Here is a 61,746-nt window from a genome sequence, read left to right as displayed (position 1 = left end):
CTATTAGTGAATCACGCTCTCGTACCGGGCTGGTGGTTATTAATAGTATTAAATCGTAATCACGTCTGTGGCCGGACGAGTGGTTACGTTCAGTTAGAGCTCTAGTCTGTCTGCCAAATGTGGAGTGACCTTATGAGTGAAATTGAGAGTAACTCATAAGTGTCAATATATATATGGTAACCTTATGAGGGAAATTGAGAGTAACTCATAAGGGTCTATATATATATATGAGTCTGTCTACCAAATGTTGGGAAATCTTATGAGCGAATTTGAGAGTAACTCATAAGTGTCTATATATATATATGAGAGTGAGGGATCTTATGAGCTAAATTGAGAGTAACTCATAAGTGTCTACATATATATATGAGAGTGAGTGATCTTATGAGCTAAATTGAGAGTAACTCATAAGTGTCTATATATATATATGAGAGTGAGAAAGTAACGTGGGTTTGTGGTAGTCTTGAAATCTAATAAATCAACAGTTCTTTCTTGTTTACTCATACTGGCTGTAAAAAGCTTACCGGGTTTTGTGTTGTTGCAACTCCCGGTACACTATTCAAATTGTGTAGCGGGTAATCCTACAGGACAGGAGAACCAGGACGGTGATCGTGCGGTTAGAGCAATTGTTAGAGTTTTACAACAATTGTAAGTTGTGAGGTGTGTTATGCTCATTTGAGCTTTATAATATATTGTGAGAGTGAATTGTAATAATGAACTCGAAGTTTCGAGATTTGGTTTTTTGTAATTGTAATTATTCAGGTTTCGGATTTGAATTTATCATTCAAAATCCGGGGCGTGACAGTTTGGTATCAGAGCGTAAGGTGCATATTTGGTGATGTGTCAATACCTTCCGAGTGATGGCCCGTCTGCAGCGGATCCCCATCGTGTGCTCTTTGGTATTGGCTAAGTCATTGGGTATGCGTGAGTGTTGGGAGTTGTTTAGGCCGCTAGGTCGTTTAGGGAACGTGAATACATTCCCTATAGTATTGACTTGGTTAATATGAATTTGTATTTGACTTATACTGTGTTTTAAGTGTTATACATGTATTAGCCAAGCATACTATACTCCTTAGGTGATGGAGATTCGAAGGGGTTGTACTTAGAACCTTACAGTTGTCTTGTAGGTTCGTATTGGAATAAGTTCAGTGGCCGCGAGTTACAATCCTTGAGGAATAGGAACCTCTTGATTCAACTCTGTTAAGTCAACGAGGATTGTTGTATGGAAGTGAGGTTCTTTTGGATGTTGAAGTGTTTGGTTGAAGGCATGATGTGGACCTATGCACGTACCTAGTGTGGATACGAGTATTAATGGATAGAAAGTTGCCTTCTTAAGTTGGACGTACATATGTTTTTGGATGAGATGTACATGTCAAATAATAGATATCTTGTTTTGTAATGAGATGTCCTTGTGGAGTTTGTTAGTAGGGTTGAGGTTAGGGAAGAAATTATTGCGGTTACTTCTTCCTTGTGCTTGTAAGTTGTTAAGCAGGGTTTAAGGTGCGAGACAAGAATTTTATTTTGTGCTCGATGGTTAGAGAGGAGAGACCATTGTTTTGGGTTGTCGTTGAGTACTATAATTCCTTCAGAATCAGGATTGTTGGTAGAATTGGAATTAGTAGTAGTTTTGGTGATTCTGAATTTGAATTGAGTTCGCGAGATGTGTCTTATATACGTGGTTGATGTTACTTGCATCATTTTGGAACGATACGTTACGATTCACAAGGAAAACTGGATTTGAAATTTATTCATTTGAACACCATGGGTTGATGACCTGACCGTGACTTGTGAATATAGTTTTGTTCAAGTGAATGAAATTGAATTTTGTGGCCTTTGTGTGGTGAACTAGTTTTCTTAAGTTTTGGATCGTAGTATAGAGATGGGCTGCAGTGAATTTGAAGTTGTTGTGTGTTTTAAGTTTAAGTAGGCGGGACACTTAAAGTTTTGCAATGGAGTTGATTTTGGTGTAATTAATTGGGAGAGTTAGAATCAGTTCTTGTGAATGATGTTGGATGAGAGTGTGTGCCTTTGGTGATTGATTTTAGGTGTTATAGTTAAACGCAATTTCGGATATTGATTTTAGTGATTTTGTTAGGTATCCATAGTGGTTCAAGTGAATTACTATGTGATATGGAGTTTGATTTGATTTCTGAATCGCTAAATGTTAGGGATTGAATTGTGGTGAGTTTTTGTTGAAACAATTGATAGATGGAATTATCGAGATTCTATAAGAGTTGTAAGAGTAACTCTAAAAACGTGGGTTTTTCCTAGCTAACTCAGGATGTGTTTAGCTTTATAAATCCCTAATCCTATCGATGAAATTGTTGTGTTTGGTTTGACTCAGAGGATACTAGCTAGACCTCAATGCGACTTAATTGATTGTTGGATTCTTTTTGAGTGATTGTTTTTATTGCATCATTATGAAAGATGTGTGCAGTAGAGTTGTTTATGGTTTTGAAAACAGTATTGGGTGACCAAGGTTCGATCCTTGGTGTTGTTGTTGGTTAAACAAACAGGAAAGAAAACATGCACACCATCTTATTGAGTTTATATTACAAAAAAAAAAAAAAAAAAAAAAAAAAAAAAGCGAGGACTATGCTATACTAAGCCTAGTCAGCAGCTCCGGATGGGTTGAGGCTGAGCTCAAGAGAAACGTTTGAGCCACTGTGGTAACCGCCTGAGCCACCAGAATAGTAACCAAAAGCGCTACCTTCCTCGGAAGTAGCCTTCAGGTTACCAAAGACGTCCTCGCCGTGCACGGGGAACAGAGGAAGAGTTTGAACCTCCTGGTGATCTCCTCCTCGTTGTTGCAGGGATGTTTGTCCTCCTGTTGTGCCAAAAGAGTTGTACTAGTATTAGTGTTGAAGTGTGAGGAAGAATATGAAACAGAATTTAAATCAAGAAATCCTTCATTACCAGTAGAATAGGTGGAACCAAAGTTGAGATCAATGGATCTACCATCATCAGTAGAACTAGTGGACCCAAAATTGATGTCAATGGATCCACCAGCTGGCCCAAAATTGATGTCGATGGATCCACCAGCACCAGTAGAACCAGTGGACCCAAAATTGAGATCAATGGATCTACCAGTACCAAGAGAACTAGTTCTCATGGGCACTGGAGCAGCCTGATTACACCTATTCATCTGCTTCTCTCGAGCCCTGACGTTCTGGAACCAAAAGTAAATGTTCTTACCCTCAACATACCCATACTGGTTCAGCTGGAGACAGATCTCGTGAATCTGCTCTGTAGTTGGGCACTTAAATCCCTTGACATAGTAAAGATCCTTGAGGATTCTTATTTGTTCTGGAGTAGGAATCCACCTGGTACGGCTTCGCCAGAAATCCATGTTGGCACTACTTCCAGCTGCTTGGGTGTTTCCTCCCTCCTCTGTTGGTTGCTGTTGTTGTGGTTCCATTTGTTGCGGGGTTTGGAGCTCCATTAGTTGCAGAGTTCGTGGCTCTTGGGTCATGGGGTGAGAGGATGTGGAAATCGAGGAATACATGGTTTAGTGTTTGAGGGAGATTTTGTTAGAAGGATTGGAGTTGTTGAACTGGTGATTGGAGATCTGAGATTCTCAGAGGAAAGATGAGATCGAATCTTCAAATGGAAGAAAAGATCTGAGAAAGAAGGATTGAAGATTTGGAGGAAAATATTGAAGATCTGAAAGTTCAGAGGAAAGATGGGATTGAATCAACTAGATGGGAGAGAAGATCAGAAGAGAAGGATTGAAATTGATGAAGAAAGGATTTGAGAAGAGAAAGGCTGAAGAGTTGAGAGAGAAAGACTTGAGCTCGGAAGAAAATTTCTTTCTTTTGGAGTGAACAGTTTTTCTCCAGAATGCACCTATTTATAGAGCGAGGTGAGCAGATCTCCACCGTTGGATGAACGATTCCTGTGATTCATTCTACGCGTTGGATTAAAGTCGCCCCGAAACCCGGAAAAGCTGTTGGCGCGTGTTGAGCGTGTAAGGGGACAGGCCGAACCTCGAGACGCTGTGGCAGACAGCTTTAGCCGAAAGTGATTTGCTTTCCGTAAATCACGGAAGAGACGTGTCGTGGCACGTGGAGTGTACCGACAGTTTGTTGTTATTCTATCGCTTATGATAGAATAAATAAAAGAAGTTGCATGGATAGTAACGAGAGCAGCTGGTGCTCTAGTGGTTGAAGAGCAAGGCTCATGTACAAGAGGTCAGAGGTTCGAACCTTGCCTCTCGTTTATTTTTATTATGTTCGCTTATGACATAATAAGTAAAACATTTGTACACATTATATTAAGCACAGCTTGTGCTCCAGTGGTTGGTGGGCAAAGCCCTTGTGCAGCAGGTTAAGGTTTCGAACCTTGCCTCCCCCGTTATTTTATTTATGTCGCTTATGACATAATAAATATAACACGTGAGCATATATTAATGAAGGCAGCTCTTGCTTCAGTGGTTGGGAGCAAAACCTTCGTGTTTGAGGTCGGGAGTTCGAACCTTACCTCTTACAAATATTTTTGGATCTCGTATATGCTTGATATACGACGTATATACGGTATGTACGGTATACATACGTATATACGGTCTGTACGGTATGCATACGAATATACAGTTGTACGGTATGCATACGTATATACGGTCTGTACGGTATGCATACGTATATACGGTATGTACAATTTCATACCGTAGCCGAGCTGGAAGTTGGTGGGCCGATTGGTAGGCCCAAATAGTAAGCCCAAATAGTAAGCCCAAATAGTAAGCCCAAATAGTAAGCCCGAATGGTAGGCCCAAATGGTAGGCCCAAATGGTAAGCCCAATTGTTCGGCCCGAATAGTAGGCCCAAATGTTAAACCCAAAGTGGTTTGGGCCGGTTCGAAATGTGGATGGTTCGGTTTCTTCGGCTCAATTGGCCAGCCTTAATGCTTAGCCCAAGGATTGAGCAAGCCCAAGTCATCATCACTGGGTCACATGTTTTATTGGCGTGCTTTGGAGAATGATTTGTTTTGAGTGATGCTAATTGAGTAGCGAAACGCTTTGTGGGAGTGTTTACTGTGCTTGTATGCCAGTACAGGGTGAAGATCTATGTGAGGATCTATGAGATAATCTCTGTGAAGATCTAAGTAATGATCTATGTGATGATCCATGTGATGATTTTGTGTAATTGATGTGGAGTGATGTTGAGCAGTTGTGTTGTGAGTTTACGTTTGTGATGAAAGGATTTAGTGGCCATAGGAATGTATTTTTATACAAGGGTTGAGGCTTTGTAGATTACTACAGCTTTGGGAAAGATGGATATTCGATGGTTAGGTCAACCTTAATCGAGAGGAATTGACTTACGCTCAAATTTCGGGACGAAATTTCTTTAAGGAGGGTAGACTGTAATACCCCGGAAAATCCAAATTAAATTCCGTGGATTTTTAGAAATGATTTCACGATAGTAGGAGCGAGTACGAAGCTTGGAGAAGTTGTGGAATTAGTTCGAACGATTTTATTTTCGAAAACGAACGTTTTTAGGGGGTCAACAAAGTTGACTTTTTATACGTTCAAAATTTGGGAAAACTTCCTTCATGAAAGTTGTTGAGCTCGTCGATACGAGTTCGTGGACATGTGGAACGCAATATTTGGAGTTCTTATGAATAAGTTATGAATTTTTGAAAATTGGGAATTTTCTATAAATAGGAAATTTCTGATTTTTATTTTCATTTAAGGACGAAAAAATATTCTTTTTGCGGAAAAGCCCCCAGAACCTCCGTTCTCTCTCTTCCTTCGACCTTCAGAACCCTCGGGTTCCGACCGACCCGACCCGGCCAAACGATGGTCCTCCAGCCTCCTCTGGCCCCGGACCCGGCCTTCCCCGAGCTCGCCGTCGCACGCACAGCCTCCCTCTGGTGTCGCCTTGCTCCGCCGCTGCTCCAAAAACTGGATCGAAGCCACCCAGAAGCAACATTCGGACCCGGCCGGAAAACCATTTTTCCGGCGTTGCATGGGCCGATCGTCCCCATTTTCGTGATCTCCTCCTCCCCCTGATCATCCCCATATAGGCCTTGCTTGACGATTTGGAGTGTGGAGTGAAAGATCACGAGTTGAAGATTTCGACGTCCCTGATTCAATCTGGAATCTGATCAGACGCACGAGATTAATCCAACTTCAACGCTTGATCTAGGACGATCTAGGCCGAACCAGGCTTAGCTCCAGGTATGAAAGTCGACCACCCTTTCATTTTGAACCAGTTTGTAGTTGGTCACTTTGCCATCTGAGGTGGTTGACCGGCGTTGACCGCCGCGTTGACCGCCCACTGACCACCGCTTGTGGCGGCGCATCAGACCATATTTCGAGTTTTCATTATCTAGGTGATGATCTATGCATCCATACGAGCGTTTTGATATATAACATGGTCATGTTAGAAAAAGTTGATAAATAGTGGATTTTCGTTTTGACGTTACTATTTAACGTTTTTACGTTTATCTTCGGTTTACGATCTGTGAAGATCTGACCATCGGTTTTGCTTCAATTTTGGATATGTTGATCGTATGACTGTCCCGGTGACTTTGTGAGGTCACGGGCGAAGATCCGACCGTTGGATCTTCGTATAATTGAGAAATAGTGATTCGGAAGGCGATTCGTGAGAATCTGACCGTCGGATTTTCATATAATTTTATGGAGATGTTTGTTAGAGTGATTCAAGAAGATCGGAGTCTTCGTGATAATTTTGGAGGATGATCCTGAAGGCGATCCGTGAGGATCCGACCGTTGGATCATCATTAAATTCAGATCCGACCGTTGGATCATCGTATGATTTCGATCTGACCGTTGGATCATCATTAAAATTAGAATCCGACCGTGGGTTTCCGTATATGTGTGCTTTTGAGTTGTTGGCTAAGTTAAGATCATTATTGGATTAGGTGATCGATGGATTTATTTGGCGGACGATTCGTGAGATTGTTAATGGAGCTGTTAAGAAGACGCAGCTGGATTAGAGGTGAGTAAACCTCACGTGGTTCATATTACGAACCCAATATATTTAATTGCTTTATTTTGCAATCATATGAACTATTGTTGGTGTATTAGACATTCCTGTGTGAATGTCTGTATATATATTATTACGTGAAATAATATGTATTGTTGGAGTTGTGTTGAGTTTATTGTTAAGAAACAATATATTGTGAGAGGTATTGAGTTTATTGTTGAGAAACAATATATTGTGAGAGGTGTTGAGTTTTATTGTTGAGAAACAATAAATTGTTGTGATCTGTGGAGATCACTAGGTCACGAGGTGACCATGGCATCTATTAGTGAATCACGCTCTCGTACCGGGCTGGTGGTTATTAATAGTATTAAATCGTAATCACGTCTGTGGCCGGACGAGTGGTTACGTTCAGTTAGAGCTCTAGTCTGTCTGCCAAATGTGGAGTGACCTTATGAGTGAAATTGAGAGTAACTCATAAGTGTCAATATATATATGGTAACCTTATGAGGGAAATTGAGAGTAACTCATAAGGGTCTATATATATATATGAGTCTGTCTACCAAATGTTGGGAAATCTTATGAGCGAATTTGAGAGTAACTCATAAGTGTCTATATATATATATGAGAGTGAGGGATCTTATGAGCTAAATTGAGAGTAACTCATAAGTGTCTACATATATATATGAGAGTGAGTGATCTTATGAGCTAAATTGAGAGTAACTCATAAGTGTCTATATATATATATGAGAGTGAGAAAGTAACGTGGGTTTGTGGTAGTCTTGAAATCTAATAAATCAACAGTTCTTTCTTGTTTACTCATACTGGCTGTAAAAAGCTTACCGGGTTTTGTGTTGTTGCAACTCCCGGTACACTATTCAAATTGTGTAGCGGGTAATCCTACAGGACAGGAGAACCAGGACGGTGATCGTGCGGTTAGAGCAATTGTTAGAGTTTTACAACAATTGTAAGTTGTGAGGTGTGTTATGCTCATTTGAGCTTTATAATATATTGTGAGAGTGAATTGTAATAATGAACTCGAAGTTTCGAGATTTGGTTTTTTGTAATTGTAATTATTCAGGTTTCGGATTTGAATTTATCATTCAAAATCCGGGGCGTGACAGCTAGGATATGAGCTACTTTATTGGCTTCACGGGGAGCATAAACCACCTTGAAATCAACAGAGCTATGAACATGATCCTTTAAATCTTCAAGAACAAAGCTGAGCAGGGAAAGATGATGTTCATTCTGGTTCACTGCTGCTGCCAAGATGGCGCAATCTGTTTCAAATATGACCCTTTCCAGATTCATTCGTTCAACTAATTTGACCCCTTCCATTAAGGCTGCTAACTCGGCATGGAATGGTGAAGTGATATGCCTCATAGGCTTCGCTGCAGCTGCTCTAAATTGACCATCATGGTCTCGGACAACTACTCCAATTCCAGCCCTATTACCTTGCGCAACAAAAGCTCCATCAGAATTGCATTTAAGCCACCCTGCTTGAGGCACTGCCCAATCTTGTCTCTGCACCCGAGATTGCTTTCCACAACTATTAGCTTTTAGAAACTCTGTTAGCCAGCCAAAAGCCATTAACACAACATCACAGGGATGTTGCTGCGTCCCTTCCCATACCTGAGTATTACGATTTTTCCATATAGCCCAGAGAAGAATTAGAACTTTGCCAAATTGCTCTTTACTCAAGCTGCCCACCAACTGTAGGAGCCAATCTTTCACGTCCAAGACATGCATGGCGGGTACTGGAATGTTTGCTGCTGCCCATACTTCACGTGCATAATTACAATGGATGAAAAGATGCACATTATTCTCAATCCCATGTCCACACAAAGGACAAACCATATCCCCCACATAACCTTTTGTACTTAAACAAGATCTTGTCGGTAATATATTAACACAGGATCTCCAGGCCTGAAGAGCCACCTTGTTAGGGACTGTGGCATTCCACAGCGCCCACAATCTAGAATAGGGATCCGGGATCGATGGAGGGGCCAAAACTAAACCCAGTGATATATCACGAGCCACGTAGTAAGCACTATTGGTAGTAAAGACACCTTTCTTATGAAAATGCCACACTAACCTGTCTCTTGGAGCACGTCGACTGAGTGGGATTTTAAGAATTAATTCCCTATCCACCGGTGAAAACCACTGAGCAATCTTGTCTTCATCCCAAGTTCTAGCTCCCGGGAGAATGAGTTCAGACACTTTCGTTGGGGCATCTCTCGGTTGCGGTGAACATGGACTACGTGGGTAAGAATCTGGTAACCAGTTGTCTCTCCATACATCAATATCTTCACCATTTCCAACCTGCCATCGGAGGCCCTTCAGTAATACCTCTCTGGCCTCCCAAATACTACGCCACGGAAAAGAAGGGTGAGCACCCAACTCTGCATGTAAGAAATCCCCATTAGGAAAATATAGAGCTTTATACAGTCTTGCAATTAAAGAATTCGGATTCTTCACCAATCTCCATCCTTGTTTGCTTAGCATCGCCAAATTAAACCAATGCAAGTCCTTGAAACCCATCCCACCAGCTTTCTTTGGAACACATAACCGATCCCAAGACCTCCAATGTATTTTTTGTTTCTCGTCAGAGTCTCCCCACCAGAAACCCGCACACAACTGCTGCAAGTCCTCACACAAACCCAACGGCAACATATAGCAATTCATGACATAGTTAGGTACTGTTTGGGCCACTGCTTTGATTAAAATTTCCTTACCGGCTCCACTAAGTAATTTGGCACGCCAACTAACCACCTTCTTTGTCAGTTTCTCTTTCAAATAGCTAAATGCTGCTGTCTTACGCCTCCCCACATATGTAGGCAAACCCAAATAGCGCTCGTGTTTATCGACCCTCTGAACACCTAACAAGTTGGCCAAATAATTCTGCTTAACCATCTCAACATTCTTACTAAAAGCGACCTCACTTTTCTGCAGATTAATCTTCTGTCCTGAGGCTAATTCATATGTATATAAGATATTTCGAAACTGTTGACATTCTTCTTCGGTAGCTGTTCCGAATAAAAAACTGTCATCTGCAAAAAGCAGATGGTGTAGTTTGGGTGCAGATGGTGCCAGTTCAATCCCACTAATCCACCGGTTCTGGACAAAATGCTCAATCAAAAAGGAAAGACCTTCAGCACAGAGTATAAACAAGTAAGGCGATAATGGATCACCTTGTCTAATACCTCGAGTAGGCCGAATATATCCACGAACTTCTCCATTTAACAGGAAGGAGTACCTAACTGTTTGAATACTCGTCATAATCAAATTAACCCATTCCTCATCAAAGCCCAATTTTAGCAACATGGCCTGCAAGAAAGACCATTCTAGTCGATCATATGCTTTACTGATATCCAACTTAAGAGAAAAATGACCATCACCTCCCCTGCTATTGTTGTGCAAGTGATGGGCCACCTCAGTAGCTACCAAAGTGTTATCAGAAATCAAGCGACCTGGTACAAAGGCGCTCTGCAATGGCGATACTATATCCCCCAACAACTGCTTCAATCTGTTTGCCAATACCTTTGAACATATTCTATAAAGAACATTACAGAGTGCTATAGGTCGAAGATCAGTCATATGTTTCGGATCTTTCACCTTTGGAATGAGTGTAATATGAGTAAAATTAACATCCTTGATCATCACTCCGGAATAGAGAAAGGAGCGCACTGCGGTACACACATCAGGCCCAACTGTACTCCAATACTTTTGAAAGAAGAAAGGCGACATACCATCTGGTCCTGGGGACTTTGAAGGATGCATGTGAAATAAGGCTTGCTTGATTTCGTCATTAGAATAAGGGGCCAACAAAGTTTGATTCATAGCAGGAGATACCTTGGGCTGCACAGTATCCAGAATCAGATTCATAGCTTGCATATTAACTCCCTCTGTATGAAACAACTGCTGATAGTACGTGCTTACTACTCTCTCAATCCCCTGCGGCTCATGCACCCACTGATCATTAGTGTCAAACAAACCCACAATTCGATTCCTGTGCTTCCGATTTGAGGCTCGTCTGTGAAAGTAGGCGGTGTTACGGTCTCCTCCTTTCAACCACAATGCCCTAGATCTCTGTATCCAAACAGTCTCCTCTTGAGTTAACAATTCCTGAAACCGGGCATGCAATGTCTGCTTCTCAGCATAATCAGCTGCGTTGAACGGCTGTCGCAGTAACTCATCCAGCCTCGTCCTCACTGCCTTCATCTCGACCTGACGAAACATAAAGGTCTGTTTCTGCCAACCTGTTAGTTCACGACTTGTTTGCTTAATACGTTGGCAGACCTGACTCATTGGATCTCCCTCAGAAGCATACTGCCAACCGCGTTTGATCACTGATTCACACTCTTGATGTGTTGCCCAATACTGTTCAAAATGAAATAGTGATTTTCTACGCCCAGTTTGCGGAATAGGAGTTTCACTTACCTCAACCAATAGAGGACTGTGATCAGAGGAACTTGGCGGCAAGTGAGTTGTACGTGAAGATGGGAACAGATTCCTTAGCTCCACATTCCATAAGCTCCGATCTAACCTTTCCTTCGTCTGGTAGTCTGACCATGTGTAAGAGCTTCCAAAGAAACCCATATCAAGCAGAGAACAATCCATCATTGCCTCACGGAAACCTTGCATCTGCACATGCCTTCGAGGGACTCCACCCGTTTTCTCTGAGTTGTCAACAATTTCATTGAAATCCCCCTTGAGATGGCAATTGGCGCATCAAATTCCATGTTTCATGCCTATCAGCGGTCTGAGCATACCCATATATGCCTGTGAAACGCCATTCATTCGGTGCTCCTCTTACCCCAATGGCTACGTCAACATGCCTGGAAGAATAATTCCTAATCCTCACCGGTACATCATTCATCCATAAGAAAGCCACTCCCCTTGAATTCTCATCATCTTTAGGCCAACCCAAACAGTTATCAAACCCTACCTTGACTCGTAGAGTGTCCAGTTGTTTTGTATCGCAAAGAGTCTCTGAGAGAAAAAGAATCTTTGGTTTCTCCTGCCGGATCAAGTCGATCAAAGCTCGTCGCCGGGAGTTTCCTACAATCCCTCTGCAATTCCGAGCAAGTATGCGAAAAGCCATCTCCTCACTAGTGCCAACGTCGCCGTAGGGAACCCTAATCGGCCTAAAGCAAGCAAAGTTGCCGTTTTGCTAGAGCGCCGCTCTCTAGGGTTTTGCTAGAGCGCCGCTCTCTAGGGTTTTTTTTCTTTTTACCCAAAAAAACAACATGAAAAGTATCACCTCTATAAATCTTAATTAAATATACATTTCTTAATCAAACTTGAGTTTCAAAAATTAATGTCTAATCAATAAGAAAATGCCATGAACTATTCTGTTTTTTTTATATATTTTTTTTTCTATTTTATCTGTGCAAAACAAAAAAATTAAAAAATCATTTGCTTTTATTCTCAAAAAAAAAAATCATTTGTTTTTTAATGTTTTTTTTTTCTATATTTTTTGTACCACATGATTAATTATTTAATTATTATTATTATTTTTTTTTTTTGCAAATATAATAGATTGAGTGATTGACTATGGTTTAGGTCCTAAATCATAAGAGGATTTATTTTGTTTTCCCTCACCAATATGCGTTCAACATATATCATACATTTTTATGTCACATGATCTTAATCATATTTTTAATTCTTATTAAATATATATGAATGCTTTTTTTTTTTTGAGAAGAAAATATATATGAATGCTTTAATGAGTATGTAGTGAAATTGGAAAATGAAAATAGATAAGGAAAATAATAAGAAATACAATCTAATATTATTGAATTGGAAAGTCTACATAAAATAAATATAATATTTTTTGGTATAATTATTGTCCTTAATAGTCATTTTATAGTAGTCTATATATGTCATTTAATAATTCATAATAGAGTGAGGTCAAGTGAGCAGATTTAGAGGTCCCAATAGAAACTCTCTTTTTAATATTTTTAAAAACAAAATGAAATTTTGTGTTTGTAACGGGCCGGCCCACAATATGTCGTGCTCGGGCCGTGCCGGGCCCACTACGGGCTCGGGCCGGGCCGGGCCAATGGGCCAATATTCTTAGGCCCAGCCCGACCCGTTATTCTAACGTGCTCGGGTCGTGCCGGGCCACTAATGGACTTGGGCCGTGTCGGGCCGCTTTTAAGCGTGCCGGGCCCGTGCTTAGTGGCCCGTTTGCCACCTCTAGTTGGCAGAGTCTATCAATAATTAAAAAATGATAGAGGTCCAACTAGAACCACCCACCCATTTATGATTAACTAAGCAAAAAATAGCACAAACTAGAAACAAACAACAACAGAAATACAAAAAGGGAAAAGTTACTTCAAGGAGGTGGAGTGATCTATTCATAATTTCAACTAGGGGTCATCCTAGCCCGGCCCTACCCTAAATTTTAGGGCTTAGGGTCGGGCCAGGTCGGGCCTAGTTAAAGTCAATAAAATTTAGGATCGGGCCGGGGCTTAAATATGTTAACCCTTACCCGCTTGAAAGGCCCAAGTCGCTAGGGCCGGGTTGAGCATGCTTTCCGAATAGGGCCGAAAATGGCCTTATTTTGTTTAACAAAAAGAAATACATTATTTTTATTTTTTCTTTCAAATGTGGCTCAATGGTTATATGGGTAATATAAGATTCATTGTTTTTTTTGTATATCATATTTAATATATGTATGTGTGTGTGTATATATTGGAATTAACTTATAACATTTATAAATATTAGTTAAGGTGGTTATATTCAATTAACTATCTCCCAAAATTAATTATTGTTTAACAAAGGAAACAAAATTAAAGAAAATAAAGCTTAAAAATCAATTACAAAGAAAGAGGTAAGTTATATGTTATAGAAAAGAGAAACTCATACAAAGAAAGAGGTAAGTTATATGTTATAGAAAAGAGAAACCTATTTAAAAAATAGAAAAAATAGAAAATTATTAGGGCTTAATTGGGTTGGCTTAAAGGGCCGGGCCGGGCTTCATTTGCATGGCCCATACCCTACCCTATTTGAGAAAGGGTCGGGCCGGCCTGCCCTAAAGCAAGGGCCGGGTTGGCTTAGGGTCAAAGGGCCAAATGATGACCCCTAATTTCAACAAACAACACATGACATACCAAAAAAAAATAATAATAATAAGCAATGCTGCCAAGGAGAATTGAACCCTTGACCTCTTTATTATTATTATTATTATTATTATTTATTCAAAAAAAAAAAAAGCCCAACTACGGCACCAAACTAGCAATTTATGATTTTAGGTAACTAAAATTTATTTGTATATTACTATGTTAAAAAGTCAGTGAGTCACGGGACCCACTGTGCCCCTATGTGGGTCCGCCTATGCTAGCTTCCTACAAGTATATATGTAATAGGTGATGGACTGCTTGAATTCCAAGTTGTCACAAAAGATCAACAAATTTTTGGAAGTTATAAATAACCCATTTGATTTAAAAAAGAAAAGAAAAAAGGGTTAGGGTAGTGATGCTTTTTCCCATCCCATAGTCATATGCTCGCTTGTTCTAGTTGCACCTAAAGGTGAAAATTTTGAATCTAACCAATTTGAATATAATATACTCTATTTTGGTGCACTCTAAATTCAAAGATATAAAAAAATTGAAGTAGAAACAATAAAGAGCTTGTCATCGAAAAAAAAAAAAACAATAAGGAGCTATGGATAAAAAGTGAGGTAACAGGTCTGAGATGTTAAGATTTTTCTTGTTTCTACTAAAAAATCAGAATATTCAAAGGTCCGCAAACTCTATAGAGCCCCTTCTAGCTCTTACAAAGCTATTCTATTACGATTACTATTTTACAACAAAAAGGTCTGCATATGCATGCTATTGTTAATCTCTGTGAAGCTTATCAAAATCAAGCACTAGCGAGGAAAAACTGCAGCTATGAAACTTCATTGCTAATGCCATCACTAGCTATGCTCTTTCTTTAGACTTAAGTTTGTCTCATTTGGAGCCCTCCCCTGCGAGTGTAATGAGTAGTTCTTGATTGATGATTTGGTTGGGCTAGCCCCTGTACTATTTTGATAAAATTTTTGTTCAACAATTAAAATAAAGGGAAAGTTTTGCAAACAGTACACCATGTAAAGGCCACTAATAATTCTTATACGTAAAGTTCCAAACCGAGCACGAAATCTGAAGCCCGACCCACTATCTAGACATGACGTCAATGACGCAGTTAATTTGAGGGGTAATATGGTCTCTTCATATTTTTACTCTGAGCACCAAACTCTCTCTCTCTCTCTCACACACACACACACACACACACACACACACACACACACATACACTATGGGCACCCATCTCTATTCCCCCCTCCCAATCCCGATCACCTCTGCAATTCCAACCATTACCATAAATCCACAGCTTTTCATCTCTATTGAATCAACAACCATTACCATAATTCTCCCAATCCCGATCCAATTGAAGCTCAGATCCAACAAAAAGGTCCAAAATCGGAGCCACCCTTCCGGTTTCAAGCTCCACGAGTGTCGTAACAATGCCCTGAAGAATCTCTAGCTGAACCCTCTAATCCCAATCCCCGTGTTCAACAACAACAAAAGCAACAACAACAATAACTCCGGGTTCTCACCACCTCTTCCGATCCTTCCCAACCCGATCCCTACTTGCTCCGCCACTAAGCAGGCCAAGATCTTGACCGCCACCTCGCCAACCGCTTAGCCACTGCTCCCTGGCCTTTCTGTGCCGTAATCAACTGCTAGATCGTAATCCATCTCGCAGCTCATCATCCAAAACCCCAGTTCCAGTTCCAATTGAATCTTTCTTCTTCATCATCAAAACCAATCATTCACACACAAAAACCATTCCAACTCAAACACGATGGATTTCGAAGATGAACAATACCTGAAGCAAAGACTCGACGAATTGTAGAGAGACGTCGCCACCGTCTTAAAGACCCGCTACACCTTAATCGGGTTCTGGGCTACTGGGTTGGTCCTTTTCTGCCTCGCCGTAACCCTAATTTCCAACCCGGCAGAGAAGAACCAAATACTCAATTACATTCCCGAGGCCGAGAAGGTCGTTCGTTAAGAAGACGACCTTCCCAATCTCTCGTCGACGAAGCAAGGTTTTAGAAAATTTCAAAGTTGCGAGGTAGAGGAGATGTGGGTGAGTTTGGTGGGTGTGAATTTGGCAGGTGGAGGAGATGCGGTGGTCGCCGGGGTCATAGAGAGCTTTCTTGGTTTGGGTATGTGGAAAGAGAGAAAAAGAGTCAGAGAGAGGAGATCCTTTTTTTGTTTTTGGACAAAAAAAAAAGTCAAAGTGAGAGAGTACTAAATTACCCTTTGACAAATGAATTATTACATAAGAGTTAATGACGTCATTAACGTCGTGTATGAATAGTGGGTGAGACTTTAGATTTCGTGTACCAAAATGCTTGGTTTGGAACTTTATGTATAAGAATTATTAGTGGCCTTTACTTGAGGTACTGTTTGCAAAATTTTCCCTAAAATAAAAGAACATTATGAAACAGTGAAATAACTTGTTTTATAGTTTTACTTTACCCCTACCAAATTAACCATCCCAAATGAACCCGGTTTGAGTAGAAAGTAGGGTCTCTCTTTGTCATACACACCCAACAACACATGCATAAAGCCTCCATCTTCCCGCTCCCTCCCTGCTCCCTCCATGTCTTCATGGTGATGTTACCCCCCTCCCCCAAATTGTCTCCTTTGTAGATTGATTGATCTAGGGAGATAATGTCTAATTTAACTAGACAGTTTTGTTTCATGTGTGTGTATGATTTATGTACTGTTGACAATTGTGTTCATTGCTGTATGTTTTTGTTTTCCCCATGAACATAGGTAGAAGTTGACTAGTTTGCTAGTCTATTCATGATGGCTTTGCCTCTTTAAATCTATATGTAGGTTATTTTGTTGGAGTTCTATGCTCGTTGCCTCTTTGGTGACCAATTCTTTGTTGGAAATGTGATGATGATATGGTAACGGAGGGTTTTGATCACAGTTCATTGCTTCCGTAGCTTATTTCCAACTATGGAATTTTTTTTTTAATCAAGAAGAACTTCATTAATAATGAATTGCTTACAACGAGTTTTAGGCAACATCTCATATACAAAAATGGCCACTAGACTTCAAATTGGAACTCTAAAAAGATTGACTCAAGGAGCCAAAAAAGGCCCCGACTCCAAACATGCACTACAACTATATGACAAAGACAACAAACGCAGGAGCAACTATGGAATTCTGGTTGGCCGATCCTCACTGATTTCTTTGCGATGATGCGATAGCGATAAATGGTTGACGTCGACAGTTTCAAGCAGTTTCTTTTCATCATACAGGCAGTTTCTTTCCTACACCAATTTGAATTTAAACTACTAACTACCTCATTCAGTTTCTTTTGTTTATCAGTTTCCTTGACCCTTTGGGCCTTTTGACCATATTATCCTTTTTGCTCCCATTACTGCATATGGAGACCCAATAGCAATTTTTGATCTGATCAACATCTATATTGATACCAGAAGATGTCCCACATTCCAGTTGCTTCATTCGATCTGTTTTCATCAAGTTGCTGATGCTGTTTGCCGCTATACTCATCTTTACCAAGCAAGAGATGTCTCAATCCAAGACTACAATGGTCAACTACAATCTTGGCTCTTTCCTCGGTTCAGAATTTTGTCCTAATGAGTTTTATCTGAATAAGGTTTTAATGAGACCACCCTTAGAATAGGCTTGAGAAGAAGTGAAGATACTCTAGCCACTTCTTTCAATTGGTTTATAAGTTTGATTATGCGATTGTTGCAGGTAACCAGCTTAGTTACTAACTGCTTGTGTTCTGGTTTTCGGCTTATGTTGCGTATTCCTTTCTATTATCCCTTAAACTTAATATATATTCGATCCAATTAAAAATAAAGAAAAATAGAAGAAAAAAGAGAGAGTAGAAAGCAGGGACATAAGCGTAATAAAGAATAATGAATGGTACCCCTCGGGTCTAAAGAATAAATGACAGACTTAGGGTTTCAGCATATAAAAGGCAATATTAAAACCCCACAGTCTCTTCTTCACCAAAACCCTAAATTTCTCATCCGAGCGGCCGGAGCAAAATCCTAACAGGTTCTCACTCTCTCTCTCTCTCTCTCTCTCTGTACTTTCAGTTCTTCTTCTCCGCCGTAAACTCATCATTGATTTGATTTTGATCTCCGATTTGGTGTGATCTGGTGCAGGGTAAGAGGAATGGCGACGGTTCCAGGGCAACTGATATGGGAGATAGTGAAGAAGAACAACTCTTTTCTGGTGAAGGAGTTCGGCAGAAGCCACGCCGGCGTTAGGTTCAGCAAGGAGCCCAACAACCTCTTGAACCTCCACTCCTACAAGCAATCTGGTAAAACCCTAAATTCCCCATTTTCAATTTCATTTTCGGTTTGCTTCGCTTGGAAGTTTTGGTCTTTAATTGCGGAACTGGTTGATCGATTAGGGTTGGCGAACAAGAAAACTGTGGCAATTCAGCCCGGTAAGGACCAATCTGTGCTGCTGGCGACGACTAAGACCAGGAAGCAGAACAAGCCTGCTGCTCTGCTCCACAAGTCTGTTTTGAAGAAGGACTTCCGCCGGATGGCCAATGCCGTCAATGATCAGGTAAACTAATTCACAGGCTTTGATTTGATATTGGGTTTGTTTGTATGCTTGCAAGATTGTACTGCTGTCATGAATCTTAATGGGTATAGAGAATGCAGAATGCATTGTGTATTTTGGTTATCTGTGTTTGATCTTATGGATAAGAATATAGGAAGAAGAACCATTCGATGAATACACTTGGCTTCTTGAGAATGCATTATCCTCTTTTAGTTAGATTGAAATAGTTTGTTAATTTGTAAGCTCAAGATTGAAATAGTTTAGCTAAAGTGTCTGATTGTTTTATTAAGAAGAGAGTTTTAGCTTATGCTGCAGTTATGACACTTAACATGTAAGCAGAACCAATTATAAGGCTTTTTTTGTTTTTGCAATGATGAGCTTTAAGCAAGGACAGTTTATAATGGTTTCTTCAATGGAACAAACTAGTTGCCTTTGATGACTTATGAGTTTGCTTTTTACTTTTATATTAGATCAAGGTTTTTTTTGGTAATCCATCATTTGTTATGTTTAGTTGACTGAGTACTTTTATTGGAAGATGCTTGCATCTCTGTTCTGCCGTATTGTCCCCTAAACATGTAAGAAGGCATTTGTATCGGGGTTTTTATCAATGAATTCAGTTGTTATGTTTGGATTTGGAAGGGGCTGATACAAATGCCCAAATTGGTGATCCTGAATAAATTAATGATCCTGTTAATTTCATATGTACCTAGCTTTATGTATTTTCTGTCCCAAATTTCAGACGGGTTTGATCATTTTGTATTGCATTGGGGTAATTGTATGGATCTTTATTTGCACTGTGGGTATGTCATTATTTCTTGGCTTTTAATTTTGGGTTTCTCATTGCAGGTGGCAAAGAACTTCTACCGGGCAGATCTGAAGCATGCAGCCCTTGCAAGGTTGAGTGCTGTTCACAGGAGCCTCAAGGTTGCCAAGTCTGGTGCAAAGAAGAGGAACAGGCAGGCTGTCAGAATCTATGGCAGGAAATGATTTGGAAGGGGCTGATACACTATGGTGACCTCGTGATTTCTTTTTTGGGGATTTGGGTTGTTTTTGAAACTTGCGTACTATGGATTTTATTTAGTTCGGTTTGCCTAATATTATCGGATAATGAAATTATGGTATGCTGGTAGCCCGGTACTTTGGTTGAATGATGCAATTGTCATCTCTAATTTACACTGCTGAAAATTTACGATGCTCAAATGGGACTGGTCCTCAATGTTTTCCTAAAACTTGTACATAACGGAGTAGAATAAGGGTCTAGCAACATGGACTAGAATAAAATGTGGTTTAGAGTTAAGACCTTAAAGTTCAAGCTGAAGGACTGAAGGACATGTGTTCTATCAAATCAAATGTTGAATGAAATGAACTGTTACAGATTGGGGGCTAAAATTATTCAAACAATTTCTTGAATTCACTAAATCAAAAAATTTATGTGAGAATAATAGGCTAGTCTACTATACATATAAGGAGGGCACGCGGTCAAATTACGATCCAATTGTCTGCAAGCCTGTGTAACTTCTGTTTTTATGGTCTGAAGCCTGTGGAGCTTCCCACCACCAGCAAGAACAAGTTCATCCTCATCGGCAAATCAAGATGAGCAGCAGGTGGTCTTCTGGTTAACTGGCTGTCCACGCATATGCACAGTAGATGGCTTGTTAGCACTCATCGGTTGAGTAGCAATCCTGCAACCCCAAAGAAAACAATTTACGACTAGATCAGAAAGACAGTGATCTATCCTAATGCCCTCATCCGAAAATAACCAGATTCATGGAGAAGAACTGACCTATTCTTTATCTCTGTAACCATAGTCATGAATGCTTGGTCTACATTAGTGGAGTTTTTGGCACTTGTTTCCAAGAACGGAATTCCTAGCTCATCTGCAAATGCCTATAAAACCAGGGAAAGAAGAGAAGGATTTGAACTACATATAGTTACTCAATTTGATCAGTGATGCACTTATTTTAACTCATATTAACACAATGTCAAAGTAAGATGAATTAGGAAGAACCTTGCTGGCTTCAGAAGATACCACTTTCTTGTCAGCTAAGTCAGACTTATTTCCAACCAACAGCTTGTTCACATTTCCAACAGCAAATTTATCAATTTCTTGCAGCCAGGTCTTCACATTGTTGAAGCTCTCTTGATCGGTGACATCATAGACAAGCTAGAAACAGAGTCAAAAGATTAATTGCAAATGACACATTAGTGAGAGTTATCCCATGGAAAAGTTGCAGAACCACAGTTCTTCATTATGGGATAAAGGGGAGACCAAATACATACGATAATGCCATGTGCACCACGGTAGTAGCTGCTTGTAATTGTTCTGAAACGTTCTTGACCAGCCGTGTCCCACTAAACAGAGAAGAAATGGAGATTTGATAATTTCAGGGTAAGGAGAACTTTCTGATTTCCAATCCAAAACAATAAATATACTTACAATTTGAAGTTTAACAACCTTTCCGTCCTGCTCCACTGTTCGAATTTTCTAAATAGAGGAAACAAAGAGATGAAATCACTGCCATGACATCAAATAACCAAACATCAGAAGCTCTATGTTACATCGATATACTTACAAAGTCAACACCAATGGTACTTATGTAGCTGTCAATGTAAGAATCATCCTACACAAGTTGAGATTGGAGTTGTCAATAAAACAACAAAGAAGGGCATATGCAATGTAGATTTGCATTAAGGTTATCAAACACTCTTCTAGTCATTGGAAAGTTGCAACAGATAGAACTGTAGCATACAATTTTACTCATCATGCCACCATTAACCATGGTGTTTCTGTATCATTAACACTTAAATAATCATGTATCACGATATGCTTCTAGTTTTGTACTTAATTCAACCACTCTATGAACCATGATATATTGTCTCGTGCATCATGAGTATGTGCTTTGGTTAATGGCGGTGAGAGAAATGCACACAGATTAGTGACGGTAGAGATACCAATTTAATGTGCGTATACGGGAGAGGGTGCTATATATAACTTCAGAATATGATCAACCAATATGTAAACTGTAAAATTGTTAAACTTTTTACCGCAAATCTCAGAAGAAGGCAAGACTTGCCAACGCCAGAATCTCCAATGAGCAAAAGTTTGAAAAGATAATCACTGCAAGATAGGGAAAAGAAACAATTTAGAAACTCAACCTATATGCTTGGTTATTAAGGGAAATGACGAGAAGACATGAAACAAGCATCCCTGCACATCTGAACATTAGTGTTTGTTCAAAAAGCTTTACATAAGTTGCATTAAAACAAACTTATAGATACAGAGTCTCAGCAGATTAAGATTTTCCAACAAGGTACCAAGCCCAAAATGAAAATTACATATAGCTTCTGGAAATGGGATCTTCAGACAGGATCTACACAAATCTACTTTTGTTAAAAATCTGTTCAATTTATGCAAGAAATGCTGGAAAACAAGCATTTTTCTAATCAACAAATAGCAAATCAAAGACACCCACATGCCGAAATGTTACAAACAAGATCAGTGCTCATTGAAAACCATGAAAGCCTGTAAAAAATTCTGGGGTTGACCGAAATGCAAATCTCAATCACATTAAGCATTAAGCACAATCCACAACCGAACCAATCACAGTGCAAACTAATGAAACATGTAGACATGCATGCACATGTTAATTTGAGAAAGAGAACAGATTAGAGAGATTACTATTCAGGAATCATGACTTGGGTGATCGACGAGGAAGACGTTTCAGAAAGCAAGCGTAGAACTTTTCAACAAGTGGGTGCTAACGTAAATGGAATGTTAACGATCGAGAAGGAGAGGACTTTGGTTGTGAGTTTTATATGTGGTGGGAAGAGGACAGCTTATGCGTCACATTGACAAGTTCGTACGTCTTACTCAGCCGACAGCTAGGAAGATGACCCACGTACTATTGTGTTTTATTTTTATTTATTTGGGTGTTCGTCTAATAAGGTCTGCTAAATTTTTTTTTTTTAATCAATTAAGAACTTCATTAATAAACGAAGAATACAATGAGAAAGGGAAAAAAGAATCATCGAAACTTTTCCCACATTAGACGCCAAATGGACGCCCATACTGACACACTAGTGAGGCCGAACTAGGCCCCGACTCCAAACTTACTAGAAAACGAAACTAACAAACTAGACTTGTACCAAGCAAAGTGGCAAACAACAAAACGTATTGGAGAGAAACAATTCGCCTCACGCCCACCAGGCGCACTATCTCCCAAGTCCCACCCAGAATCCACCTGGCCAGCATTGATCGACCAGTTAACACTTGGCGTTGATTCGAACCCGACCAACAGGCACATTGGACAGACAGACCTAGGACTAAAGAAATCCACCACCGTCATTTCCGCTACCGCTCCAAAACGCCACCGCATCCAAAGCCAAACCTGACAGGAAAGACCTCCTAGAAGGCCATAAGCACGTCAATTTCCGTCAAAACAACGGTTAAGACTTTTCGCTGACCCCAAACTAGGCAGGAGCTACCCACAGGGCGGCCAAAGGATGACGGCCGCTGCCACTGCCCGTACTTATTAGCAAACCACCACCAAAACACGGATCCAAAACTTGGTAGCTTCCGACCCAGACCACAACTCCCTTCATTGCCACAGCACACCAGCCCACCACCGTCCCACCACCAAGATCAACGCATCACCGCCGCAACCAGAACCCATCGAACGAAGGAGACCCCAGCCCTTTCGCCACCAAGGTCTGCTAAATTAGAAAACAGTTTTTATAGGACTGTGAGATACACATACATTTGACGACTGAAAACAAATGTATAGTTTTAAGTTGTTATAATTTCATATTTTATATTTAATACATGTGGTTGAAACGCATTTGTTCCTGCCTGACTTTAAAACTATCTCTTAGATTTTTTTTTTTTTTTTTTTTTAGGATAAAAGTCAACCACTTTATTAATAATAACAAGAAAGATTACAACTTAGAGATGTAGTAACTACATCAAATTGAAACATAATAAAAACAATACTAGATGCAACAAAGCATCGAAAATAAAACCTAACAAGAATAAGGAGGAATGCTATAAAGCATTTGATGAAGCACCGGGCCGAGCCCAGGCAATGTAAAACAGTACTAATAGTATGACCAACCATACTTCCACACAAAGATATCCGTCGAATAGAGGGTAACCTTCTATCAAGGTAACTGCCGGTAGTGTGACCGACTTTGCCTACTCCACGCAAAATAATATGTTGAGTATAGAGCAATCTTCTACCTAAATAGCCGAAATTCTAATTCCAAAGTGCAGTCGAAAAGTGAGCCCATAGAAAATCTCCTGGATCCCAAATGCAAATCCAAACAGAAGACACGGCCCAAGAAAAGGCCCACCGTGGGTAGTCCAAACAGAAAGAGGCCCAGGTCCACATCTGGGCACCCAGATCTGCCCTAACCTCGACCACAGCCAACACGCCGCCGTCCTTCTCCGGAAAAAACCCATCCCGGCTCCATTCACTCGAGCCTGGTTACCACCACTAACACCACCAGTCTTGACGTGGTTCAGAATCGAAATCGGGTTAGTGCTCCGCCAAACCCAGATCCCTCCGATTACTCGTGCATCAATGGAAAATCCCGAACCCGACCACCGATCTGACATCTTCCCATCAAATGTAATCATGGACCAACAACGACTCCTCATGAATCTCTCACCCAACCACGTCGCCACCAGTCCAGGTCCTTCCAGGCAACTCTATTTCAGTCGCACCCGACTTGGCCGAAGTCGGTCAACAGTCCCTACCCAGCTAGATGGCGCATCCACGTCTCTCCCCCCCCCCCCCCCCCCCCCACGAAGCAGAGATGCCAAGAGTAGGTTGAAACAGATGATGGCCAAGGCTCAATTGAAACTGAACAGAAGGAAACAGCGCATACAAGCGCCCAGGTTTGGGAACGGCATAAACCGTGCACAAAGGAGCCGGCCCTGAAATCGGTACCGGAAAAGTACTCCATCGATGACGGAGGAAGGTGCAGAGAACCCAAGAACGGCGCTCTCCCAACCCTAGCAGAGCGCTAGGTAATCTCATTAATTATAATTGTGTTTGAAGTCAAAACTATCTCTTAGATGAATAAGACTGTTTGTTTAATTATTATCTTTTTGTTGTTTTTGGTTGGTTTATTTTTATGGTTTTGCTTGCTTAATTCTTAAGTCCAATTGCATGAATTATGTGCCTTTATTCTTACGGTTGAAGTTAAGTGTTCAACTTTGTTCTCTTCCAAATGCTAATATCTCTGTATGACTGTATCCATGAATCGGTTTCTAGTGCATTTGTGATGGTACTATTCTGTTTAGTTGTCAAATTGGGAAAGAAAAAATAGCAATTTCAATGATATTCTTTTATGTTATTTTCTATATTAGAACAATGTACTTATAATAAGATCGTCGTTCGGGGTTAAACACCCGATAGTGCTAGGTAGCTAGGTTTTTTGGCATTTACCTATGTAGCTAGGGTTGCCGGATAGTGCTATCCACCAGTAGCATGATTCTCTCCTATCGAAATGCCGGAGGTTACCCTGTAGAACAATCTAGTACGACATCTTCAGGAGTATAGAGACGATGTCACCTACACCATCATACTTAGCCAGTGCTACCGGAGCCTTGTTGAAGCCCCATGCATGGACCTCCACTTCGAACCCTAGTGCGATCTTCCAAGTCTGAAAACGAAAACAAAACCCTGTCTCCTTCAGCCTCCTTGAAATGAAACTCTCCAAGCTCTCCTAAATATCCCCGAAAAGGAAGCCCGCCTAATAGCCTATATGGACGAGCGGTGAGGAATTTCCCCACCATGAAAACCTCTGGTTGCCGGCTTGCCGCAACCCTTACTCCAAAAATCATGATTGTGTCTGGTTGTTATGACATGTAGGGTGCTCATAGTAGAAACTGGTTGTTATGACAATTCTTGGGCCGCCGTGCAACTTGGGTCAAGCCTATCTCGCTTCACTACTACAAAAAGTTAATCACACAACACCAATCACACAATGGAACAAAAATCATCTGTTGTGTGTTTAAGTAAAGTCTATTGTACAACGGTATTAGTGATGTTCTGTTGTGTGAATGTCAACAAAATGATAACTTTTTTATCAGAACTACATTGCACAACGGAATTAAGTATTTTCCGTTGTCTGAGTCTTAGAAAATTTAGCGGCAGATTTCCCTCCACTTTGGAGTCTTGGTTGCCTCTTGAAATATGAAATTTGGGCTACTAGGCACAACGGTGCTTAAGATTTCTGTTGTGTGATTGAAAACTAGGAGCCAAATTTTGAGGAAGCTTACTTGAATGTCGCAAGCTGTAGAAATTAGACAACAGATTTAAGCTATTCTGTTGTGTGAAGAAGGAAATAGGCGATAACATTTTGAGTCAAAATGTTGTAGGCGGCATGTTTCCCTCCATGTTTCCAAATTTTGATTTTATGTAGTGCACTCATACAACGGATGGTGAGCTTTCTGTTGTGGGAGTGACTTTGAGAATTTTTTTAAGTTTAATTGTCATGCCACATGGTGTCCAAAAGAAAGAAGAAAACAGAACAAAATCTCTCAGACCCTATACTTTGCAACTTTTAGCCCAAAATCTCCCTTGGGCTACAACCCAAGTAGCCTTGGCTGTAGCTACGTCCCTGCTTCTGATATTGTAATGAATGTAATAAAGCTTTGATATCCCTACAAAGCAAAGCAAGTAGCTTCGTTGTGAAGGTCTTCACTACCGTTTGCTCCGTAAAAGCACCAATCAACAACCCTTTATGATTCCTAATTACACCACCCAGCCCGTACTTTCCTTTTCCATCATTCGTTGCCCTATCGATATTCAAAGTAAATTAAACATGGTAAAGCATCCAACTCAAAGTCCTATTCAATTTATGCATATTGCAAACTTTGTTGTGCCTAAAAAGCTTCTACATAAATAACCATGTGCACTCTTTCAAAAAAATAACCATGCACGTGAAAGAGTCTTATTTGTACATACATTGAGCCACTGATTACAATTAATAGTAAACTTAAATGTGCCTAAAAACTACTATAAATAGACGAGTCTCATTTGTGAATATCCCTTCTTACGTATCAAAACTAATAGGATAAAAAAGTCATTTAGATGTTAAGTTAAAATTTATGACAACGTAAAACGTTCAATTTAATACTAGCCATGCACGTACTATGTCTGTGCTATTTCCACAAGAATGTCAATTATCTAAATAACCTTCCGAAAGAGTTTTATATCTTCGATCATTAAACAAAGGAATCGCTTATTTCCACGCCCTAGTTCACCTTTGACTTACTTTTGACCAATTATACACACCTTTCCTTCCACTAGCAAATGTGCAACTCGATTACATTCCCGATATTTGTAGCAAACTTCTAGGCAGTAAAACTAACGGTAACTAAGCTTTGATATCCATGTAATAAGGAAAGCAAGCATCTGGCAACTTCAATACCCTTTGCTCCGCAAAATTAAAGCACCAATTAACAAGCCCTTGTACTTGATTCCTTGGATGTAAATCTAAGGGTTATTGAACATAAATTTATTTGGTCAGCAACTGACCAGTTGAACACCACTGTATCCATACGAAAATGTTCACCTGATCATTTATTAACCAATAAAATAATGCTCAATCACCATTGGATGTAAATCCAATGGCAGAGAGAATTATTATTAAGTTGAGGTGTTTTGTTTTCCACCCTTGGATGTAAATCTAAGGGTTATTGAGCATAAATTCTTTAGTTTTGTCAGCAACTGACCAGTTGAAAACTACTGTTATCCATGAACCTTTGTTTTTATTTAATTTCCTTTTCTTTTATTTTGATTTAAACCATATATTTCTTTCTATTATCGTCGACCATTTCACTAAAACGTGAGGCTAGCCCCAAAAAAGAAGATCCTGCATTGCACCTGGCCTGTTTTCTTGAACTGGGGATCGAGCATCAAAACCAGGCTAACGCCCCTGGTTTTCTAAAACCACCCTTCTAAAACCCTCCACCTCTCCTATAAAACTGACATACAGATTGAGTCAGTAGCCACACAACAAATCTATTTCTCATTTCCAATAATCTGATTAGGTTTTGGCGAGAGAATGGTGAGTGCATATCGGGCGTCTGAAGGCCTGGACGAGGATGTAGATGGTGGTCTCTTATTCAACTTTCTGTTCCTTTAGGGTTCAGAGCATCGAATCCATGATTTACCAGATTAAGGTATCACTCTGTTTGATTTTTTTCTTCTTTCTTTCCCAGTTCTCATATGTGTGTTTCGAGGATAGATTTTCTTATGTCGGAATATGAACACCTCTGTTTGGATCAGGAGGATGGGAACACGTGAACTTGGAGGCATCTTTGCTCTTTCAAGAATCCACCCTCATTCGCCAGGACCAATTGCTGATGGCCGGGAGATTAAGACTGAACACCAGAAGGATGGATCTGAAATCCGGTGCTACTGGTGTCCTAGAAGTGGTCTCTATTCCTTCACATATGAAGATATGATGCGATATCTAAAATAAGCCAAGGAATACCAGCTTTCGATCTACTCGTCAGAAAGCTAATTGGTCCCACAAGGGGAACAGAACTTCAATTGCTCCAAGGAGAAGTCACTTCTTTCCCAATTTAGGGTTTAGGTATCGCATTATTCATATCAGAAATTCTCCTTGGAGCAACTTCAACCTTTAAGTTGGGGACTTTGAGGTGGGTACTTACAGGGCAGAAATTCTGTAAGTCTTATCACAATGTTTTAAAAGGCACACCTCAAGGCTTTAAAAGCGTGAAACTTCCATAAAAATGAGTGTGTTTCATTGCTTAGGTGAAGAGGCATGTAAGGCACAGCACAAGAAGCACAAGGCCCAGAGAAAGGCGTCGAATGCAAACACCCAAAAGTTTTAAGTATTTTGTCGCAACTTCTCGACTCATTTCAGTCTCCATAGTAGTCATTCAGTTTGTAATCTTCTATAGTAGCCGTCCCAATTCATTTTACTCCCAAACCGAAATCTTACCCAGCAAATCATGAAGAGCCCATAAGTTTTCTCAAGGTTTTTGATTTATTTGCTGCTAAAAGAGGATTCTAATTTGCAGCAAAGTAGGTCTAAGGTATGAATCATTGAATGGTCTGTATAATTTGATTTGTTCTATTTTGATTTCAGTCCATAGAACAGTCATCCAGTTTCGATTTGTTCTGTTTTTGTTGATGTTAATCATTAATTTGAAACCTTCCCTATTATGTATTGAATCATTAAATGTTCCGCATAATGTTGGTTTGGTAATTGAATGGTAATTGATTAGTTTCAGTTGAAAGGTAATTGAATCATTGAATGTTCTGATATGAATAATGCCAAAAGTAGTCCTTTTAATCTTTTTTTTCAAATGATTTTGCGAATAATGCAAAAAGAAATATGATAAGACCATCAAGGAAAAAAAAGGTTGAAACAGCATGTTAAGAAGAAAGAGTATTATGATAAGACCATAAATATAGCTTGTTTATACGTAAGGCAACTCTCCCGAAAACGCCTTGGTTACGCCTCAACCTTTTAAATCATTGGGAAGAATGATGGGAAAGCAAGGAAAGCAAGGGCTGAGAGGTGTAATTAGGAATCAGAAAAGGTTGTTGAATGGTGCTTTTACTGAGCAAACGGTCGGGAAGACTTGCAACATAGCTGCTTGCTTTGCTTTGTAGGGATATCAAAGCTTTGTTCCATTCGTTACAATCTCAGAAGTTTGTAACAAAGCTCGGGAATATAATCTAGTTCTGGATACTAGTGAGGGTTTGTCTAGTTGGTTAGAAGTAAGCCCTCAGTAATTCATGGATTGTATTGAAATTGCTTCGCTTATCACCAATTTCTAACGAGATATGAAGATCTTTTTCATCAAAAAGAAAGAAAGAAAACTCAATTTATAACAAAAGTTTTGACATAACTAAACTATTAGCATATATTAAAGGCTAAATTTACGTTCTTATGGAAATAGTATGGATAGATTTACATGCTAAATCGAAAGTTTTTCTTATTTTAATACATATCATTACTTTTGATTAATTATTTAAACGGACTACGTGAAAAAACAGGGGCGGAGCCAGAAAATTTTTTCAGGTAAGGCAAGACAATGGCAGGAGGGGAAGAGAGGAAAATTAGAGGGAAGCTATAGATTCTGGAGGCAATTATGAAGATTTTGCCCAATTTCTGCCATTTTCACATACCTTGCCTACACCAAATCAGTGTAAACTCAAAAACCCAGTCTAGGCAAGTGCCTAATCTGGGCTCTATGTGAATCCGCCCCTGCGTGAAAAGGTACGTACGTATCTAAAATCAAACATCTACATAAATGGCTGTTTTACTAATTAGATTTTAGGCACATAAGTAATCTCAGTCGTGATTAATTAGTAGAGTGTATGTACAAACAATACTCCACGTGCATGGGTATTTATGTCATTATGTGTCAGCGTTTTAGGCACAATGATGTTTTGCTCTTTGTAGTAATTGGTTGCAAAGCCAAACAAATAACTGTTGGGGTAGCAAAATAAAAAATGCAATCATTAAATCATCTTTTATGTTATTTACATTACAACAAATCTGAGCATTAGTGACCAAATCTTAGTGACCAACCTGTAATTGGTCATTAATAGAATAGAATTAGTGACTAACATTAGTCAGTGGTCACTAAAGTAGTTGGCGGCATAAATTTTCAGATTCCCGCCTAATCATTAATTAGTAGTGACCAAATGTATAATTAATAGTGACCAACTAGGATCTGGCCACTACAAGTTTGATTACATTTGAACAAATACGTTGTCGTTTTAGAGTCAGTGACCAATTTTTTTTTTTTAATGAATTTATAGCCCGATAAATTTCGCAGCACCCTTCTCTCCAAATTCTGAATTGAAAGCTCCATCATGTTCTTCTCTCCGTCGGGTTGGGTTATTTGAATCAACGACTCCGTCGGTTATCGACTCCGACTCCGACTCGTATCGACTTCTCCTCTGTTCCTATTGGCTTCTTCTTCTTCTTCTCCAACGAATTACTTGATTGTAAGTATCTCTTTCATGATTGAGAGGCTTGTTAAACTGATTCCACTTCATGATTGAGCTATTTGACTTTAGGTTTTGATTATTTGGCAATCAAATTGATTTTGGGGTCTGAATAGAGAGCTTTCATGAAAAGATTTGGTACTAGAGTTAATTTTAGGGTTATTAGTATTTCTGTTTTGATTTTTCTGCAGTGGTTTCAAGATGCTATGTACCTCTTATAAGATAACTAATGCGATTTGATATGTTTAAATATGAAAGAGGCTTTTGTGGAGAATTCATAAACACGTTTCTTGGCATGAAGTAAATGACAACATATTAATTTTGAAAACTATTGCTACTGTTTCTTTTGCAGTAAATGAAGAATCCTAAAATTTTGGGGAAATGCTCATTTACCCAATTTTAGCTTAAAATTTGCCCACTTGCTCCACTAACTGTTTTTTAACCCCGTTTACCCAAAACACTCTAAGGGATTATTTCCCTAATACCCAATTAATTCTTTTTTATTAATTTTTGGGACTTTTTTGCCCTCTCCTTCAATCTCTCTCCTCTCAGTTTCTCTCTCTCTCTCTCCCCCTCACCGATTTCTCTCTCCTCCCCCCTCACCGATTTCTCTCTCTCTCTCTCTCTCTCTCTCTCTCTCTCTCTCTCTCTCTCCAGACGACGTCGGATCTCTCTCTCCCTCCCTCCAGCAGGTCACCCACGACGCCGGCTCTCGCCATCGCCGCGCCGAAACTCGTCATCGTGCTCTCCGCGGACAGGCTCGACGCCAAGCCGACGGTCCTCGTCGCTGAGAAGCTCGGTGAGGCCGGGTTTGACCTTCTGAAGGAATCGACGACCGCCAGTAGAATCGGGTACGTCTTCGATTTGCTTCTGTCTCTCTCGCCGGCGACTGATCATCACGGAAATCGCAACTTGATTGTATCTCCGGTCCCGGGCTGCAATCAGAGTCAAATCAGTGTGAAGGCAAATGGTCAACCGGAATTGTTGCAAAATGACTGGAATTGTGGGCAAAATCGTCAACCGGAGTCGAGATTATTGGGGGGCAATAATCGTCCTATTGGGGGGCAATAATGTGTCTTAATTGTTGTAAAGTCTCTATAATTGTGTTCAGTGATATTTTCCTTTTTGTTTAAAGACTGCTTCTAATGTGTTTTGGTATTTCTGATATATTATTGGGGGGCAATAATCTGTTTATTACGGGGCAATAATATATTTGTTTTGTTATTTTTTGGAGGAATATGGGTGATCCTTTTGTTGTTAGGTGCATTTATTCTTGTTAAGAGGCCACCCGGGAGGCCTAGGGTGAAGCGGTTCAAGTGAAGTGGAGAGTGTGAAAAAAAAAGCCAATTCGTTGTGGACTTAAATTCACCAAGTATTGAATTTGAATACCTGTACGTTTGTAAACTAATTTAAAACCAAACTGAGTTACTTTTGACCATCTATAAAAAAATTATTGGGGGGCAATAAACTTTTTATGACCCCCCAATAAACCTAATTATTTTGGTTAATGAATCTAGCAGCATTTTGTTGAAATGACCTGTAATAAATGAACCACAGTTAAGACATTATTGCGGGGCAATAATCTGTTTATTGCCTCCCAATAGACCACCCCAAAAATCACCAGTTTCTATCATTGACAGATTATTGTACTTTAATAAACTCAAAACAACATAAGACTTATCAAAACTCTAATTTCAGTGATTAATTAACCACAGTTAAGAAATTATTAGGGGGCAATAATCTGTCTATTGCCCCCCAATAGACCACAGTTTTGACGTCGTCCGAGACCTGCAAGCGAAGCCCAGACTCGATTCCGGCGTGGAGCTTCGGAGCTTCCCGGACATCTGACAAACAAAACCGGCGAAGCCCAGACCCGATTCAGGCGTGGAGCTTCAGAGCTTCCCGGACATCTGACGAACAAAACCGGCAAAGCCCAGACCCGATTCCGGCGTGGAGAGCTTCCCGGACATCTGACGAACAAAACCGGCGAAGCCCAGAGGGGTTGGGATCGTGGAGTTGGATGGCGTCATCCTCTGGTGGTCCGACGGTGGGACAGAGCGGCGGCGGTGGAGGCCGACATCGACGGTGGAGTGGTGGGCGTGGTGGCTCAGAGAGAGAGAGAGAAAGAGAGCCTGAGACGAGGTTAGAGAAAGAGAGAGAAAGAGAGAGAGAGAAATCGATGAGGGGGAGGAGAGAGAGATATGAGTGTAATTTGTTAATTAAAATGAGGGCAATATTGTCAAACACTGTTAGATTGGGTAAATGAGTTAAAAAACTCTTGGTGGAGTAAGTGGGCAATTTTTGCCCAAAAATTGGGTAAGTGGTCACGGCCCCTAAAATTTTAGTAGGTATTTGGTTATTCTTTGCTAAGAAAATGAAGGAAAACTGCCCTTTGTTTCCACTCTCAATCCTGATAATGCTTATAAGATTGATTGACTTGGCAAGGTGTTGGAAATGAATGACAGTAGGCAAATTTTGTGGATCCGGGTTCTTTGCAGTTAGAAATTTGCTGCATTTCAACTATATTTAGAGAAACTTTCATGTTTCTCGAAATTGATTTTCACTTTTTCTTTCCAGAGGGACCCTTGGACTCATGGAGAGTGAGCAATATAATTAAGTTGTAGTGACATGCTATAGTAGAGACATTGCTACACAGGTGACATGCTAACATGTTTATTTGGATTCTCATTTTTCTGGTTTAGTCTTGTTTGGCATTGAAAACCTTATAGACTTATTGAAATGTAAAACAAAGTGTGTTTGTAAGTTCATATCACCTAGTACACCATAACTGTTTGATTAAACTTACAGAAGTCCTATCCCAACCTTGTGTGAAGTGATGTTCTGGAGCTAGATTTGTTTCTCTCTCTTTTTTATATAAGATTTTAGTCCTTCTGTTAGTATGGTTCGACATTGCTAGCATTTATGGGATATGTGATGTATAAACATATGGACATGGAGCCATTTTAGCCGATTGGAAAATGACCATATGTTCTAGTAATCATAAGACCTTTACTTTTCTTCATTTCTCTGTCTCGGTTAGCAACTAAAGAGACAAAACTTGGTCATATTGATACTTTTCTTTCTGACATAATATGTATCCATATCTCTCATTGTTCATTTTGCTATTGGAAATTTAGTGGTTAGTCCTATATATTACTGAGATATCATAAGACTAGATTTCAGATTCAAGATGAGTATACTTTTGATTTACTGTTGAAATTATTAATTTAGTTATTGGAAGTATCATGTAATCATGGTATTATGTCTCAAGGTAATTTTGCTCAAGTGTTGACATATTGATTGGTTTTATTCTATTATTGGTATTGTGTATTGACTTGAGTTTTTCATTTTTGGTGCTATCCTATAATACACTCACACTATCTACATAGGGCTCTTCAAACTGATAACTAAGCCTATTGATTTATTTATATCATTCTAATTAAAGAATTTTTTGGATAGGATTTTGATTTATTGATTTATGTACGGAATATTTTTTTTCTCTTGAATCTCCATATACAACCATGCTCATAGCTCACTTTTTTTATTTTATTTTATTTTTTACAGGTTGTAGATATATACTTGGATTATATCGTTAGAGCTCATTTGTTATCAGATGGTATCTTTTTACTACAACTTTCTGGTTGTATTTTCACCACCCCATGTGATTCATGTTTATTATTTGCAAGTCTTGTGATTTATTAAATTTTTGACTATTTCCTTCTATGACAATTATTCTCATTTCATATAATCATTTTGATAACTCATGTAGGTGGTGCAGTTCGCAAGAAAGTGCGTGGTGAGACTCGATGTCTTGAGCTATCCAAGAGGAAGTGCGGTGGTGTCCAATTTGATATTGACATTCCAAAGCATACCATGAGAGCTGTAGGAACAAACTGCCAATTTTACATTACTGGTATGGGATGCTTCGTTTGAAAAAATGTTCCATTACAAATTAAGAAGTGGTCTGACATCTCAAGAGATGATGTTGCTTTGCTGATTCGCCATGTCCGTGTAAGTTAACATGAGTTTGACAAATTTCTTGTAATTATATATTTAAAATTTGTCTTCTTTGATAATCTGGTAATATGTGATATTAGGAGAAATTCAATTTGAGCCATGAATCTCATGTGGATGAGGCAATTGAGAAACACATGATCAGATATTTTACCACATGGCGCTATAATTTGCATAAGAAATTTCAGAAATATGAATCAGTAGAGGAAGCAATGGAGAATCGACCTGAAGATGTTGAAGAGGGTGATTGGAACTACTTAATTGCAAATCTGTGGCAAGATCAAAAGTGGCTGGTTAGAATTCTTTCAATTCTTAATTTTTCAAGAGAATTAATAAATTTCTTTTTCATCTACAGTTGTACTTGCTATGAATTCTAGAATTTTTGATTTGATCTTTACACAGAAAACAAGTGAAAAAAACAAGAAAAACAGGGACAAGTTAGAGATAACACATTGTGCAGGGACAAAGGCATTTAGTCGTCTTAGGACTGAAAATGTAAGCTTCAATTTCTGTTTTTTGTCAAAGCATAATTACTTATGAAAGTTGTATATGACATAGATGTTTTTGATTGTGGTTAAACTACAATAGTGAAATCCTGAAACTGGAGAGGAGTTAGAGACAGTCAAAGCTAGTGGAGCTCAACAAAATGAAGAGTTAGAGGCAGTGAAGGTTAGAGCCGCTCAACAAAATGAAGAGTTGGAGTCACTAAAGGCAAGACAAAATCAGACTGACACACTTTTACTCAAATTGATGGCGTAATTGTCCTCCCAAAAAATGAAGGTATGCATACATATTCACTTGTGCTATTGCAATTGCATAATATCATAGAAACATAATTTTACTGTAATATACTAAATACTGGGCATTTCTTTTAATTTGTCTCTGTTATGATATTATCTTATTTAAGCTTCCATCAATATCTCAGTTCCATTGCCTACATGTTGCAAAATCAAGATTGATAGGTTTTAGCAAAGTTGTTACATAGAAGATTTGTATCTGGATATGACTGATGCATATTTTGCCATTGCTACCTTCAGATTGTGTTTTGCCCATGTGCTCTTGTTAATTAATCTAGATATACACAATATGTACAGGTGCAGCATTGTAAAAATTGGCAGATGAAAAGGGCATCAAGCAACATACATATCATTGAAGGATTATTGAACTTCTAGAAAGACTTGTATGTATTTCCTTTTATTTTGAAATGGCTATCAAGGATGGATATTGACATTTGGATTTAGAAAGTTAGTATTTCAAGATGGAGGTTGATGTAAATGAGCAGATTTTGTAATTTAGTGACTATTGGTTGATGTAAATGAAAGTTAGAAATATGGTCACTAGAACCATGCGAGGGCATGGCTTTCAATGAGCAGATTTTGTAATTTAGTGACTATTGGTAATAGAATTTAGTGATGAATATGTAGGTCACTAAAGCCATTATTATTTGTGACCATAAACTCGTGGTCACTAAAGACATTTTGATTTAATGACCATAAAATCTTGGTCACTAAAGACATTTTGAATTAGTGACCAACTTACAATGTTGGTCACTGAATAGAATCAGTGAGGGACCTACAGTGACCACCTAGTGACCACTCAAATTTGGTCACTAACCACATTTAGTGACCAAATTTCCTAGTTTTAGTGATCACGGTCATGGTCACTAATGCCCAAATTTGTTGTAGTGTTAGATGAAATGAAATCCATGGTAACCTCAAAGTTATGTTGGTGGTACTAGGAGACATAGCCCAAGTACACCACCACTGCAGCCAAAAGGCCTCAAGCCTGCGCCTGCGGTCATTCCCTGAGATCACACCATAGAAAAGAGGAGTTGCTTGCTATATCAAACCTGTAACGCGTTACAAAACCCAATTATTTGCTTTTGGCAAAAATTTATGAAAATGCTAGGATCGATGAACGTGTTTTTGGGTATTGGAGATTGATAACTGTACTAACCACTATGTTCTTGGCAGCTTCACAAATCTTATCAAGTTTGGCCTCAGATAAACCTTTAATTCCAGTCAATTTCTGTTGGACAACAATCACAGTAAGGAAATCCAACTTGAACATTTACAATTTCAAAACAACTGGAGGTAAAATTCACTATACCTTCTTGGTGTGCATCATCAAGCCATTGCAGGTGTAGATCCCTGTGTCCTGAAGCTTCTTAACATCTTCAACATTGATTCCCTGAGAAATCACTGCACACAAAGCTCATTGCTCCATAAGAGCTCCGATTTAGGCACTTCTGAAGCAATTTTCGCTTGAAATTTACTAATCATAAAATTGTTGAGCAAACCAATCTAAAACAAAATCCCTGAATGCACATTCACAAGCAAATAAACACAAAAATTCTACCAAACTACACAGTAAACTAAATCCAGCCAATCAGATTCTTAAACTTCGAAGCACAATCAACTCATCGCAATCCCAATCTACTCCAAACGACACCGCATTCGGCACATTCACAACCAAACGACACCATAAAACCACACCAAACAGCTCCGATCTCAAACCCTAACTGACCTTCAGCAAATTCACTATGATCGAAGCAGATAGCAACAAATTACAAAACCTAACGAAACGCGTGGAGGAAGGAGAGAGAAGTAGTAGCACAGAAAAAGCGTACCTCTTATTCTCATAGGCAACACTGAGTGGGTTGACCAGAGGCGGCAGATTTCATTCCGGATCGACAGAGATATAGGATTTTCAGTTGGCAACGATGAAAATTTCCTTCTTTTTCTTCGCCTTGATTTTCTCTGGGACTGAAATCCGTGGACTAACTAGACCAGAGAGAGCGAGAAGTGAGAATATGATGAGATTGGTTTTGGAATTTTGCAGCGGAGGATTGAGAGAGAGAGAGAGAGAGGGGTCTTTTGAGATCAATTAGATTCATTTTTCACGAGGGAAGTCTAATTTTCGGCAAAAAAATAAAAGAAAAGAAACAAATGGCGCACTGGAATTCCAAGGCGTGCACTACAAGCACATCGTAAATTTTATTAAAAGTAAGAGTTTTACGGCGAACATTGCAAATACACCTTTATTTTTGTAAAAAAAGTGCAAGATTTACTGCATGCATTTGATGCACGTCGTAAATAATACTCATTCATGGCACACATTTAATGCACGCCATAAATCTCGCGTCGTGAATAATCAGTTTTCCTGTAGTGATTGTAGTCTGGCAGTCCAAGCAAGGCTCTTACCTTTCTAAGTAAAAGCTGTAATTTGTTAAATCTTATTCCGTTGAACAAAAAAGGACAACTATTTGGTACCTTGTATAAGGCTGCGATTTCGAAGTCAATTCAAAAGCACAAATTGACAAAGTATATAGAAATCTGAGAGCTTAGAATAGAAGTTATAGGGAAATATTACTTAGACGATGTGATATGATCAACCTATTTTCTTTTGTTTCTTAGTGAGATTAGTTATTATCTCTTACAAGCTTGTTACTTAGACAACTCAATTGATTCTCTGCTCTATAGTACTCAACCTCTATTGAATCTAAATCAAACGGTGAAGAATAACAAGCTAATTGTTCACTTGCTCATTCACTCTTCTTTGTGGTTAAAAATGTTGACCGTGCACTTTCATGATATAAGTAGGTCATGTTTCAAACTATAATATTATAAAGTACGTTATTTGGTAAAGAATAAATCAAATTAGAGAATCTTTTAGTTATCCAAGTGTGTCATGTTGATACGGTAAAATTACCCTAAGGTTGAGTTGATATCAAAAGGCCTGGGTTGAACTGAATAGGGAATTTTATGTGGAAATGGGCTTTGGAGTTGTCAAGGACCCGAATTCATATGTTACATGGAAAATAAGTGTAACCTAATTCAAGAATGATATAGAACCTTACTTCTACAAGAAGATGGAGATCTGACACCTCTATAAATATAGTTTATGATGAATGTCAATTGTATGCATTAGATAGGCTTTAGACCACCACTAACTTATCATGCTAAGCTGTCATATAGGATTGCCGACCTTAATTAATCTCAACAAGGTTATCTTAATTGACAGTGCCAATTTTAGGCATCAATATGTCAAGCACATAAAAAAAATTTAATATTCTTAATCAAGCGACAACTCATAAAAGTCATCGCCTAATTGGTTTCTTAATAGAAAGTTTCAGTTGCTGCATAAACATTAAGTGACAACCCATAGAAATCGTCACCTATTTGATCCTCAGCGAGGAAATGTTAGTTGTCACATAAACATTAAGTGATAACTTGTACAAGTCGTTGCCTAATTGGTTTTATGCGAGAAAATTTCAATTGTTGTATAATCATTAAGTGACAACCCAAATAAGTAGTCACCAAATTGATTTTTTAATAGGAAAATTTCAATTGTAACATAAACATTAAGTGACAATTTATTGAAGTCCTAATTGATCTTTGATGAGGAATTTATGGTTGCCTCATAAACATTAACCGACAACCTATAGAAGTCGTCACCTAGCTAATCATCTATGAGGAAATTTCAATTGTCACATAAACATTAAGCGACAAATCGTAAAAGTTGTCGCTTAATTGATCTTTTGCGAGGAAATTCTAGTTGTCACATAAACATTAAGCGACAATCCATAGAAATAGTACTCGCTTAATTAATCTGTTGCGAGGAAGTTATAGTTGTCACATAAACATTAACCGACAGCTCACAGAAATCATCGCCTAATTGGTCTTTGGTGAGGAAGTTCTAGTTGCCACATAAACATTAAGTGACAACCAGTAAAAGTTGTCGCTCGATTGGTCTTTTGTTAGGAAGTTAAAGTTGTCACATAAACATTAACAGATAACTTAAAGAAATTGTCACTAAATTAGTTTTCAGTGACGAATATCTAGTTGTCATATAAACATTTTAGCTACAACCCGCAGAAGTGTCACATAATTAATCTTTTGCGAGGAAGTTAAAGTTATCACATAAACATTAACCGACAATTAGTAGAAATTGTCACCTAATTGACATATTGTGAGGAATTGGGTGTCGCATAATGTCACATGCGCGACAGCTATCAATTTCTCACAAATACCTACTTTATACGACAAATTGGTTGTTGCCGATGGGATCTGTTTAGATCAAAAATGGCTGTGTGGATGTGGGTGACCCGTGAACATCAAAACAAACTCCATTTGTGTAAAAGAAAAGTATATATAAATCAAGATGGTTGAATGCCAAAGAAGGAGGCACATCTTCTCATTCATACAGGTGTCAAGATGTTGGTAGTTGAGTTCATTATCATGATAAGATCTAATTCAAATTTGTAGAGGAGCTAGCTATCAACTCTATCATCTTCTGAAGTCAAATGCTATGAAAGATGAGCTTCAAAGATAAAGGAGTTTGGCATGGTCAAAGCGGTTGGGTTTGATTTTGAATAACAAATGATTTCAAAATTCAAACCACAATCATCTCATCTCTATCCCATCCATTTGTTTGCTCTATAAATAGAGCCTTAGATAGGAGGATGGGGCAGCAGAATTACGAGAGAGGAACTGTGAGCTAGGGGGAGAGAGCAGAACAAAAAAAACGGAGCGAAAGCTCGGCAACATTAAGGAGCAAAAGCTAGCAACACGGAGGCACACAAGAGAGAGGAGAAAAGAAAGGAGAGAGTTCACACAACATCGAAGCTCTACAGCATTCCTTAAAGCTTTCCAAGAGAAGCCAGACAGGGAATTGCGTTGCAGTAGAAGAAGCTTCATAAATCACAGGTATATAATTATAGTTATCACCTGAAATTACTGAGCTTTCTGTTTCATGGTGCAGACGTTGGTAAATATCATCTTGAACGTCGCCACAAATACACAATCCATGAAGCATGGCCAAGATCTCGCTGGAGTGTGTTGTTGCTCTCACCCTCATAATCTCCTGCTGGTGACCACCACATTAGCGATAACAAGCTGCTATCCACAATAGTCTCTCTGGCACAAATCAAAACCACAACGCCATTCTTGCCTCACTTTGTTTCTCGATGCTTATGTGGCGGTACGTCCTGCGTATAGGTGGCGAAAGCAAAGTGACCATGATGGTGCTCTCCTGGTGAAGGGCTGCTGCGTCAACCACAATGCCATTCTTGCCTCACTTTGTTTCTCGATGCCTATATAGCGGTGCGTCCTACGTATAGGTGGCGAAAGCAAAGTGACCATGATGGTGCTCTCCTGGTGAAAGACTGCTGCGTGCCTGCGTCAACAAATGATGGTGCTCTCCTCGAGAATAATTGCTGCATCAAAACACAAAGAAGCATATGAAAAAACCACCGTCCTAAGTCTATTCACCCACAGCCTTTACAAATGCATGGCAATGATCATAAAGCACCTTGACTAGCAACGTGACACACCTACACCAAAACCAAGGCTTGGATTAAGCATTGAAGTCTCATATTAATTAAAGAAGGTGACGACAAATGTGCTTTTGAAGTGGGGGATTGGGGAGATGGAGAGAAATTAATATGAATATGATGATGGGTTCACAACAGTTTCGGAAGACCTGCAGAGGCTACAAAACATAATTGAAAAGTGTAATTGTCAAAGTATGCCTAGCTAGCTACGTGACTCCTTTTCAATCAAAAGGAAGTCATGCAAAATTAATATTCAAGGCATGGTACAACACTACCAGACTACCTTATTGCTTAATATGTGGCTTGAATTGATGTCTGCACTCCTAAAATAATTAATCATGGTTGATAAAATCTTTGGGGCAAAGAGACAAATATCAATAGAAAGAAAGGAGACCAACAATGAAATTCCTTGACTTTTTCTACTCTTGTTAAAATGGTGGTGACGCAGACAAGTATGACCAAGCTCAATCAATTGGTCTTGACAAAATAATAATCTCAAGACATACATGGCAGCAAGAACTCAACCTGATGATCACCACGAGGTTATTCTTTAGAAGAAGCTTACCAATTCTGTCAAAAATGTTTCAGGGGGTGTTATCAGATGGCATCAGGGACCGAGTTTGTAAGGTAGAGGTATAAGCCAAAAAGAATCGATGATGTCCAAATCAGCTACACATTCCTTTTTGGAGTTCCGGGCTTCATCAAATTACCTGCAACCAACTTCAGAGCATAACATAAAGCAGAGCAAGGCCCATACTTAAGTCTCGAAGCCCAATTGCAAAGCTCGACAAGGCGACTGCCCAAATCAAATTATGGAAGACTTCACCAAAATTGAGGTGTCCACCAAAAATGTTCGATTGACAGATAGACAAAAAAGATCTGTTGATTACTCGGTACAAAACCAAAAACTCAAAATCAATGAACTATAGTGGTTTGATCCCCTTCATGGGGTATGTAGGCAGTCTAGCGACCCACTAGATGCAACCACAACTCCAAACAGAATCCCTGACTCTGCCAGTCAAATTCGACCAGTCCCAAATGGATCACTGACTCCAGTCAAATTCTCCCAGCACCAGAAAATCAAATCATTCCCAAATCACACAAAATTCAAAGGCTCTAAACCTTTCAAATCTCCCAAACACAAATCCAAAATAAATGGGTCATCTACCCATTTAAATCTCAAATGTCGGAACTACATGTGGTTTGATCCCGCAAAGGGTATGTAGGCAATCTATAACCAAATTCATCTAGATGCAACCGCGTCCTAAACACAAAATCGAATCCCTGGTCCACTTAAACCAAATTCGTCCCAAACACTATTCTCATTCTAAAATCAAAGCCCTCCAATGAGTCATTCACTCATTGGAACTCTTGAACTACGAGTGGCTTGATCCCTCTCCAAGGGTACGTAGGCAACCCATTCAAATATCCGGGTGCAGCCACAAAAACAAATAAACACGCATCCCATCAATTGGTTTCTTCATAAATGGAATCAAAGGGTGTTTCCCTGTAAGAAGGGATTGTAATTAAGAGACACATTCTGTCTTGAATGGGTCGAACCCAAAATAATAAAAACTCTATTCGCTAAATGAATACGAGTGAAATTATGTTGGGTGACATTTTCGCTCACTGTGTGCAATATTTTGTCTCAACAGGATCATGTGCGACAACTGAAATTTCCTCGTATTTGCCAAGTGCAACGAATTTTGGGTTGTCACAATGAAATTCCTCGCTTTTGCTATTTTCTTTTGTAATGAACACATACCAGAAATATTGGCTGGAGATTTTTTTATTTATTTTTTTATCAAAGAAAGCCGTAATCCATTCAATAAACTGCAGATCAATGGTTATAATGACCGGAATCCATATAAGATCGGCCCCTCTTCAATACAAGAGAAGTACACAGATTAGCTCAAAATGAACTTTGCTAGAACATGAGCAACATTATTGCATTCATGGGGTTTGGTAGAACTTTGTTGGTACCAACCGCTGGCATAAGTTTCTTTATATATACCTTGCCCCTAAAAATCTTCCTCTGCCCAACAAGAATGTGGATAGTTAACAAGCCTTATAACTTCAGAAGTAATTATTCTATCACTTCAAGAGAAGATAGATACCTATTAATTTTTTATTCAATTGTGCTCAATTATTAATATATTATTAGATTTAAATCTAATTTTGAAAACCTTATCAGTCTCCACTATTAGATCTAAATTCACTGGCAATTGAGCATAATTGAGTAAAGAATTAACTTAGTTGGAGTTTGTGCTGCTTAGGTTTCTATAGTTTTGCTTTGAAGTCCCCGATCGGCTCTCTCTAGCTAGGAAGTATAGTGAATCCCAGTAGAAGTCTAGAACGTTTTGCATGCTTGGTCACGTAATTTTGTTTAAAGAACCTTCTATATGCACTCGAGTCATATAGGGAACTCGATCAAAAAACTGAGGAGAAAACTTGAGAAATCGCAGCTTGGAGAAAACTCGATCCAATATTTGTTATTAAAATGTAAAATGCTGATATGGAGTAGTAGGAGCCAAGGAGAGCCTTTCAATCCTTTTTAATATGCGCTGTCTTTAATTGATTACATTCACGAGATACATGTACAAATAACTAAAAGAAACAAAGAAGTGAAAAAAATGTTTTAGAAGAAAGTAGCCTTTAACCACCATTTCCGACACTTGAAGTTGTTGAAAAAATACTGCTAGCATCCATCCCTAAAATGACTTGGCAAAACCTCCAAGATAAGCCAATTGCAAATCCATCTCACAACTTTCTACCCTGTGCAACTAATTTAAAACACCAGAAAATTCTTGATGATCGATCCTTGTTGCTGGCAGTGCGGTGCATTTATGGAATCCGTCATTCATACATTATGGGATCGGAGTGTCCCGGGGCCAAAGAGGTTTGGTGCAAATCCATCTCACAACTTTCTACCCTGTGCAACCAATTTAAAACACCGAAAAATTCTTGATGATCCTTGCTGCTGGCTGTGCGGTGCATTTATGGAATCTACCATTCATACATTATGGGAGTGTCCCATGGCCAAAGAGGTTTGGAAAAAGTCTTTTCTAAATGGAGTTTATAAGACCTGGAAGGTGATAAAGTAATCTGGGGTTCACATCCAAAACCAATTGGCAATGGATGGAGTGGCCCAAACCCTTATAAACCCATAGGCAAGGTCCCATTTTTCCCATGTGGGATCTATAATCTCAACACACCCCCGCACGTGTGGCGAATTTTTAAGCCATCCACGTGGACAACATATATTGAGTGTCGTGGAGCCCGTGTGGCTATTAAGCATTCACACGTGGGATAACCCGCTCTGATACCATGATAAAGTAATCTGGGGTTCACATCCAAAACCAATTGGCAATGGATGGAGTGGCCCAAACCCTTATAAACCCATAGGCAAGGTCTCATTTTTCCCATGTGGGATGTATATATTCTCAACACGCCCCCGCACGTGTGGCGAATTTTCAAGCCATACACGTGAACAACTTTTGGGCGACGTGGAGCTCGTGTGGCAGTTAGGCATGCACACGTGGATAACCTGGCTCTGATACCATGATAAAGTAATCTGGGGTTCACATCCAAAACCAATTGGTAATGGATGAAGTGACCCAAACCCTTATAAACCCATAGGCAAGGTCCCATTTTTCCCATGTGGGATGCCTACTTTCTTTGACTTATTGTATCATTTAAAGTCCACAACAACTGATTGTGAACTCGCCAACTTTTGTTATATTGCATGGTGGATTTGGCGTAATAGAAATCTCCACAGACACGGGGAGAGAAGCATGGGTCTAGGAGAGTTATTCCAGGTAGCTTTTGACTGGCAGTTTGAGTTTGAAAAAGTTGGTTTGATCCCACAGAAAACAATGACCGCAACCTTTCCTACTCGGGTAAATTGGAAACCACCTCATGAAAGACGCCTCAAAATGAATTTCGACGGAGCTTGTGATCTAAAGAATGGACTGAGTGGGCTGGGAGTAATTTTCAGAGATAGCCAAGGAGTCATGAAGGGTGCAATGGCAGTTCCACAAGTTAGGAAGCTTCCTTCAAGATCTGTGGAATCTTTGTCACTACTGCATGGTCTCCGGTTCGGGCTGCACGTGGGATTCCTCAGCATTGAAGTGGAAGGTGATACACTCTCAGTGATTAATAGTTTTGATGATTTAAGTTATGAGGGACATATTATTGATGAAGTTAAGTCTCTAGTTCAGTCTTTTAATTCTTGTAGTGGGCACTTTGTGAAACGGGAAGGCAATGGAGTTGCTCACCGGTTAGCAAAGGAAGCCTTGAAAATTAGTCAACCTTTTCTTTGTTTGGAGTCGGGGCCTGATTGGCCCCATCAGTGTGTCAATATGGACTTTCAGTGTGAAGTCTAGTTTGTGAAGCTTTTACACAATCTCTACCTTTTGGTGATTGCTATTTCCACAACTCGTTGTAATTGATTCATATTTAATGAAGTTCTTCTTTGATAAAAAAAAATCCAATGATGCTTCATAATGGGCAAATAATAATCCTTTTGTACCTTAATATAAGGAGCTTGAGACTCTGCCCAAATGACTGGAAGCATGAACCTCCAAACTAGAACCACCAAAATAGTCGAAGCCGCAATATCAAGATCCCAAAAGCTTATACCAGGCCAATAAGACGACACCATGACTTCAACAAATTAATATGATGCCCATGAGTGAGAGGCTGCACAGTGCGCACAAATCAACAACCCATTTTGAATAGCACAACAAGATGGAACACTTCTAAGCCATACCTTAATAATTATAAGGATTAAATTTAGTTTACTCCCCTAAACTTTGGGATTAAAATCAATTTGGTCCATCTTTTTGAGAATTAATCTGGGCGATCTCTATATATACTCTCAAATGACATCATCCGAGTCCAAAATTTGAATTTAGCTCAAAACATGATGTCATGTGCTGAGTTGGAATCGACATAAGGGCCCACTTTTCAGATTTTAAACTCCACAAGGAGGGCAAATTAGACATTTCTAATTTTTCTAATGTCTCTCTATACTCTCTCTCTCTCTCTCTCTCTCTCTAAAGCGGCCATGGAAGCAAATCGAGCTTCCAAGCAACTCTGGGCATCCGCACCAGCAGCCAATCCCAGATCCAGCTCCACCGCACCCGCTCGGGTCGGGTCATCAACAGTTTACTCACTAGCTTCGAGTCGGACTTGAAAAGACCCAGACCCATCGATTCTTCCGACCAAAACGATTACTATCTATCACACACCCAAAATCTCAATCTTTCTCGCTGTAATCGGACTCTTTGGCGGAGATGTTGAGCCATTTGTGCATCAGAACTCAAAGCTAACATTAATGCCAAAGCCCTGATTGAAGAACCCAATCGAACCATCCAGTGAAGAACCAATTGAACAACACAATCCAAGAACCCAGATCAAAGAACCCTAAATCCCAGGCTAGATCCCCTTCTGTTTCCCCAAACCCGACCTAATCCCAAAATCTTTGCTCTGCTATGTTCTTCAGTTTCCCAATCCATCACTATCGAATAACTATATATGGTCCAAATTCCAATCGAAGCCAACCGCTGAAAGCTACAACCACCGTTGAAAGATCGAATTGGAATCTGAAACTCGCCTCCTGAAACTGAAACTCGCTGCTTGAATAGTCCGCCGTTTTAGGTCGATTCGTCTGGTTTGGTCGCAGACGACGAATCATCGAAGGCGTGGACGGAGAGGCAGCGGCGGAGAGAGAGGAGGAGAGGAGAGTGAGAGAAGACGGAGGAATTGCTTGAGGGTTTCTTGGAAGACAGAGGTGTCGGTGAAGGGGGCGGCGGACATGGAGGTGTCGGGGGAGACGACATCGTTTGGGAGCATAAGTCTGTAGGTGGGTTTGTGACTGTGGGGAACTCAACATTGGAGGGAGGGAGGGAGAGAGAGAGAGAGAGAGAGAGAGAGAGAGAGAGAGAGAGAATATAGAGAAAAATAAAAAATTAAAATTTGAAATTATATTAAATTTGAAATGTCTATTTTGCCCTTCTTGGGGGTTTAAAGTCTGAAAAATAGGACCTCATATCGGTGTCACGTCAGCTTGTGACGTCATGAATGGAGCAAATTTTGAAATTTAGAAGTGCAGGGGACTGCCCAGATTAATTCTCAAAAAGAGAGACCAAACTGATTTTAACCCCAAATTTCAGGGAGTAAATTGAATTTTTTCCTAATTATAATTATGTTATAGTCGTCTTCCTCAAATATTGATTAACTGAAACCGTTGTTTCTACGCATTGTGAATTGCAAGTAACTGAGCTGTTCTAGGATGACTGACAAATTACCATAAGCACCAACATATCATATTTGGTGACGAGGCCCCCAGGTTGAGCTGTAGACATGGATCAGCACCAACATATCCTATGGGTGTGGGTCCGTTGCTGTGTTGTGGGACCACTAGTAACAGACGTCATGGAGGTTGGTTAATCACTTAATTGATCAGTCCCCACTATCAACAAACATTAATTGAGCTTGGCCACCAAACTCAGCTAATAGTAATTAATTACTGTTCTCTGGTATGTTTTATCTATATAAAACCAGATAGCTAGGTATCAAACATTATAATTCATTCTATATATGTGTATCATTTATATGCAGAAGAAAAAAAGTGATTTGTTTGTAATAATAGTACTAATAAGATGTGGAGGATTGAGTATGGAAAGGGTGCAAATGACCCTCATTTATTCAGCACAAACAACTTTCATGGGAGGCAGACATGGAAATTTGACCCAAATGCAGGCACACCAGAAGAGCGAGCAGAGGTTGAAGCCGCTCGTGAGAATTACTACCAAAATCGGTTCAAGATCCAGCCCAGTAGTGATCTCCTTTGGCGTTTTCAGGTACACAAGTGTATGTAGGAACCTAAATTTCAAAACTAAACACTATTATACTTTATTCATTGTGCATGCATGTGTGCAAATCAGTTTAACTCACTTTGCTGATGCTCAATTTGTATGTTATCATTGGAGCTCAAGTTCAACTCAACCTAGAGATATATAGTTTTTTGAGTTAGTTCAAGCTAATTAGCTTGGGTGCATGGTGAGTTTTACGAAGTCCGAGGTAGAGGGAGGGAGAGGAAGAAGGGTTTCAGGGCCATGTGTTTAATTTTTTGAAACACTAGTAGATCAAAGACTAAAAGAGTTGACAAGTTGGCGAGGACATCACTTTGTTGAAAAGTACATGTACTAAATAAATTTGTCTGAACAATTGCAGATGCTAAGAGAGAGAAACTTCAAGCAAGAAATTCCTCCAGTAAGAATTGGGGAAGGTGATGACATTACATTTGATCAGGCCACAGCTGCCTATAGGAGGGCTGCTACCTTCTGGAATGCCTTGCAATCACCCCATGGTCATTGGCCTGCTGAAATTGCTGGCATAAATTTTTTCTGTCCTCCCTTGGTAAGCGTGCAAAAAAAGTCAATAAATTTTGACGGTAACAAAATGAGTAGATGACAGTAAGAGTTGGGTCCCTGGTGAAAATTTATTTCACAGCTGACTGATTAATTATGATACTTGTTCTTCAAATGCAGGTAATGAGTTTATACTCAATGGGATATCTTAATGTTGTTTTCTCTGCTGAGCATAAGAAGGAAATCTTGCGCTACTCGTACAATCATCAGAATGAAGATGGTGGGTGGGGATTGCACATTGCAGGGCCTAGTATGATGTTCACCACATGTCTCAACTACTGTATGATGCGTATTCTCGGAGAAGGCACTGAGGGTGGTCAAGATAATGCCTGTGCAAGGGCCCGGAAATGGATCCTTGACCGCGGTGGTGCACAATATTCTGCTTCATGGGGAAAGACCTGGATGGCGGTATGAAATACTCGAAAGCTAGCTAGCTTTTATGCTGGATTTGTGTCATGCATGATATAGTTGGCTGAGTTTACTTGTTGTGTTGCAGATACTTGGTGTTTATGATTGGGAAGGAAGCAACCCTATACCCCCGGAGTTTTGGACTTACCCCACTCTGCTTCCTTTTCATCCATGTAAAAACAAATATAATTAGTCTGCAAAATTTTATTCAGTACTTTCTGTTTCTTATTAGTACCACTTCACATGTACATTGCAGCAAAGATGCTCTGCTTCTGTAGGTTAACTTACCTACCCATGTCCTACTTTTATGCAAAAAAATTTGTTGGCCCAATCACTCCTCTGGTTGAACAATTGAGACAAGAAATTTACTGTGAACCTTACAGTGAAATTAAGTGGAGTAAAGTGCGCCATCATTGTGCAAAGGCGAGTCTATGTTTTGGTGGCTTAGTTCATACCATTATGCAAGCTTAAACTGACTGGCATACATATTATTTGATTAATGCAGGAAGATAACTACTATCCTCATGGAAGGGTACAACGTTTTATGTGGAACACTCTTTACCATGTTTGTGAGCCTCTTCTTGCTTGGTGGCCGTTTAAGAAGATCAGAGACAATGCTATTCAATTTACCATTGACCAAATCCATTATGAAGATGAGAACAGTCGCTACATTACCATTGGATGTGTCGAAAAGGTGAGAACCTAGTCATGGACTCATGGGTGATTGGGTGTATATATATGTTCCTGCTGGTTAATTCTAATGATCTAATAATGGATGCCATTTCATTTGGACAGCCATTGATGATGCTTGCCTGTTGGGTTGAGGATCCTAGCGGAGAAGCTTTTAAGAAGCATCTTCCTAGACTTGATGATTATATTTGGCTCGGTGAAGATGGAATCAAGATTCAGAGTTTTGGCAGCCAGACTTGGGATTGTTCTCTTGCAGTCCAAGCTTTGCTTGCTGGGAATCTCCATAATGAATTTGGACTTGTACTTAAGAAAGCACATGACTTCCTAAAGATATCCCAGGTATCATATTTAACTATTTAAGCTCTAAAGACATTTCTTTATTTTAATCAATGGTATGTTTACTATAATAAATCCTCTTAGGTGAGGATCAATCCTTGTGGTGACTACCTAGCTCATTTCCGTCACATTTCCAAAGGATGCTGGACTTTGTCTGATCGGGATCATGGATGGCAAGTTTCAGATTGCACTGCAGAAGCGTTGAGGGTAATTGAGCTTACTTATCCATGACTCTCACTCAACTCAAATAGAAAGTTGAGAGCCTCATCTATAGCTGACCTTATAATCTTTTTGTTTCAGTGCTGCTGTCTGTTTGCAATGATGTCACCAGAGGTTGTTGGCGAGCCAATGGAAGCCGAGTGTATGTATGATGCTGTCAATGTCATAATGTCACTACAGAGTCCAAATGGTGGTGTATCACCATGGGAGCCGACTGGAGCTCCTAAATGGTTGGAGGTAAGTACTGAAAATCTTGCAGTACAGAGAATTTCAATGTTTTGATCGTCCAAGAATCATAACATTATATTTTCATTTCTTTTCCCTTTTCAGTGGCTCAACCCTGTCGAATTTCTTGAGGACGCTGTCATTGAATATGATTACATCGAGTGCACTTCATCTTCGATTCAGGCCTTATTTTTGTTTAGGAAGTTGTATCCTAGTCACAGAAGGAAAGAGATCAAGAACTTCATCACAAGGGCTGCAGACTACATTGAAAGCATACAATACGCTGATGGCTCATGGTATGGAAATTGGGGTATCTGCTTTCTCTATGGAACATGGTTTGCAATCAAAGGGTTAGAGGCTGTAGGAAGAACCTACCACAATTGCGAGGCAGTTCGCAAAGGTGTTGACTTTTTGCTAAAAACACAAAGGGAAGATGGTGGTTGGGGAGAGCACTACACCTCATGCACGAACAAGGTAGTATTCTTCTACTGTACGTATAACTAAACTCAAATCTTGAGATACTCTCTCTTGTTTCTCTTCATGAATAACAACCGATGACATTATCTCTGTGCTTTGTGTTTACATACAGAAATACACAGCTCAAGACAGTACAAATCTGGTGCAAACCGCCCTTGGATTAATGGGTCTAATTCACGGTCGACAGGTTTGTACATGCATGCTATAAACAATTTACAGTTAACCTTACCCCATGTTGCTCTATGATCCTTCGAAGTTCTCTTATAAAGATTGGTTTTTCAATATAGCTACTTTTTTCTATTTGTTACAGGGTGAGAGAGATCCAACTCCTATTCACCGTGCTGCAAGGGTCTTGATGAACGGTCAGTTGGATGATGGTGATTTCCCCCAACAGGTAGCTAGGAACTAATTTCCCATAAACAAAAAATGACATGAACTTCTTTTAGTACATTACTATTTACTACCCATCCCATGATCTTATATATTTATAGTGACAAGTACTAATGGTTAGTTTTGGCATGGTTTGCAGGAACTGATGGGACTTTTCATGAGGAATGCAATGTTACACTATGGAGCATATAGGAATGTTTTCCCATTGTGGGCTCTTGGAGAGTACCGTACGTACTCTGGAGCAGTTGCCGTACCAAAAGGATTTGAGCCTTGACTCACAAGCAGAAGATCAATGGATGTAGAAACTAGAAAGAATATTCACTTAAAAAAGAATAATCTATTTATATATACTAGCTTCTTGACACACATCCGTACATTTTTTTTTTTTAATCGAAGTAGCTAGGTCAGCCAGTTTTATAATATTCAGCAAGCAGTACCAGAAACGACACACCCCTGAGGGGCCAACAGAAAGAGCCGTCCTTAGGACATACAAAGTACCTATTCTAGAGAAAATAGAACCTCACACTCCTGGGTACACCCACCTTTTAAGGAAATTCACGCACCTTATTTCTAACAAAACCTAGAAAACTCAGAAGCACTTTAAATAAATATAACAACCGAGCATCTAGATTTTGCGACCCAAAGGAAATTTAAATATTGCTAGTAGATGAGGTCGCAAATTCCTCATCTACCATAATAAAATAAATAACAAAAATGAAAAAAGCATCCCGAACCCTAGCAAAGATTGAAGCCAAAGCCCATGAAAGGGCCCAGATCCAACCAGATCTGCTAAGGACACCCCAAGCAGTGGCTTGTCCCATCACCACGCCGCCGCTGCCGCCATCTGCAGCGCCGCCGTCCTCGTTGAACCCCTGTAGCGATGCATCCCAACCTGCCTCGCGAATCGGGATCCCAAATCCGATCCCGATCTCGGGAGGCCCAATTAGGTCTCCACTTCTACCACTAGTACTCCAGAGCAGAACACAAGCATGAGCCCGAATCAGGCATCCAGATCTGATCCCTCACGATCCCAATCTTGATTCTGACCTAGGCCTCATCATTTAGCCCTTTGGCCTTAAGCCCACCCGGCCCGTAGGGCCGAAGCCCGACCCGGCCCTTGCATTAGGGCGGGCCGGCCCTACCCTTTCTCAAATAGGGTAGGGTAAGGGTCATGCAAATGAAGCCCGACCCTACCCGTTTGAGCCCGTTAGGGCCAAGCCCGGCCCGACCCTTTAAGCTCGCCCAATTAAGCCCTAATAATTTTCTATTTTTAAAATATATTTCTCTTTTTTCTATAACATACAACTTATCTCTTTTTTTTTGTAATTGATTTCCTAAGCTTTATTTTCTTTAATTTTTGTTTCCTTTGTTAAACAACAATTAATTTTGGGAGATTTAGAGAGAGAGTTAATTGAATATAACAACCTTAACTAATATTTATAAATGTTATAACTTATAAGTTAATTCCAATATATCAGTGTTCTAAAACTCGGCCGCCCAGGCCACCTAGGCGTTGGGCGGCGGCTCTCCGACTCGCCTAATGGGTAATCGGTGACTCTAGGCGTTCTGGATTTGAGCGGGGGCCTAGGCGGCCTGGGAGGGCGCCGAGGCGGCTGGGTGGAACAAGCTAGGCGGTTGGGCTAGGCGGAATTCATGGTGAAGTACGGCGGAATTCGAGGAAAGCACGGTGGACTAGTCGGCGTGCGTGTTGAGCATGCTATTTTTGATGCTGGAGGAGCGAACAAGCGAACAACGTTGGTGGAAGAAGGCAAAATTCAGAAACTGGGGGAGATCGTGGAGGTTGGATCGCAAAGGTAGAAGGAGATATTGTTGGAGGTCGTGCGATGATTTTTGGTTCTTGGCTTTTTTGAAAATATTTCTCGGTTTATTTGTGAGAGAGAACAAGAGACGATGATTGAGGTGGTTTGTCAGTGTGTGGTTGCTAAGGCAAGAAAAATGGATAAGGTATGCACGTGAGATGTGAAGTGTGCTGCCGTGTTTAATTAAAAGTCTAGGCATGAGGTGTCCTTGTTTCAATTAATTATTTGACCCTTTAACAATTATTTTCTTCTTTTAAATCTAAATATTCTTGATTATATAATTATATACTATAAAAATGAATTTATAATTAAAAAAATACAAAACCGCCTAGGCGCCGCCTAGTCGCCCGCCTAGGCGTCTGGGCGCTAGTCCCCTGGCCACCGCCCGACTAGCGCCTAGCGAGTTTTCGAACCTTGCAATATATAATATATATATATATATATTAAATATGATCAACAAAAAACAATATGTCTTGTATTACCTATATAACCATTGAGCCACATTTTGAGATAAAAAATAAAAATAATGTATTTCTTTTTGTTAAACAAATTAAGGCCCATTTCGGCCCTATTCGGAAGGCCGGCTCGACCCGGCCCTTTCGGCCCTAGCGGCTCGGGCCTTCCGGCTGGGTAAGGGTTAGCATATTTAAGCCCCGGCCCGACCCTACCCGGCCCTAAATTTTGTTGACTTTGACTAGGCCCGGCCCGGTCCTACCCTAAGCCCTAAAATTTAGGGTAGGGCCGGCCCTAGCTCGGCCAATGATGACCCCTATTCCGACCCTAGTATACCAGCCGGCACAAACTGAAGTCGACAGCTGGAGCCGATCCCAATGCGGTTCTCAAAAGATGATCCCAATCCCAAGCCCCCAGTAACCAAGGTAGACGGCACCTGAACCGACACTGGAAACAAAGCTCCCCCTCCAGAGATCAGAGCACCACCGAAGAAGAGAACCCAGCAGCCCCAACAATTAAAGGAGACACGTTGACGGAAAACACCACCGCCATGATCCTCAAGCCAACCAGAAAAGATAAAGGAGAAGAACCCCGCTCTCCTAGCCGCAGTAGCATCACCAAAACCCATGATGAAGAATTTTATCGAAGACGGAAGTCGTCGAGCAAACCCTAGCAGAGCTAGGTCAGAAATAATTTTACACATTGACATAATTGAAGATTGTTGAGCGAGGTCTTAAGAATCCATGTCAATGGTCGAAATTGATATGATGAAGTGTGGAGAAGAAAGATGTATTACAGCGTCTAGGGTTTAACATTTAGCTTTTAGTTTTCTTTACAAAAAATATATATAAAATAGTAAATAAACAATGAAATACAGGAGAAAGAAAGAGAGACAAATAAACAGATTTTGAGCACTTTTGTCCTTATGGGTCAAGGTCTCAAGGATCCTTTCTCTTTTTCTCTTCACTTTTGTGATCAAGTTCAAATAGGTGAGGTGCATTGCCCAGTTTGATGTATTTGCTTTTGAGTTAATAAAATTGCTATTTCAATCAAAATAATTTAACCATTTGAAGATGGAGTTTACTTTATATATAAGATACATGTATTCTAAATAAACATACATGTATTGTATACACTTGTTCCCTGCCTACAAGATTATGAGGATCTCCAAGCTCTAAGTGCAATTGGACATGGTTGCTGTTCCATGGCTAAGCTTAGCCTCGGTCCTCCTTGTCTTGGATGCCTAGTGTTGAATTTCAAGAACTAGGAGCAACTTCAATAGCTGAATTCTTTTTGTTGTCTGAATAGCATAGCATGAGAATCCATACTATTTCAGTTTTTTGATCTTTTTTGTGAGTTGGAAAATTAGGACAACAGATAACTGTCGTTTGAAAAAACTAATAAATTCTCATTAAAAGTTGAAAATTAGGACAATGACAAAACATATCCATCCTTTTTGCCCTATGACCCCGTGTTTTCCCACACTTACTGAAATTTTTCAAAAACTCAGCTTTCTTTCCATGGCGCCTATCTCGACCTAGAGGTTCATTCCACACAAACTCAGATCGATTCATTTATGTCTCAAAACCAGGAGAGGTTCTTCTCCCCCGGAAGAAGAGATAGAAGCTACAAACACACTCCCTGATCTGAGTTTTGGATAGAGAAGAGTCTTCTCAACCTCTCTCCGAGCTTGTGGCTCTTGTCACTGTTGGTGGAGTTTCTTCGATTTGAAGAAGGAACGAGTCGAAATAATTCATTCATTCACTGTTGTTCATCGGTAAGCCTCTTTCTTCGTTAATCTTAGGGTTTCGACTATGGTTCGTTTTGGGTTTTAGGGTTTTGTTAGATATCGATTTGGGGGGTTTTGGTTTAGGGTTTAGAAATTTAGGTTAGGGTTTTGCTGGATATCGATTTGGCGGTCTAGGTGCTGAAAAAATCATGTTAAAACCCAGACCTCTCTCTTGGACTCTCAGTCTCCTCGACCATCGACGGCAGCAGCACGTACGGCGGTCTGGCGGCACACTCCACTCAGTGACTCTTCTTTCGGTCTCTCTTCGCATCTGAAGTCCATCACTTAGTCTCGTCGTCTCTCTCTCTCTCTCTCACGTCTCTGTTCGACCTTTCACCGTCACCGGCCCTCACTCAGTGATTCTGTGTCCTTGTCTCTCCTCGTAAGACCCTCTCTCTAAAATAATGTTATTCAAAAATTGGATCTGTTGCTATATCTCATATTCGATCTAGATTGACGCCTTGTAATTAGTTCTCTTTGGAATTAAGCAATTAGCTGATATGAGCTTGTAAATAACATGACGGGGATGAATGGATGATTAATAACTGATCTGTACTGACGCCTTTAGTTGCAAATTTTGACTTGGTGCTGCACTTTTCACTCACCTCGCTATTCGACAAGACATGTTTCATCACTTACTGATTTTATCAAATGTAGTTTTTGATATTAATCAGTTCTATTGCTTGTTCAACTTGATTGTTACTTAATTTAGTTCTTAGTTCTTATTAGTTGTTAATCAATGAGAACGATATGTTTAAAGTTCTCTGTAAAGAAAGATAGAAAGTGCACTCTGTTGCTGCTGAATTTGATTTCGTGAAATGAATTGTGGTATTGGTTTGGTAGATTTTGCAGAAAGTTTGCCTTCTTAGGGATCTGGGCATTTATTGTTTTGCAAAGTTGAATGGATGTTGTTTAGAAAAAAAAAAGAAAGAAGAAAGAAGATTTATGGGGTTCATAGTTTGTGTTAATGTCTAAGATTCAGCGGTAGCCAAATCTCGGTTAACGCTGGTTCTAGGGGAGAACCGCTACTTGTGATATTCTTGTTGCTTCCGCTATCTGTCAAATGAAATACAAAGGGCGTCAAAGGGAGACCGCGGTTGGCGGTCTTCTCTTCTCCGATGCCTAAGTTAGTCAATGTATTTATGTTGACAGAATAACGGTAGGTAAGTAGTAAATGCGTAATTAATGAGGAGAGAGGAGTGAACCTTTTATAGGTGGGGAAGAGGTTGACCTCTTCCTTGTTTTCGATGTAGGACTGATATGCTTCAGTTCCCAGCTTCTGATGCTTCAGCGAGGTGATCTTGGCGTGGCGCGTCAGCGGTGATCTAGGGGTGAGCCGGGGCTCAGGTGATAGCCTGTTTGGCTGTGTTTCCGTAGGTCACACCTTTGGTGGTTGTTGGTACCGCTGGCGGTAGTATGAGTGTGACTCATTATAGCTAATTATGCTTGGCAAATGCTCATGTAAGTACAGTTTGATTTTATTTGAGGTGAAATTTAGTATATCTGTAATTGCCAAGTTGATATTTAAGAGATTTGAGCAGTTGTGGAATAGAAGAGTCGGTGTTTTACTTTTTACATGCCATTTTTAGTTGCAGAGAGCCTAACTGTAATGGAAATATTAATGCAATGTGTTATTAACCACACTACGCCGTGGAATATCAACCACACTACGTATTTGAAAAGCTTAATGGGGAGTTGGCAAACGCATAGAAGAGAGCAAGGGCTACAGTAGCAGCCACAAATCCAGCTGATTGTTTCCTTTCAACTGCAAGTGTTCTTCCCATTGAGCTGTCATTGTTTTCAAGATTGCCTATATAATACAACTAATATAATTGTATATTTGGTTTTTTGAACCGGGGGGGGGGGGGGGGTGTTAGTCCATTGAAGTAAAGTAGGAAACATTACAAGAGATGACTCATCCGGAATCCGGGAAACGACAGAAAGGGTCATGAATGAAAAATCTAAGACAAACCTAGACTAATCAAACATAATGAATCCATGAGATGAAGCTCAAGTGCTGTAGAAACTAAGTTCGACACTACTAGGATGGTCCCTGACCAAAGACAAAAGGCCATCCCAATTTATTCATGTTCCCTTCGACGTCCCCTACTCAAAGGCACCCATGGGAGTGCATTCCTCAGACTCAGAACCTTTGCCAGAAGACATGTGAACCTCCCCACCAGTAAGGGTTGGTGTTCCTGCAGCCAGACCCGAGCTGCCTTCGCCAGAGGAAGGATATTCCACTGCCTTAAAACTCCTCTTCCTCCGAGGTTTTGGATCCTCAGAAATCATCTTCTTAGGTTTCAAACCCACGGGTTTCAGATTATTCTTGCGCCCAGGAGGACGTCCCAACTTAACCTTCTTTGCCGGGGAAACTAAGATAACCCCATTCTTGCTCTTCAGGGCCAATTCAGGTTCAAACCCAAGATCAACAGCCTCCACCTGAGGTACCTCCTCAACTGTCTTCTTACGTTTAGTATATTGCATGAGGGCCGCAGAGGCCATTCTCTTCCTCCCACTGAGAGATGGGACAACTTCAGCAGCTTGCATGGGCACACTAGCCCCCTGAACTGGAGATGAGATTTTAGCCAGTTGGGCCGCTATAGCCGACGCCGAGAAACCCTGGAGTGAACCTGAGGTCAACTTAACCACGGAAGTAAAGAGTTTAGGTACTGTGGACTGAGCCAAAACCTCCGCAAGACTCGGAGCAGCAGACCCAACCAAGCTAGGGTTAGGGTTGGCGCCAGCAGAGACCTGCAGCGCTTCCGGAGGGCCAGCACAACCCGACCGCATGTGTTCCATCATACCACAGACCCGACAGAACCCAACGAGTCTCTCATATCTGAACCTTACCATCGCAGATGCCCCAGAGGTAGAATCAAAGGTGGATGGAGGGAAGACCTGTTTCACCGGAGACGACAGAGTGTGGCGGATACGAACCCGTGCCGCCGTGCCCTTGCGAATACCAGCCTGATCCATATGCACGATCTCCCCTAATTGTATATTTGTAATTTGGTGAAACTAATTAATGCAGCAGCAATGACTTGGTTAGAAAAGAAATATCCGCTTTGGAAACCTAAGATTAAGCCCACCCCATTTTGGTCCAAAGGAAAGTCTCCATGGTAGTCTAAGGGTCTTGTCAGGTTAATTTTCAGTTTTATGCAAAATAATTATGAGCCTAGTGCTTTTAAAAGTATTAAAATCTTAGGGTGAGTATTCAAGGGTCTTGAGTGTGTCTTTATGTCTATTTAATAAGTATTGAAGAGTCTTATTATCAAGGGATAATGACCACTTATCCATAGAATACCAAATACCACCCCATACACTCCACCAACTTATTTTCAACCCCACTCACACAAAAGTTTTCTATTTTTCTCCCAACTATTCCTTTCACTTAATGTTTATACCATTAGTACCCTTATCTCTCTCCAATTCTTGTTGTTTTTACTATTACTTTACCTTGTGATGAAACGTGGTGGGCCCATCTTGAACTTATTTGTCTAGATATAATTACAGCTAAAATGCATCCTCTATATTCGACGGTAAACAGTTAGTTTTACTATTCATAATTTCGATCGTTGACAGACTTGAATTAAATGCTATTTGTAAAAACACTAGCAAAGAATTGAAAAAAGAAAGAGAAAAGTTGAAAAAATTGTAAGACTATAGAGAAAGTCTTAACAGAGAAACTCCCAACTACTGGGATATTATTTATAGACTCCAAACCAGGATCTATAAATTAGAAGAAGATATTGATAATATTTTATATGTACTTGAAGAGGAACAAAGACCTCTTGACTACCTGAGCATTGGTTAGATCCGCAAATCACTGGTATCAGAGCTTGCAAAGAGCTCAAAAAGGGGAATCCCCAATGGGGACAATGTCTGAATTAATATTAGAGAAGTTAAATTCTCTATTAATATCCTCTGATGAGAAACATCAGACCCTGTTACAAGAAATATCTAGATCTCAAGATCATCTAGATAATTTACCTGATATAATCGCTCGATTAGAAAAATTGGAGCAAAAAATGGATTATATCAAAAGACTTCCAAAAACGGAAGAAGAAAGGCTAACAAGTGTTAGTAGAAAAATCAATGAACAACAAAAAATGTTGAATTCTATGAAAGATATACTGAAGGACAAGAAAGTGCCTACAGTAAAACCAAAGAAAACTAATGGATTCAAACCATTAGAAAGACCAGACAAGAATCATGTTCCAAACATGATTTTTCTGGATCCATCAACTAGTATTCGGTATGAAAATCCGAAAGAAACCCGAGATGTCAATATGCTAAGCATCTTTGGAAAAAAGAAAGGAGTACAACTCCTAAATGCTGAAGAATTTGAATACAACGAAATTGAACAAGAGGTAAAAAACTCCTCAATTCCAAAATTAGATTTTAAACAAATCTATAAAAGGGGAACGTTTGATCTGATGGATAGCCATCATTTTAAACTACTGGAAATTACAACCCCTGCCACTTCAGGAGGAGAAACTGATCTATTAATGATCACCCCTGCAGAAGTTGCCAGAGCTAAGGCAAAAAAATATCAATTTATGCATATTGGAGCAGTCCAAGTAGGCATAAATTTGCTGGCTCGAGAAGGCATAAACTGTTCAGTTCTATGTGTCTTACAAGACAATAGACTAAACGATTTTCAAGCTAGTCTGTTGGGAACCCTTGAAGCATCTTTATGCGAACAAGTAGCGTATTTCAACTGCTTCCCAAACTTCACTACCAGCTTGAAAGATGCAGCTCACTGTCTAAGACTGAGAGTCAAGACAGATGGCATATCCATGAAAGAAGATATGCAAGAACTCGCAATAGTATACAGAATATACTATAGGTTGATGAGCACTACTGTAGCTCCTAAGACAAGGATAACAAATATCCCAGGTCTTACTACTGGATTTCTCACCAATCAGAAGAACCATTCACAACAAATTCACAAAGTTACTTGGAATGAAGTGACTTTTCCCATTGAATGGAAACTATCTGTTCCGAAAAAACCACCAGAAAGTGCGAAGGCAAAAGTCTATGAAAGCAGAAAGACTGGAGAAATCAGTCTAAATTTTGACAATCACAGAAAAAGTGATGTCGGTCCTGAGAACATCAGGATAAACAAAAATCTTCTCAGAAGAAGCTATAGTACTAAAGAAGCTAGTACTAGTGGAACAAAACCTATAATTGAAGAGCCAATATCTGAAGAAGAACTAGAAGCTGATCTAAACAGACCAGTTAATATGCTTAGAGCACAAAAGCTCTATGATCTCTATGAAGAAGCAGATTCCTTCGAAAATCCTGAACGATTAGAAAAACTAATCGAAGAAATGAAAAAGTTCAAACCAGGAAAGGAAAGAAAACTCCTTCCCTATCAGGATATTGAAATGGAAGATGGAGGTAGCTCCAATTACAAAACAGTTATCATTAGAGAAAAGGGAAAAATCAAACTCCCTGTTCAGAAGGCCCCTACGGGCAGAAATGGAGAAAGGAATTCTCAAAGATTTGTCCCAGAGGACAAGATTCCCAGAGTACCAATTTCTAACTATGGTATCTGGCTAGACCTAGACAAAGCTCTAGACAAGAGGAAAACTCTTGACCTATGGGTAGATAGCCTGATGATGGCTTCTGCTCTTACCCTTGGAAAATTTGAAGCTCCTGATCTTCAGATGTACTTTGAAACTACTCTCACTGGAGTAGCTAAGAAGTATTACTTCTCCTTCAAAGAAACTACCAGAGGCAAAGAATGGCTGGATGAGATCAGAACTTCTAAATCTCCGTATGATTTTGCAGCACCGCTATATGATCAGTTTTGTGGAGATCTTTCAAATTTCAGTGAAAAGGCTAAAGAAACGGCCAAATCAAATATCTATGCACTAAAGATTTGTGACATGAGATATTTTGAAGAATACTTGAATGAATTTCAAGAATATTACTGTACAATTGGTGAACTAGAGAATACTGATCTAGTCAACCTATTGCATAGAAAACTCCCTGAACCATGGAGAACAGCTGTGAGAGAAAGCATAGCTGAAAAACCAATTGAAAGATTTTCAGTTGGAGGAATTGCCGACAGAATCCGGCAATTACTAAAAGAACAATGCAAAGCCAATCTTAGAGCTAAGATGGCTAAAAAACAACTCAAAGGAGTTGAAAATTTCTGCTATGGAATATTGGATATACCCACAAACTGGGGATGTCATGAATCCAAGTTCCACAGAAAAAGAAAAGAAAAATATTACCCCAAAAGATTCAATAAGGGTAATAAGAAAAGAGATTGGAAATTTAAGAAAAGTTCCAATTACAAGAAACAACAGGATGAAAAGAAATTCTTCAAGAAAAAGAAGAATACTCACCAGCATAAACAACAACCCAGCAAAAAAGCTTGCAGATGTTGGTTATGTAAAGCTGAAGGGCACTATGCCAATGAATGCCCGGAAAAAGGTAAAAGATCTACTAAGGCTCTCTTTGATGAATATGAGCATATAGTAGAATCAGCAAACATGAAGGGCTACGAAATAGCCTATTCTGATGATGAAGAAGACGACAGGTCAGTTTATTCTGCCTGGTCTGAAGAAGAAGATTC

General features: G+C 39.8%; 4 protein-coding genes and 2 long non-coding RNA genes across 6 annotated transcripts; 5 read left to right on the top strand and 1 right to left on the bottom strand.

Annotated features, from left to right (window-relative positions):
* The first annotated feature begins 17,910 nt into the window (after nt 1–17,910).
* Nucleotides 17,911–19,706, top strand: LOC133725362 (large ribosomal subunit protein eL28z-like). The gene is made up of 4 exons (XM_062152580.1): nt 17,911–18,039; nt 18,150–18,307; nt 18,401–18,561; nt 19,405–19,706. Exons 2-4 carry the CDS (start codon nt 18,160–18,162, stop codon nt 19,543–19,545), a joined length of 450 nt encoding a protein of 149 aa, XP_062008564.1. The 5' UTR covers nt 17,911–18,039; nt 18,150–18,159; the 3' UTR covers nt 19,546–19,706.
* A 159-nt stretch (nt 19,707–19,865) lies between these two features.
* On the bottom strand, nt 19,866–22,393 carry LOC133725361 (GTP-binding protein YPTM2-like). Its single transcript, XM_062152579.1, has 8 exons — nt 22,238–22,393; nt 21,604–21,676; nt 21,132–21,179; nt 20,996–21,043; nt 20,839–20,910; nt 20,567–20,722; nt 20,342–20,445; nt 19,866–20,240 (listed from the first exon to the last, which is right to left on the bottom strand). The coding sequence occupies exons 1-8, from the start codon at nt 22,249–22,251 to the stop codon at nt 20,147–20,149; spliced, it is 609 nt and encodes a 202-aa protein (XP_062008563.1). The 5' UTR covers nt 22,252–22,393; the 3' UTR covers nt 19,866–20,146.
* Nucleotides 22,394–27,413: 5,020 nt separating this feature from the next.
* Nucleotides 27,414–28,712, top strand: LOC133740555 (uncharacterized). The gene is made up of 2 exons (XR_009861300.1): nt 27,414–27,751; nt 27,858–28,712. It is a non-coding gene; the product is annotated as an uncharacterized LOC133740555 (long non-coding RNA).
* A 1,756-nt stretch (nt 28,713–30,468) lies between these two features.
* On the top strand, nt 30,469–35,821 carry LOC133740547 (uncharacterized). Its single transcript, XR_009861295.1, has 6 exons — nt 30,469–30,563; nt 33,141–33,219; nt 34,333–34,574; nt 34,661–34,870; nt 34,980–35,357; nt 35,672–35,821. It is a non-coding gene; the product is annotated as an uncharacterized LOC133740547 (long non-coding RNA).
* An 8,884-nt stretch (nt 35,822–44,705) lies between these two features.
* Nucleotides 44,706–45,296, top strand: LOC133730224 (uncharacterized). Its single transcript, XM_062157855.1, has one exon. It carries the CDS (start codon nt 44,706–44,708, stop codon nt 45,294–45,296), a length of 591 nt encoding a protein of 196 aa, XP_062013839.1.
* Nucleotides 45,297–47,473: 2,177 nt separating this feature from the next.
* Nucleotides 47,474–51,459, top strand: LOC133740537 (lupeol synthase-like). The gene is made up of 13 exons (XM_062168498.1): nt 47,474–47,777; nt 48,151–48,336; nt 48,468–48,755; nt 48,844–48,928; nt 49,012–49,178; nt 49,261–49,449; nt 49,551–49,784; nt 49,866–49,988; nt 50,082–50,237; nt 50,331–50,699; nt 50,815–50,889; nt 51,013–51,096; nt 51,232–51,459. Exons 1-13 carry the CDS (start codon nt 47,577–47,579, stop codon nt 51,364–51,366), a joined length of 2,292 nt encoding a protein of 763 aa, XP_062024482.1. The 5' UTR covers nt 47,474–47,576; the 3' UTR covers nt 51,367–51,459.
* The last annotated feature ends 10,287 nt before the right edge of the window (nt 51,460–61,746 follow it).

The sequence above is a fragment of the Rosa rugosa genome, chromosome 1, assembly GCF_958449725.1.
Source record: "Rosa rugosa chromosome 1, drRosRugo1.1, whole genome shotgun sequence".
NCBI lineage: Eukaryota > Viridiplantae > Streptophyta > Magnoliopsida > Rosales > Rosaceae > Rosa > Rosa rugosa.
Note: the sequence above shows the minus strand (reverse complement) of the source record. Positions and strands in the feature narration are given on the sequence as shown.

Bases quoted from the DNA above. Each gene is read 5' to 3' on its own strand.
- LOC133730224 (XM_062157855.1), top strand. From the start codon at position 44,706: ATGGGTCTAGGAGAGTTATTCCAGGTAGCTTTTGACTGGCAGTTTGAG.
- LOC133740537 (XM_062168498.1), top strand. From the start codon at position 47,577: ATGTGGAGGATTGAGTATGGAAAGGGTGCAAATGACCCTCATTTATTC. The intron at 48,337-48,467 runs GTAAGCGTGCAA...CTTCAAATGCAG, and splicing joins ATTTTTTCTGTCCTCCCTTG to GTAATGAGTTTATACTCAAT. The intron at 49,989-50,081 runs GTAATTGAGCTT...TTTTTGTTTCAG, and splicing joins GCACTGCAGAAGCGTTGAGG to TGCTGCTGTCTGTTTGCAAT.
- LOC133725361 (XM_062152579.1), bottom strand. The intron at 21,044-21,131 runs GTAAGTATATCG...TCCTCTATTTAG, and splicing joins GTACCATTGGTGTTGACTTT to AAAATTCGAACAGTGGAGCA. The intron at 20,446-20,566 runs GTTCTTCCTAAT...CTGGTTTTATAG, and splicing joins TATCTTCTGAAGCCAGCAAG to GCATTTGCAGATGAGCTAGG.
- LOC133725362 (XM_062152580.1), top strand. From the start codon at position 18,160: ATGGCGACGGTTCCAGGGCAACTGATATGGGAGATAGTGAAGAAGAAC. The intron at 18,308-18,400 runs GTAAAACCCTAA...TTGATCGATTAG, and splicing joins CCACTCCTACAAGCAATCTG to GGTTGGCGAACAAGAAAACT. The intron at 18,562-19,404 runs GTAAACTAATTC...TTCTCATTGCAG, and splicing joins CCAATGCCGTCAATGATCAG to GTGGCAAAGAACTTCTACCG.